Source organism: Lygodium microphyllum, chromosome 2, assembly GCF_053477565.2.
Source record: "Lygodium microphyllum isolate KBCC chromosome 2, Lygodium_microphyllum_v1.1.10, whole genome shotgun sequence".
Taxonomy (NCBI): domain Eukaryota; kingdom Viridiplantae; phylum Streptophyta; class Polypodiopsida; order Schizaeales; family Lygodiaceae; genus Lygodium; species Lygodium microphyllum.
Window position 1 is genome coordinate 109,047,629 of NC_141136.1, and position 72,089 is coordinate 109,119,717.

The 72,089-nt window shown below is 41.0% G+C and overlaps 1 protein-coding gene and 1 pseudogene across 2 annotated transcripts; both read left to right on the top strand.

Moving 5' to 3' along the window:
* Positions 1-19,321: 19,321 nt before the first annotated feature.
* On the top strand, positions 19,322-27,142 carry LOC148040170 (protein disulfide isomerase-like 2-3 pseudogene; annotated as a pseudogene).
* A 2,478-nt stretch (positions 27,143-29,620) lies between these two features.
* On the top strand, positions 29,621-58,983 carry LOC148040171 (protein FMP32, mitochondrial-like). Of its 2 annotated transcripts, XM_087697243.1 has the most exons (8): positions 29,621-30,060; positions 30,322-30,453; positions 30,575-30,634; positions 53,416-53,492; positions 53,574-53,630; positions 53,720-53,786; positions 53,879-53,942; positions 58,620-58,983. In XM_087697243.1, the coding sequence occupies exons 1-8, from the start codon at positions 29,779-29,781 to the stop codon at positions 58,673-58,675; spliced, it is 795 nt and encodes a 264-aa protein (XP_087553369.1). In that variant the 5' UTR covers positions 29,621-29,778; the 3' UTR covers positions 58,676-58,983. The 2 variants fall into 2 exon arrangements, with proteins under 2 accessions (XP_087553369.1, XP_087553376.1); XM_087697250.1 differs by lacking the exon at positions 58,620-58,983 and having other exon boundaries at positions 29,622-30,060; positions 53,879-54,086.
* Positions 58,984-72,089: the final 13,106 nt, after the last annotated feature.

The following is a 72,089-nucleotide window of genomic DNA, read 5'->3' on the forward strand; positions in this document are numbered from 1 at the left end:
CGCAACCAGCTTCATTGACAACTCCAGCACTTCCAAAGTGCCTAAAGTCTAGGCTGGAGGAGTTGAACAGAAGGGAAGAACTAGACTCTCCAAAAAGGGAGGCAGTTGTATCCTCATAACCTAGCAAGGCTATTCAGCAGGCCACGGCTACGTCCCATAAGGACACACCAGAGAAAGAGAATGCTGAGGCCCAACTAAGCACATCAATGATTGACCTAGTCCAGGGTCCTGAGTCGTTGAGAGATGCACCTTCACTGACCAAGAAAAAGAGGAGAAAACAACAAAAACAACATCAGTTATAGGTGGTTGTGGACCCCAAGAACATTGACACCAAGAGTGATGGAGATCTGAAAAATACAGCATTGAGTCCATCCACCAATGACTCCATTGATGCCTCTCCTAATAGCGGTGAAACCTCAGACACATCCGTGTACTCTGAAAAATCAAAGCAATCATTACCATCAATGGTTACTTGCAACACTTAATCCACTGACAACAGAACTCACATTGACCAATCAAGAGTGCATACAACGCTGTCACAACAGGGTGACAAATTTATACCAGTCACATCCAAGGAGAACCATGCTGTAATAACGAAGCCTCAAGAGAAACATGGAAACCCTAAGAGCATAAGAAATCCTAGCGTTGACCAATCTTGCTCGTCTAGGCGTGAGCCCCTAGCTATGCTAAAGCCTAGGCAAACTCCTAGAACCTTGCATGAGATAGCAACCGAGCAAGCCCTCGTTGAACATAGAAGTGTCACAAAATTCTTAACCGAGTTGGATGCTAAGCTCAAAGTGTTCGCACATGTCTACGTCCCGACAGACATGGGCACATTCCCTAAAGAGCAACTTGAAGAATACTTGCCATTTCCCTTATCCTGGGAAGAGAAAGAACATCTTGACGAGCACTATAACAGGCTCATGCATGAACGCATGCGACTCATCTCTGACGAGGAAGCCGATGAACTATGCTTAACTGTAACATTCAATGATGTGCTCTGCCAACCAAATCTCTTAGAGATAGAGCAACTAAAGCGACAATCAAATTGTCGAAGTCAATTTGAACAATGTTGATGTGAAACCGCATTGCAATGGCCGAACTAGGGGCCCAGATCATGACAGTCTCAAAGGAGCGATTGGCCAAATGGTGGTCTCAAAGAGACCCAACCTATGTGGCACCAACTTCCTTTCGAGTGCTAACTGCCATTCGGGGTACAGACTTAGCTGAAACTAGGCAAGAGAACTCACTGTCTGATAAGGTTCTCACTGAGGAGGAGTTACATGTTGCCAGTAGACTCGGACAAGGTTCCATGCTACTCGATGTTGCAAAATATCTATCGGTATTGAGTAAGCTGCCATGAGTACTGGATGCGTGTGCCACACTCTAGTACAATCCGAAGTTCTACAATTGGCTTTTATCCTCGTGAAGTGACATGGATTCGTAAATATGTACATAAATAAACATTGAATTTTGTGACCCTGTAAAGACAATATCAACACACATAAGCAATGATAGTCAAGTCCAGGGAGAAGAGTTGGGTTTGACAGGCTAAGCTCCTCAGGTCCTCCTCTCATCACACATTTAGAAGTTGTGTGACCATTCCCGCCTCCAAGGGAAGGGCATGCAACCCTCATTACCAACATAGGAAGCCTTCACCAACATCTCTTATGGTGTAGACAGGGTACTGTCCCTTTCTATACACCTTTCCCCCTTTCCGGTCTATCCTTCCGAGGATGAGCCCTGCCCCACTCCATGACAACCAGTCCACGCAACTTAGCATGAGCCAAGATCTGCTAATGGTGGCTAGAGGCCAAGTGAACATCATCATGGGGACCATCCCTCTACAACAAACACTGCATGCCTCACCTCTCCCCTTCTCGTCATGTGCACTTGATAACCCACTGTATAATCCCTTCCATGCGAATAGTTTTATCCTGCCTCAAGGCCTAATCCTCGGTTCGCATATTGCAAGTCCCCCTACGGTAGCCGATATGGAGCACCCAATGCAGCTGGCTTGCAAGGACGCTATTCGCCGTTGAAGGGAGCATGTAGCACAAGCGCCCCCACCAAAACGCTACGTGCCTACTCTAAAGAGATACACGCCGAAAAGAGACCCTAAACGACACCGCCCAGGACACAAGCCAAAACCCCCCCAAGCCAAGAGGACGAGGGCTCAAGGGAGCACACAGGGTGTGGCAACACCAACCATGCAGGGTCCCACCAGACGCTCAGGCACCAGATGCTCGAAAGAGGAGAGGGCAGCTCGGGACAAGCAGGAATTTGATGCATTGTTTAAAAGCATCTTGGAAATAGTTGCGGCCAGGGACTATACCACCCAGGTCCCAATCGACATCTTCCCCGACCAGCCTCACAAGAGCCCCTCACCAGCAGAGCCTCAGTCGCTCAACCACCCGGACTCGCCCCGCCTCGTACAAATAGAGTAGCCCCACATTATGTAAAAGGCTTATCAAATGCTACCTGGCCATGACTTTTTGTCTCTAAAAGGGTTACGTACTGACATGTTTCCCGATTGTACAAACTTTTCATATTTGCATTTACTATGTTTCACGTCTTTAGCAAAAGAAAAAGATAATCAAGTGCACATGATAAGTATCTAAGTCAACACCATGGAATCCAGATAAGTGATGTCTCCTTGTGTTGCACTAGTTTATTATAGTTGTGGCATGAGCTGTGCATGTACTCTCATGAAGTGACAAGTGGATACAAGATGACGTAGGTCTTTGTGCGAAAGTGTTCAATACCCAAGACACCACAAGACCACCAACCCCACGAAGAGCCGCGACAAAGCCACGCTACCGAAAGCGAAAATCACCCTTGCAAGTGCCCACGTCGCATGGCCCAAAGCATGAGCTTAACCACTTCCTCTTTTTGGGCTACACTCTATGCCAGGCACTCACGACAGCTATTACCCCAGTTGTACCAATATCGCACATTCTAAAGAGGGTTGCAATATCTCATGTGTATCTCCCCATCTCAACAACTACTTCTCTAACAACGAGGCTAGGACACACTCATCACTGTAATATCCATTTCCTAAGCCTTCCTCAACATATTGCAATGGTTGCACTCAGGTAAGTCTACAAAAAAAAAGGAAAAAAGAAAAGAAAAGGAAAGAGAATAAATAAATAAAGAAAACAAAAGAGGAAAAAAATAAAAGAAAAGAATAAAAAATAAGAAGCACCCACGATCACAACACAGCACCTAGGGGTCCTCAAATTAGGTACGACCAATGACCTTGGTTGATCGGCTCCGTCCCTAGTCCCCTAGCCCTTTCGCATCACCCACAATTGTTCAGGGCACATCAAGGGCAGGACATACCTAGGAAACTTGTCTCACCTATGGTTAGACCTGTCACCCTGACCCAGTCGCACGATTCCCTCTTGTACTCTACCTTAATACCATTGCAATCAATTGTGGTAAGCACTGCACAAATGACCATGAAAAGTACATTGTCCTCATCACGTAGGTCCAATAGCTACCAGCTATTACCGACAGTGCAGTGTCCCTATGTTCAATTATGTTACGTCGTGCAGTCACAACGCAAAGGATGTCTCCTACACCTTCATGTGTACTTCTTCTCAACATGGACAACTTTGCTTCATCCACACATTGTTACGAGAAACCAGCCACCGCGGTCTTCTAACTACGTACTATCTAAGTATGCACGAGCACTCACATAATATCTACACCAAAATATATACACAGCTTGGATCCTTAAGTGCAGGACAATACTCTCAGCTTGCTTAGAGTTTGACCTGTCTCCCAAACTAATTGAACTATGTCTTGTGCACGATAGAGAAGACTAGCACTACTCCTAGGGAGAGACCACCTATGAGAGGTTTTCAATTGCAGGTATTGAAGACTCCAATGAAAGTGTCCTTCTCTCTTCATCGACACCCAACTCTGAACTCTTATCCTTTATCATCCTGCAAGCCCGCCAAGAATCGGCATGTGCAGAATCCCCAACAAACCAACACTTGTGCTGGCCATCAGTGCAATCCCCAACAAAGAATAGCTCTACCACCAACTCCAACAACCCTACCACCAGCCACCTAGGCCACCAACGTGCCCCCAACGACCTTCCTCCACACCACCACCAACACTCCACGGCAACCATCGATGTCACTTTCACCCACGTCTTCAGTGCATGCCAAAGCCTGCTACCTATGATGGTGAGTGCCATGGGACTGGCACTCATCTAGGAGGGGGTAATAGCTGGAAGACGAAGGCGCGCCAAGAAAAATCTAGAAATACAAGAAGCGCAGAAAAGTCCTAAATAAAGAAAAAAGGCGCACAAGGAAAAGCACAAGTCAATACTTTTGTAAAAGAGCGCAAGCGCATCATGATTTAATTTAAGGAGCGTTGGGCTCTCACCCGTGCAATTTATAAATATAGACGGGCCGAGAAGCTCATTCTTGTGTGTGGCCAAAAGTGGCTCTCCTCTTCTTCTTCTTCTTCTTCTTCTTCTTCTTCTTCTTGCTTGAGCTTGTGCTTGAGAGAGGGAGTGTGAGAGTGTGAAGGACTGAGTGTATGAGGGTGAGGGACTGGGGAGAAGAAGCTCTCCATCTTCTCCTCTCTTCTTCTCTCTTCTTCTCTTCCCTTATCTTGCTCATGGCGATGGAGCTTGGAGCATGGAGCTTGAGGATGGAGCTCACTTGAAGCTTGCACTTGGATCGTGGAGCTACTGAAGTGCACAGGAGAGGAGGTAACTCGATCGACATGGAGGTGAGATCACTACACCCGTAGATATGGATGGCGCGTCGGCTATGTGAGAGGTAGCTATTCAAAGAGGAGAGAGAGACAGGGAAAACACCATATCCATGAGCCTTCAGGCTCTCAAGCTCATTCCTTCATGTTCCACACACTCAACTGAAAAGCACACACACACTACAAAGATAAAGTGACCTAGTGTAAATGTAGACTAGACAGACTAACTCTAGTCAGGTCACTAACTAACTACTAACCCGACTTATTTAATGTAGTCACATGTAGACAGCTGTACACACTAGCTGTCATAGATGTCGGTCATAGATAAAGACACACTGATGGTGAGCTTGATTTCTAACACTCCTCCTCAAGCTCAAAAACAAAACTCAAATCATCTGCATCACTCCAAGTAGCTATCTAAAGTGAATAAACTTATCTTTACCAAGTGATTTGGTAAAGATGTCTGCTACCTTGTCTTCAGTCTTCACATGCTCCAAGTCAATCTAATCTGCTAAAACCATTTCCCTGATGAAATGGTAGTGAACCTCAATGTGTTTTGATCCTGCATGATAAACAGGATTGCTTGCTAACATAACACTGCTCAAATTGTCACAGTACAGCTTGACTTTGCTGTCCAAGTGTACTCCCAAGTCATTCAGCAACTTCTGTAACCACTTAGCTTCACAGGCCGCTAAGGCCGCACCACGATACTCTGCTTCCATACTAGATAATGCAACTGTAGGCTGTTTCTTACTCTGCCAACTGATCATGCTACTACCCAATCCAAATGCATAGCCGCTGGTTGACCTCCTGTCATACGTGCAACCAGCCCAGTCAGCATCAGTGTACCCCATCAAGTCAAGGGGTTTCCCATATGCATAAAACAGCCCATGATCTATGGTACTCTTTACATATCTCAGAATTCTTCTGACTGCATCCAAGTGTGGTTTGCGAGGCTTCTGCATAAACTGACTAATCAGCCCCACAGCATAACTCAAGTTAAGTCTAGTGATCGTGAGATAGATCAAACTGCCTACCATCTATCTGTACATAGTAACATTCTCAATCTCTGTCCCAACATCAATCTGCAGCTTGACATTCTGCTCCAAAGGTGTATCCATAGGCTTGCAATCAACCATACCATATTTTTGTAACATGTCATGAGCATACTGCTTCTGTAGCAGCCATATGCCTTGAGGTGTAGAGACATCACATGTCTGACCACTCATGGAAGTACTCTGACCACTCATGGAAGTACTCTCTGCAGATGATACATCACATGTCAGACATGTGATGTATCATCTGCAGACGATTGTAGATGATACATCACATGTCTGACCACTCATGGAAGTACTCTCTGCAGGAGTGTTTTCAGCATGACTCATACTGGGTGAGCCATCAGTAGGCACTGCAACATGATTCCCATACCAGGATGCTAACTCATCAAATACCACATCTCTGCTTATGAGTGTCTCATGCGTAGAAGGTACATAACACTTATAAGCTTTCCGTTCCTGTGCATATCCTATAAACACACTTTTCACTGCCTTAGGATCCAATTTCTTCCTCTTCTCATCCGGTATATGCACAAATGCAATGCTGCCAAATACCTTGAAGTGTGAAATGTCAGGTTTATGACCATACAACCGTTCATACGGAGTGACATCATGAATCCCTGCTGTAGGGGTTCGATTCAGCACATAGACAGCAGTCACCACTGCTTCAGCCCAATAACCATTTGGCAGACATTTTTCATTCAGCATAGCTCTAGCCGACTCCATCAAAACCCTGTTTTTCCTCTCTGCAACACCGTTCTGCTATGGTGTATAACTGCATGTGAGCTATCTTCTGATCCCATGTTTAGCTAGATACCTGTCAAAGTAGTTTGAGACATATTCACCTCCTCCATCTGATCTCAAGCATGATATGTAACAACCCAATTCATTTTCAACATGTTTCTTGAAGTCTTTGAATGCATCAAACACATCATCCTTATGCTTCAAAATATAAAGCCAAGTATACCTACTGAAATCATCAATAAATGAGACATAATACCGTGCACCGCCAAAAGAAGCATTATGTGAAGGACCTCAGACATCAGAATGCACCAACTGTAAAGGCCTAGTGCTGTTTTTTACATGTCTCATGAAAGGAAACCGTGCCTGCTTCCCAAACTGACATGCAGGGCATACATGACCAAAATCATTATACTTGAATTTAGGTAATCCAAGTACTACTTCTTTCTGCTGCATAGATTTCAGCTTTTGTACATTGACATGTCCAATTCGCTTGTGCCAAATCTCTACATCACGAATGGCACTCTCATCATGAGCAAACATGGCTGCCTTGAGTCCCGGAATGGTCGCATCCAATGTAAACATCCTGCCATCCCTTTTTCCCTTGGCAATTAACTTGCAACCATTTCCATACTCCTCAATGAAACACCCATCTTTGTTGAACCTCGCTTGCAAATTCTGTTCTGCCATTTGACCCACAGACAACAGATTTTTTGTTATGGTCGGTACATGTAATACATCATGCAGGCCTTTCTTCTTGCCATCAGGCATCATAAGAGGAACAATCCCTTTATGCTTTATGTCATGTTGGGTGTCATCCCCAGTACATACATGACCATATGTACCTGCAACCATCTCATCAAACCACTCTCCATGCGGTGTCATGTGATTTGACGCTCCAGAGTCAATGTACCATCTGTCATCTCTATCATGTCTCGATGCATTTTTAGATACATGCTGCATGGCAAAGAGTCTATCAACTGGCTCATCATGAGCACCACTGGAAGATGCATAGTACCCATGTTGTCTGCCCTTTACCTTCATATCTCCTTGATTTTTGTAACAATCCTTTGCAATATGCCCATACCGGCCACAATAATGGCAGTCCTTGTCCCTGTTGGACTGATCAGATGACTGCCATGAACCAAATCCACCACCTCTACCTCGGGGTGATCTCCTCTTGCCTCTAAACCCACCAGATCCACGCTGGCCTTGTGTATTTGCACCATGCCAATTACTCTGTTGTTGCTGCTGTCCATAAGAATTACGAGTGTCACCACGACTGCGAAATGAACCACGACCTCTAGATCCTCTGCCACGCTGGCTAGAGTATAACACAGTGTCTCTACTCTGAGATGCACTGGAACCTATATTCAAACCAAGTTTGACTTCCTCATGCAGCAACAAGGCAACTAGCTCTTCCCAGCTAGGGGGCTCTTCTCTGACAGAAATGGAAGTGTCAAAAGCTTTGTACTCTTTGCCTAAGCCATTCAAAGCAACAGTAATCATATCATCTTCTGATACACTTGAGCCAATAGTAGCAAGTTGGTCAGCTATGGTCTTAATCTCTGTGGTATACGCCTGGATGCTCTTGCCATTCCTAGACATGTTGTTGAATTGTTGTTTTAACTGGATCTTCCTTGCATGTGTCATGGTTTCATAATTTTTCATCAGTATGTCCCAAGCATCCTTCGGAGTTTCACATCCAGTTATTTGAATTACCATAGCATCAGATATACATAAAGAAAACCAATGCAGCACCTTGCATGCTCTTTCATTCCATAGCCTGTAGGCTCTTTTCTGTTCATTTGTTGGATTGTGTGCAGGCAACTCAGGAGCAACTTCATCTCCTGTACATAGATCCCAATAACCTCTGCCAACCAGAAAGTTTTTCATTCTGAATTTCCATAATGCAAAGTTCTTATCATCCAACTTCTCTCCAACTATCTGAGTGATATTGTCAGTCCCATGTGCATTAGCCATGATGCAATAGACTGTCTATCAAGTGCTTGACTCCCTGCAGACCAATAAGTATGACTGACTAAGTTCAGTCCATAACAGTTTATGACAGTTTTCTGCACTAAATTGTAGAAAAAAACCAGGGTATTTCAGCCCATTGACACCCCAAAACGACCCACAAACAAGTGCTCTCAATTGTAGATATAACTGTCAATACATAAGCTATGTGTTTGCTTCAGCTTAAGCTTCTGTAGCCCCACTGCCAGGGTACATACATGCAGTCTGAAAACTGTAAACTGTGAGTAACCAGCAGCAATTTCAAATCCAAAACTGAGTGGTAATCATGTCATACATGTTCCAAAATCTCCCAGGTAGCTGCTAGTACATTTGGCAGTCAAGACATGAGCATAGAGGCACAGAACAGTGCATAACCAGCACATACAAGTGTCAACAAATTTAGTTGCAGGTTGTAATCAACCAAAATTCAGCATACCAAGCTCCAAGCAGCTCCAAAATGTCTTCCGACCATGTCATACATTTATTTTGTAGTGTCAAGTTCAATACATGAGCATCTGAGTAGGCATAGACAACCTGTCTTCATTGACCAATGGCATAAACTTCATGAGCTGTTTGTAATTAACCAGGACAATGTAACTGCATTTACTTTAGCTTCAGAATTCAGTTTTCAATGATGCTCATTGCTTGCTTCAGTCCTCCATATATTCAGCATGTATAGGTCAGTTCATATAGATGATGGAACCCCCAAGATGACCTGTATTGCTTCAGTAATGCACAATACTTGTCATTGACTGTGTATGACAGTTTTCAACCTGTCAATGATTTTCAGATCTTAGTATTCTGAGCAAGAAATCTCAGCTCCAATACATTTGATCCAATGTATACATGCTTTGACACATTCTTGTGCTCCAAAGATGCCTTCTGAGTGTAGTACAAGGCTCCTGTATGTCAGTAATGACTGAATGCATGCTGTCCATTCATGTTTACAGCAGTTCAGAACTGATTACAGGTCTGTGTCTGTTACTCCAGCTCATAGCAGAGCTCCCACACAAGCATTTACTTCTTGTACACTTCAGATACCTTCAATAGTGAGCATACATGCTCTATGAGTCTTGTCTAGGTGCCCCACTGAAGATTGACAGGTTGCAGTCCACCCAGATCAACAGGCGCAGATCACGCAGAATTCCAGGCCTTGTTGTCAGCTAGTCCTCCTCATCATGAGGCTCAATGACCACTTGCATATGCTCAAGGATGCCCACCAAGGCTCCCAGAAAGGCCTCAACCATTGTGATAAAGCATGGAGTCCAAGATGAGCAAATGCATACCTTGACAGAGTAATGGCAGCCTGTTCTTGTTTTCAAAAGACCTTGTTCTTCAGCTTCTTCAAGTCTTCTTGACTCCCTCCTGCTCCAGAGAGCTCAACCTGGCAATGCTCTGATACCATCTTCAAAGAGGAGAGAGAGACAGGGAAAACACCATATCCATGAGCCTTCAGGCTCTCAAGCTCATTCCTTCATGTTCCACACACTCAACTGAAAAGCACACACACACTACAAAGATAAAGTGACCTAGTGTAAATGTAGACTAGACAGACTAACTCTAGTCAGGTCACTAACTGACTACTAACCCGACTTATTTAATGTAGTCACATGTAGACAACTGTACACACTAGCTGTCATAGATGTCGGTCATAGATAAAGACACACTGACGGTGAGCTTGATTTCTAACAGTAGCCATTAGTGCTCGGCTTGGAACGCTTGAAACAATAAGTAGCCCATGGGTCTTGGCGGTTGAGCGAAAGATCCCACACCTAAGGTAACCAGACTTGTCCCAACACCTCTATTTAGTGATCACCAACTTGAATGAGCTATGATAGATATAATAAACGAGAACGGAAGCCTACTTACTTGAGCACTCCCCGAATCTCGAAAAGTCATGCATGGTCCATATGAGAATGGCTTGGCGGACCGTCCACCATCATGCTTGCTCATATCTTCCATGGCAACCCCTTTCTCCCACAAAATCTTAAGCTCATCGACTAATGGGCAGAGATAGATGTCCATATTCTTGACTTTGTAGCAGCCAGGAATGAGAAAGCTAAGGATGAGGTGTCCTTTCTTTGTAGAAAGCCACGGCGGGATGTTGTAGTTAACAAGGACTACAAGCCACACATTGTAAGAAGTTGAGTGGAGACCGAATGGGTTCATGCCATCCATAGCAAGACCAAGCTAAAGATTACTTGGCTCTCATGCAAAGCTTGGAAAGGTAGAGCCAATGTGGCTCCATGTGTATGAATCCAGTAATATTCGTTGGACTCCATCTGTGGATCTATTCTGCCACGTTGTCAAGCTCGCCATGCCCGATATACAAAACATGTGACGTATATGGGGGATAAGTGGAAAGCATCTAAGAACTTTCTAAGGGACAGTTTGCCCTTACAAGTCCTGTCGATACCTGTCAACACCACACTTTGAACATGTCTCTATCGTCTCGTACTCTCCTCGAAGCAACATGCAACCATTTATGGTAGTACGGAAGACATCCCATGGTTCAGGCAAGGTGCCAAGCAGAAACAACGGGTGCAAGTTATCTTTGAACTCAATACCCTGTGACAATAGATTCTTCATGATAGCATGAAACTGACTAAAATGAGATGATAGGGATGTCCCCTCCTTCATGCAAAGGTCCATTAACTGCTTCAGCCAATACATCTGTGACGCAGGACTGTGATGCGCATAAAGCTCCTGAATCTTCTCCCATAAATCCCATGCACTCTGATTTTCATCTTCAACAACATTATGATGGAACTTTTTTTGAGAGTGACAAGATAATGGTAGACTTGCATAGCTCATCAACTTCCATCCAAACATCATCATCCATATCCTCAGGTTTAACACCCTTGAAATGCAAGGGTTTGATCTACAACTTCTGCACCAAAAGCTACCATATCTGAGACTTTCAATAACCATAGTTGGTAACATCCAACTTGGCAATGTTAAAGAGAGCTGTGTCTTTCAGATGACCAGCCATACTGTCCCAAATCAAAGCAAAAATGTAAAATTGCAAGTTGCTGTAATTAGTAGAAATTTCACTAAAACCACTGCTAAAACTGGCTGAAAGAGTGGATATCACCAAGAGAAGCACCTGTCCACCAAATATGACCAAGATAACATCAAATAGTAAGCATTACCCTCATAGAAGTGCTCAAAATCTGCAGATTTCAGCTTCTTGTAATAAATGACAGCAGAATGTAAAACTGTCCCAAGATGAAGCAATCACTGATACATATGTCATTGCAACTGCCAAGGTAGCAAGTTGTTAACCCTTAGATGAACAAGGTGGAAAATCTGGAAAAGCTAAAGTAGAAGACAAAGGCCAAGGCAAAGTGAAATGCAAGACGAAGGCGCGCCAAGAAAAATCTAAAAACACAAGAAGAGTAGAAAAGTCCTAAATAAGGGAACAAGGTGCACAAGGAAAAGCGCAAGTCAATACTTTTGTAAAAGAGCGCAAGCACATCATGGTTTAATTCAAGGAGCACCGACTCTCACCCGTGCAATTTGTAAATGTAGACGGGCGGTGGAAAGAAAGCTAGGAAGATAGAAGGACAATGGGAAAAAGGGTCTAGGCCACGGCCGGCCATGTAAAAAAGGGGATAAGGGGATGACCGCCCAAAAGGGATTTAGGGTTTTGTATATAAAGTTGAAAAGTGAATGAGAAGCTCATTCTTGTGTGTGGCCAAAAGTGGCTCTTCTCTTCTTCTTCTTCTTGTTCTTGCTTGCTTGAGCTTGTGCTTGAGAGAGGGAGTGTGAGAGTGTGAGGGAGTGAGTGTGTGAGGGTGAGGGACCGGGGAGGAGAAGCTCTCCATCTTCTCCTCTCTTCTTCTCTTCTCTTCTCCTCTCTTGTCTTGCTCGCGGTGATGGAGCTTGGAGCATGGAGCTTGAGGATGGAGCTTGCTTGAAGCTTGCACTTGAATCGTGGAGCTACCAGAGTACATGGGAGAGGAGGTAACTCGATCGGCATGGAGATAAGCTCACTACACCCGTAGATATGGATGGCGCGTCGGCTATGTGAGAGGTAGCCATTAGTGCTCGGCATGGAACGCTTGAACAATAAGCGGTCTGTGGGTCTTGGTGGTTGAGCGAAAGCTCCCACATAAGATATATCCAATAGTGAGTGTCAAGGGGCAAGAAGGTACCAAGAACTGTCAAACAAATCACCTGTCAGGCAAGAGACATCTCATAGGTCTAGAAATCATGCATGTAATGGGTCTCGGGGTAAGAGAAGAGACCAAGCACAAGCACAACTAATAGAGCAAGAAACTCAATACATAACCATCCAAGATGCCTACAAAACTGACAAACCTGTGACATAGATAGGTGCTTGCCCCAATAGGTATATCAAATCAGTCCACTACAGACTAATTGTAGACATAAAGCTCTCAAGAGAGCAAATGCATATAATTGTCCCACAAGCTCAAGCTCAAGTGTAAATAAGACTCTGTGTACATCCGAATATACCAAGAGGCTCCCACTGGAAGTGAAGTCAGATGCAAAAAGAGCAAGCAACACTTGAATACATTGAATACAAGGATCAGACATCCCAAATCCCAGTAGGGTACATCCGAAGCATAAATCCCAAGCTATCTCAGACTTGTAAAGCATAAGCCTGAAAGCATTCAAAGAGCATGTAAGTGACAATCAAATGTGATGCCCAGTAGATCCAAAATGCTCAAATACATCTGAAGATAAAGCCCCAAGTAACTGTCAAGCATGGGCAAACCAAGTGGCAACCATATCTGACCAAAGCATAAATGCAAGAAGCCTAAATGTCAAGCAGTGACAATAGGCATAAACAAAGCATGCCAACGAAAGCCAAATTCCAGTGATGGACGACATGCTATTTTGATAGTCATACTCAAAGAAATCCTACTCATTGAAGTGACTAGTAGAACATTGGCTTCTTGACTAGGAAATATCATATTCTTTGACTAGTAAGGTATTAGCTTTATTACAAGGCTTAAGATAGAAGGGTTTAGGAAGACCTCAATTCTCCACACTTGAAGAACCTTCTTTTAAAATTTCTTAAAAGGGAAGGCTTTCCACAAGCTTGGAATAAACCATTGAGATGAGCTCTAGCCAATTTAAATTAAAGACTAAGTTTGAGAAAGACTTAAGACCCTATCGAGAGATGAATTTGAACTTAGGGACAAACAAAGTTCCAAGGAAGGATCTAGTCTAAGTTAGACATGTTGTAACAACCCCAAAAGATTGACTTTCTTCAAAAAAGGCATGTTAAGGCCTATTTCAAGTTATGGCAACTTGATTGGTTGTGTGCTAGAGAGCAAGGTACTTAGATAGATCCTATGTTTGGATTGTATTGCAAACAACTGATTTCTTGATGCATTACAAAAGGTTGTTTGACTATTTGTGTAAAGATTGTTTGATTGTTTGTGTATTCTAAGCCAAGTTAGGCCAATTCAAGCTGATTTTGAGGAGCGTGCTTGGCTTCCCCCAAGGCTAAATATTGAGCTCTTTTATCGAGGAGTTGATTGTTCGCTTTGAATGTTAGGACTAGCACTAGACATGAGAGGTCTTTATTTGTAGGGACCTATTGTTAGAGCTAGGAGGTACCAAGGAACTAGGGGGCTCTGGCTATAATTCATCAGGTGTGCTAGGACTAGCCTAACCCCCTATGAGCCCAAAATAGATATCTTGGGAGGCCTTGATGCTAGCTAAGGATGCATTGATGGTTTGTCATTTGATAGAGTCCGCTCTTTTATGGAATGAGGATTAATGGAATAAAACAAGGATTGTATATATATTTATTTGGAATAAAGATTCATGATTTCTCAAATATTATTTTCCACTTATATTTATATTTGTGCTAATATTAGATGAATGAACATATTCTAATAGGTTAATCAAGGAAGCTTTTGTAAATGTCAAATATAATTATGATAAGATTAATTAGAAAATTAAAATGACTCCTTCAAGGGAAGTTTGAGTAAAGAAGGTGGGTGAATCCCTGATGGATTCATCTTATGGAAAGGTGGGTGGTCTTGGTTAGCCGAGAGGTTTCCTACAACAAAAATTGGACAATAAATCTTAGGAAGATCTGACCATTTGACTATCCTAGAGTGTCATCTTAGAACTCATCTTAGTGTCATTTTAGGGGACCGAAGTGAGACTTTACCTTACACGTAGAGGGTTTGATGCACTTACCTCACTTCTATTTCTCACTCTCTTTGAACCAAGTGTGACACTAGTCCACTCCAATTCTAGATATCTTCCATAAGCAACTAGCCAAATATTAATACCAAAACTTATGTTAGGAGACCTTAGAAGTCTTTTAAGTCCTTGTTTTAGGTAGATTGTTGTGGGGGATGAGATGTAGCTTACTTGCAAGGGTAGAGATCCTAGGCCACAAAGTTTGGATATTTATTGCAAGTTCTGGATGAATTCATTTGGATACATCCCTTGATGGAGTACCAAAATTGTACTATCAAAGGTTTGTTAGATAGGCATATTACAAATGGTATCACAACTAAAGAAATTATAGTTATGAATCTAGAAAGTTTGTTTGCAAAAACTTGTAAGAGGTTATGGTTAAGTTGACAACTTCCTTGTGAAGTGTTTTTGCCACTAATGGAATGATGGATTTTTCCAAAGTGATAAATCTTGGTATCACTTCTTAGTATTTTGAGATATATTCAATTCAAACATGCATTCTTTGGACTTTAGTTGGAGGGATCGATTCATGTTTACCTTGGATCAAATTTATAACCCATCCCCATTGTATCATAAAAGGCATTGGACATATGATGGCATATAGCATTCCATCAATCCCGATCATCCCATTTATTTCCAAACTTCAAAATTGGTGGGTGTAAAATCTCAAAGTTATTGAACTATTTGTTTTTAAAGAATCTAGGTTAAACCCTACTCTCTACATTGGTGGACAATAGGTTTGGTAGAACCGCTACATATGTTCTACTAACTAAGGTCGAGAACCTTTCTGATTACTTCCCTTCAAAAAAAGCTATATTTCAAAAAAGCAAACAAGGGTGTAGTATCATGAGCAAGAACATTGCCCTTCCTTTTTTTTTCTTTTAAGAGATACAATTTGACTTAAAAGGTAGCTAGAAGACAAGGAAAGAAAGCTTACATAGAAACCAATAGAAGCCTAATATAACATATAGAGAGAACTTCACCTTATGAATCCATGTGAATTCTTCTCACAAGTGAAGCATTTGATTTGTTATTTCATGATCTTACATAAGAATTTAGTTATGGTTCAGGCATCGTTCTTGTAAGTGGCTCTAGCTTCCACCCATTTTATCATGTAGTCAGCTGCAGTGATAATGTATCATGCCTAAGAATACTACTAGGATAGCAAGGGTAATTGGCCCCATGAAGTTGATACCCCATTTCGAAGGGACGATGGGTAATTGCTGGTATAAGTTTCATCTTATTTATTGGATTAGCACCTTAGTGCAGAAGACATATGAGGAAGTTTTGGGCCATACAAACCCCTTCCACTACTAGATTAAGAAAACAAAGCTAATCATCAATGGCTATAAGTCCAAGTTAGCCATTGTCTTTGATAAACATGTTTCTTGACTAATGTTTGCATGTAGATGTATGGCAAGTGTGAATGTGCATAATCATTTACAATGCATCTAAATTGCTTTGCACACATATATGCTTCAATTCAAAAACCAAATCTTTATATATCTATGCATGCAAAGTGTGATGCAAGATGGACTCATATTCATGTTTTGCAAGCAAAGAAAAGAAACCACATGGGCTAATAAATAGTTAAACAACCATAGCCATCCTTATGATGCATATGAAGTGTGTTACTTGATTGATTTTTATGCTCATAAGCTTCACAACGAAGCCAACCATGTGAAGTGCAATTAGAGAGGCCAACACACAACACTTGCTAGGTTGCTAGTTTTGAGTTAAATACAAAAAGGAATTTTTGTGAAAATTGATGATGAGTTACTAAACCAAGAAAAAAGTACACAACTCCATCAAATAGGTTATTTGAAAACAACATTGTGTTGTATTATGGCTACCTAGGTCTAGGGACTAGTCTACTACTATTATACATGCATGTCTTGTCATCTCAACAATGATGGTTTGGAAGGAAGGGGAGGGAGAGATGTCCCCCCCCCCCCCCCCCCAATCTACCAAGCATGCTCTCTCTACATTGGCTATTTGAATTGTCTGGCTCCATTAATGATGATGTTGCTTTACATATATACCAATCAAGAATGAATGGCCCTTTCTTATATCCTTCCACTTCCCTACTCCCCATCATCCCTTACCTTGTCTCACTCGTATGCTAGAGGAGGAGAAGAGACTGAAAGCAAGAAGAAACACCATGGGAGGCTACTCTAGCAAGCCCAAAACCATGGATTATGAGCACCTTGCTCCTCCTCCTCCTCCTCCTCCTATTCCCCAACCTCGAGTGGAGGTTTCTAGTGCTCTTAAGCATGAAGGTCTACTTGTGAACGCAAGCATAAAGAAGAAGAACTCCATTTGTCTACAAACCCTACTTGTTGAGGCTAACAAGGTTTAATGACTTGTTGTTTCATTGATTGAGTGATACTTCTTTTGGTCCCATCGTGGATCCAAGTTAGCATTCAAGACACAAATAAACAAGAGGATAATCTCTCATTTATGACACTTACTTTTCATGTTTAGGGGATTTTCTTAATATATGTTGTTATTTCTTATGACAATAAAATTGCAAAGCATTGTAGAGAAATCTCCTAATTCAAGTATTTTATGCGATCTTTTTTTTTGTTCTGATATTCATACTCTCTTTTGACTACATTCCATAGCTTTGGTAGTCACAACTCTCTCAATCCAAGTGCATTCTCTTACTTATAGCTATCCTAGTGAAATATAGTATGGATAGATTTGAAGATTTCTTGATTTTCTAGTAAAGGTCACGATGAAAGAGTTTATTTTGGGCTGAGATAAATGTCTTCTAAAAACTCAAGCACAGAGCTTTTGGATTTATGCAAGTTATTTAGCCTTGAATGAAATCTATGCATATACAAATTTTGTTCGTGGCAAAGGTGTTTATGTCTTGATTTTCAATCATGTGTACATCAATTGAATTGATGCATACATGAATATTGCTAGGCTATCATCTCATGCTCAACTATTGTCTCAATGAAATTATCTTGAGGTATTATCTCAAACTTGTCTGAATTGGAATCATGTATGCTATATAAGATCTAAATCGATGACTCTCTTATAGCTGGGTTTTCAATATTTCTTGTGTCTCAATTGCAAAATACATTATTTTTCTAATGTCTCTTCTTTATGACTCTTTCCTACAGAATCCTAGTGATTTAGGCCTTACACTTACTCCCCCTGAGTTGTTGAAAGAACCTACTTCAAATTCTAAGGATAATGTCGAGTTAAAGAAAGAGGTAGCTACAAGTTATGATGGTGCAATAGACATGCACCAAGAAGGTCATGGAAATGTTGGAGTTGCCTCCAATGGCATGCAAACATGCTTTGCTAATCTCACTACTGCATAAGTAGCATGCGAGAAGATACAAAGACAAAAGCAAGAGAGTTCTAAGGGTTTGTCAAATTAGCAAGATATGGAGCAAAACAGAGAACATGGTATTGCCTAAACAAGTTATTATGTTAGATGTGCATGAAAAGGCTAAGATGGATCATGAAAAGATCCATCAAGATGCAATTCTCAGTATAGGGACTTTGTCAGATGTGCAAGATGAGCTATCTCTAGGAGTCAAAATGAACTGATTTTGCTTTTGAATGTGAATCTTGAGACTTTATTAGAGTAGAATTGGACAAGAGTGGAGAAATTTGGATGTCAAAGGCTCAATAAAACTTTCATGAGTTACATAAAGGAATGGTTGTAGTTTTCAAGGATCATAAAGACTTGACAAATAAACCAACAATGATCAGTGATGCAACGTTCCAAGAAAAGATAGAAAAGGGATTTATGAGTCTCGAGGCTATAAGAATTTATCAACAAGATTTGGACAAGGGAGAAGTTTTGGTGGCTTCATAAAAGTTCCTAAAGGTGCTTTAAGGTGCCATTAATCCTTTTAATTTTGAAGAGCCCCAAAATAATCTAAACAAAAGTCCTGATTTTGCATCAAGCCTCTAAGAATAAGTGGGTTTTAATTATAAGAATCTCCAAAAGGCAGTAGTTAAGTATAGTATTGGATCCTCATGTGTCATTTGCAATACTCACGAATGAGACAGTTTCTATTTCAAAGTGAGTAGAGTTACTATGAGAAGATTATGGAGTAGAAGAACCATAAGAGATCCCTAGGTGTCATCTACACTACTCACAAATGAATCGGTTTCCATTGCTGATGGAGTATTGTTGCTCTGAAAAAATCATGGGGTTTCTTCAAACCAAGAAGATATGGAGAAACAAGAGGCTTCTGACTACAGAGTCTTTAGCAAAATCTAAAATGCTAACTATAGAGTAGGTTATAACTTCCCCACCTTGGGAATCAAGTGATAGGATGGAAATAATTGAAGTGGAAACAACTATGCTAGTTGTTGGGCCTCGAAGCATTGGGGAAAGCTTAGAATAAGGGTTTACCTCTATACATGAAGGAGAGGAGGCAACAAGTGGAGATATTGAATTGGTTAGGTTTAAAGCAGTATAGGTAGACGAGCCTTCGAATGACATTAGAGTTTCAATTGCCTTGCTTACAAGTGAGCTTCATGCAATGGCAAAGTTACAGTAGCAAACTCTTTCTACTTTGTGAGAGAAGTAACACGTCATGAAAAAAACCTATGGTTGAATGGAAAGTGTTCTGTCACCTAGTCAAAACCTTGAAGAACTGAAGCTTGAAATGCTTCCTTACATAGTTGACTCTCTAAGTGAGAGAATTGTAAGTGCAGAGGTTAAAGATTTTGCTACTAGTCTGCCCATAGAGTTGGAAGCTAATGTTTCTTCTCTTGCAACTGAATCTGCAACAACAAAAACCACCATGAATGAGCCAAGTAAGAGTCTATTTCCACCAAGTGAGACCTTGGTGTAAGTATGGATGAGTCAATATGGTTGCTAATTGACTTGGCCAAGAATAGCAAGTTGTCCAAATGAATGCATGGACTCATGGGCATGTTATCAATTAGCTCCTAAATGGCAAAGCTCAACAAAGATGCAAGTGTTAAATCCTAAATAGAAGCACTTGTCGAGAGAACTGCCACATTTGATGTGCTAGAATCAACACAACCTACAATCATAAGTGCACAAGAAGCTTGAATCCATTGAAAGATGGATCCATTATGCTAGATGGACTGAGTTATGTTGGCCACAAAACTACATCCAAACCCTTTGTTGATATTGAAGGTATTAACAACACTTGGAAGATCATAGCAAAACCTCAGTCTACAACATGCATGTTGCATCTCAACTACTAGCATTGTCAATAACAAACAAGGCACACTCTAATTCCCTCACACCAAAGAAATTATTCTACGATATTTTTGTCTATATAGAAGAAGGCTTTTCTATTGATCCATGAGGTTTGTTGCATGCCACTAATAAGACTTTCATAGAAATTCAACAAGCTTAATTACCATGGCACTCTCACTATGATGATGATTGCAAGACATTCTTGAATTACAATGTCATTCAAACCTTGGAGGCAACAAATGCCATTCATATATGACCCGATCCTTCCCCATGTGAGGACCAATTAGCACGCACACAATGTGGTCAATAGAAAAGTTCATGCAAGTCCCTAGCTTGGTAAACTCTCAAGAATCACTTTACGGCCTTGTTAGCAAATAGCTCAACATAGAAACGATCAAAAAGTAAAGAAACTCAAGTCCCATAAGAATCAATATTTGTCAAAATGATACTTGAAATTACAAAAACCAAAAGTTTAGATCGTTTTAACATCAAGAAGTGAGCCCCTAATGCTCAAAATGTTTATCACAAATCATAAAAAATCATCTCAATATTTACGAGTAGACATCAATTATGTTTTTAAATGGATAAGGTGTTGGTGAAATCACCCAAAAAGGCATATGCCCTAGAAACTTCCAGATCAAGCACAAAATTAGCTTGCAAATGATTCATTTAGAGAGAGACTTGTAAGTTGATCAATTACTACCTTGCACCATCCAAAACACGTCCAACGCCTCATCAACCTTTGCCTTCAATGCCTTTGGTGACTCAGTAGATGTAATACTTCTATTTGATTAGCCCCACATTGGTTGCATTCACAGCATTGATCTCAAGGGAATCGAGCCCTTGCAAGGTTGCATTGTTATAGTTCTTAACAATTGGGAATATTACATGGAATACTTGCCACTCTTGGGAAATACATGCTAAAAACAAGCCTTTGAAAACAACTCAAAAGTAAATTGCAAACACACACTAATCACATCTAAGTTACTTCACATTTGTACCTGTTGTAATGGGGGTTGTTGTTGTTGAGTCTTGAAAGCACCACGAGCTCCCCTCGTATTTTCCACACATTGACCTTTAGGACATAGCCTCTACACAATTGGCACAAAATAGTTTAGCACACCATGCAATGGAGGCCTCATTCCGAGTAGTACGAAAGACTACTATAGTAACCAACCCAATTTTCCATAAGAACCAAAAATTCCATTTGCTTGTAACAAAAAACAACTAATTTCTTTTAAAGAGCACCACACCTCTGTCGCATAAGGAACTTATCTCTATCAAAATCCTTGCTTTTTACAACTTACATTGAATCCCAAATATTGAAGTTTAGACATACAACTACCCAAAATGCCAACAAAGAACCACCTTTTGGATTGCAAGGAATAGTGGATATAACCTCTACCAACATGTGACAACAACCCTCCCACAAACATAATCAACCACAGAACCAGGGACAAAGCACACAAAATCTATGTGTATGGCTCTGCCATTAATCTCAAAATTGAAAAGAAACCATAAATCTCTTTTTTAATAATAAACCAATTCATAGCTTCAACCATTATGCAAGAACAAAAGGGAAAAGAGAAATTTTTGCACAAAAGACAGAGGAGAGAGGAGAGAGAACAAATTTTTGGCACCACCAAAAAGGAGAAATGCAATTGGAGAAGAGAGAGAAGGGAAAGAGGCACATAACCACTCGTGCACTCCACCCCACCTCTTCCCCAAAAAGCACACCTCTTTGTATTTTTATTATTTCTTTAATTTTTTTTAATTACATTTGATATTATAAGGCCTTTGGCCTTTAATTTTGAGTATTCTTACCCTTTACAAATGCATGCACGTAACACTTGAAAGCATACCATTGACTTTAATAGATATGGCACCCCTCCCCTTTATGTGGGATATTATTTTAGTGATCTTGTAACAATGTAGTATTATTCTCTTGACAAAAAATAAAAATATGGTGCATGCTTGGATTCTTTTGTGCCTTGTTTTTATGCTTCTTTGAGTGTCATCATATTCCTCCCACACTGAAATGTGAAGCGTCCTCGAGAAACCTTGTCAAAGAAGAACCATTGTCTAACACAAAACATTTCCAAAATTGTTAGTAATACAACTTTAATCATGAGGCCTAGCCATGGTAGGGTATGGGACTCCAAATCCATGACCACCAAAGTAAGGGAACTCCTGCCTATGTCACACTACTACATTGAAAAACTTGTATAGTCTCCAAAAGATAGGGTTCTATCTTCAATAAGGGATCACGAGAATAACTTCTCCATCTCAACGAGAGAAGAAAGACTGTAACAATTAGCTCAAAAACACTTGAAAACCAAAGTGAGGATAATGATGGAAAATGGCATTGGAAATAAACCCTTTTAATGATATGCTTCTAATGTCTAATGCTAGAATTGTTTTTGTGATATGTCGCGTGAGTCGAGGTAAGGAAAATGTGGAAGTGACATGTGTAGAGGAGAAAAGAATGAAAGAGAAAGATGAGATATGAGAGATCTAAAATGGTTGGGATGAGTTATAAAGGTATTGCTAGGTTAGTATAGGAACACGTTTCAATAAATAAAAATTACTTGGGTAAGAGTATTTAATAAAGGAAAACTACTTAGGTCAATGTAGAGAATGCAAGATTAGGGATAAGAAAAGAAGAAGATGTGAAGAGTTATGGCCATGAGGCTATGTAGGGGCAAGGATGCTAATGGGAGTCTGAGGGTGCTAATGGTGAAGGGTGGAGAAGAGGAGAGATAAGAAAGGGTGACCAATCAGGCAAGAGGCGTCATGAGGAGGGCCTCACAACTGCTTTGGCTACTTCATCTTTTCATTCTCTTATTCTTCTTCCACTTCGGTCTTTTGTGTCTGCATTGCAGTGCTTCCTGAAATGTGATCCTCCTTCTATTGAACTACGATAGTTCCATTTTGTTGCTCCCTTCGTTGTTCTTCTGCTAGTTGGCATCTCCTTCTTGTTATAGAAATCCTCCTCCTCTTCCTCTTCTTGGTACAACTGGGAGGCTCTTTCATGGTTGCAAATTCAGACCTTCCCTTGCTTTCTTTCACTTATTTGTCTTATTCTTCTTCCCGGGGCTTATGTGTGATTTCAAACGTTGGTGAAGTTGCTGACAGCCTTGGTGCCCTCAAAAACACTGCGTGCTTGACAAGCTCCCTGGGTAGAATGAAGGCGGATGGTTGTCTAGATCTCCCGCGACATGATGGTGACATTTTCTTGTAACATGCGAGATGGGAGGCCTCATGGGAGAGCATCTTGAAGATGTTGTTGATGAAGGAGTCCGTGATGGCCATAGCCTTGGAGGAGATACCGGTGTTGTCTGGGTGCACCTGCTTCAGCACTTTACAAATGTAGATCTTGTAGCTCTCCTCCGACCTCTAAACCTTCTTCTGCTTCTTTCATCCCTTCATTGTACCATGTCCCCCATCATATCCCTGCACTGTCTAGGGGGATGCCATCCATTCTCTCTGTCTATCGCACGGGTCTTAGTCTGTGTGCCTATCGTAAGTGCACACGACGCTATTTAACGAGCATACTGCTATGGCCAGAATGGAGACAAGGACATGGCTTCGCATTCTAGTGGGCAGATGAATGATAGAATGAAATCTAAATCGAGAATCGAGTGTTGAGTATGGAACCTCATGTTAGGGTTAGGCCATCCTTTTATAGACGCATTGGCTACTGCATAGTCGTCAAAGCTCTCATCAGTCTCAATAGAAGAGATCTTCTGAGTCCTCTCTCTCTCTCACGACAAGGGGGAGATAGCAAGAACCGATGCTCTTGTGCTCTCTTTGCCTTCTGAGACAAGTTCTTCTTCTTCTTCTCTTTCCTCCTCTCTCCTCCAACAGATGCCAAATCACGGTTTAGAATTTCTAAATCATTTGTCTAAAAATGCAACTATCGACAGCATAAGGTTTCATATGGTTCAAGCTATTGCTGCTGCTCTTATTCTTCTCCTACTTCTCTTTGTCTTCTACTAAACCATCAGGCCTTGAAAAGAAAACCTAGAGCTTGAAGTAGGGTGAGTGTTGGATTGCCTTGACATTGATACATACAGCCTTGCGATGCGTGTTCGACAGCGATAGAGCACCATTGTTTTTATTGAGGGGGATGGAGAAGTTCTATGGCAGCTTGCTTGGTCCTTCTTCTTCTTCTTCTTCTTCTTCTCTATTCTTGATACATAAAGGCTAAAGGTTCTTGACAAGGAGGAGAAGTCAATTTTTTCTTTTGGTACTACTAGCAAGGTTAGGGAAATCAGAGACCAAGGTGTGGTTGTGCCATTGTAGGGAAGATGGCATGGCTAAAGCAGCAAATAACATGGCTAAGGTAGGCATATACTTGCTAAGATGTCTGATAGGAGGCATCTTCTTCTCCACCTCCTCTCGTATCTTGAAGAACATTTCCTTGATTATCATTAAATAGCTGATACTCCTATTCTTGTTCTTCTTCCTGCTAGCTAGGCTTTTATTGTATTAGATTTCTTTGTTTTTCTCTTCTCCATATTCTCTATCATCTTCAAGAAGACTATTTCTTGCATTCTTGCTGAGATATTGTGTTTATTTCCAAGCAAAAAAGCCTTCATAACCTTCCATGATGCAAACCTCTACTTCCCAAGATTTCCATATTTGCATTCCGTAAGATTCTCCACAAGTCTCGAGATCAACCTTTTCCCCGGCTATGCACCAAAATGACAGCAACCCTCCCACAAACATAATCAACCACAAAACCAGGGACAAAGCACACGAAATCTACATGTATGGCTCTGCCATTAATCTCAAAACTGAAAAGAAACCATAAATCTCTTTTTAAATAATAAACCAATTCATCATCTTCATCCATAGCTTCAACCATTATGCAAGAACAAAAGGGAAAAGAGAAATTTATGCACAAAAGACAGAGGAGAGAGGAGAGAGAACAAATTTTTAGCACCACCAAAAAGGAGAATATGAGATTGGAGAAGAGAGAGAAGGGAAAGAGGCACATAACCACTCGTGCACTCCACCCCACCTCTTCCCCAAAAAGCACACCCCTTTGTATTTTTATTATTTCTTTGAAATTTTTTTATACATTTGATATTATAAGGCCTTTGGCCTTTAATTTTGAGTATTCCTACCCTTTACAAATGCATGCACGTAACACTTGAAAGCATACCATTTACTTTAATAGATGTGGTCCCCCTCCCCTTTATGTGGGATATTATTTTAGTGATTTTGTAACAATGTAGTATTATTCTCTTGACAAAAAATAAAAATATGATGCATGCTTGGATTCTTTTGTGCCTTGTTTTTATGCTTCTTTGGGTGTCATCAACATGTTAATGTGACAAGGAAACATCAAGCACCTCACTTTATATTCCAACCATAGTCTATAAACATCATTCCAAAATAAAGAAAAAGTAGTTAGCCCATAAGATGAGATTTGATTGTATGCACTATCTTGACCTACTACTTGAATCTTGGTAACACTCGTGTATTATGGATTTCAAATCCTACTATGTATTGCCATCATAATGGCTTGTCCAACATACATTTAGAAATGCAAAATTTTAAGGATTGAAAACCTTATGAAGCCAGAAATGTTGCTTACCAAGGTGATAATTATTTAGACCTGAGAAGGCATCAAACCATGTGCTAGTAACTGCCCACAAGATAGCTATTGTTGGTTCAAGCCACGAGCATCAAGATGGTGGATGGGTGGTGGATTGGTTGGCATGGAACCAAGGTTAGAAGCAATGTTCTGAAATTGCATAAAATTGGGCCTAAAGTACGAAAATAAATAAAACTTAGCTCTGAGGTCACGATCTACACCATATGAGCCAAATGACCTTGTTCAATGAAGCTACAATGTAGAAAAAAGCAATGGTTTGCAAGACGATCTAGAAATAAAGACAAGGAAGAGACAACTTGACCTAAAGTCTTGCTCTTCTCTCCTCCTTCCTTTGGGCCATAGCAACATAAAGCCATATCAACAAGTCCTGATATGTGCTTGTTTGTTGTAGAACCCATAAAGAATTCATACAACATTTTGTCCATCTCAAGAATTGTGTTTTCAGGCCGTTTCTTAAAGCATGCATCGTCATGGTTTCTTCAAATCTCCTTGCATCAACCCACTTACCAACACATACATACAAATTTAGCATTAGCAAATATGAAGTAGCATCTTCTTCTATCATATCTATAAGCTAACAATGCTAATACACACCAATCATTAGCACATAAATATGGCTTTCAAGGTTTTCCAATCATTAAAGCTTTCGGTGTTGGGAAGTTGCCTGTAGATTATCAAGGATTGTGGGATGCCAACTCAAATGTAGACTTTGGACTAAAGCAAGTAAAGCATCTCTTGAAGGAGAGGTTGAATGAGAAGCATGGGAGCAAAACTAGCAGAAGCAAATGTGCAAATGAATTTATCCTAAAGGCAATAATCTTTGGTTGGTGGAATTCTTTGCCCCTTAGTGTTGACAATGCAAAAAGCTTGTTGCATGAAGTGGAAAAAGGCTTCAAATGAATCGAAAGGAAAAGTAAAGCTTGATCATGTAGATTGTGATGAAGAGAAGGCATTGATGAGTAGGTATGGCATGCAAGGCTTCCCAATGATTCTACTTTTTGGATTTGATAAGGAGCATCCAACTACATACGAAGGGGCAAGGACTACTTCCTCTATTGAAATTGCCCTTGAATAGCTAGAAGGACGTGCTATTTGCACCTAAGGTGGTGGAGTTGACATGGCAGGATGCCATGGAGAAACATTATGCATATGTGGCAATTGTGTGTTGTCTCCTTCCTACTTGATGTTCTTGATTCTAAGGTAGAGGGTCAGAATAAGTACTTGAACATCTTGTAGAAAGTTATAGAGAAATTCAAAGGAAATGCTTATGGTTATGTTTGGGCTGTAGCAATAGTTGAGTAGCTTATACTAGCACAAGCAATTGGATTAGGAGGATATTGGGTATTGTCCTATGGTAGCTTTACATGTCAACAAGAATGTGTATGCACCCGTAAGAAGTGCATTTCAAGTGGATTCCATTGTAGAATTTGTAAAAGATGCTAATAGAGGGGGGAAAGGAAATCTTCCCATATATAATCATTACTAGCTCTAGAAAAAATGGAACCATGGGATGGTAAAGATGGAGAACTTATAGAGGAGGATGAGTTTTCTCTTGAAGATCTTATGTCTAATAGTTAGCCATGTAGCTGACCCTCATTATAGGTAAGCTTTGAAATGAGATACAAAAATTTTTCATTGAGATTTCATGTGTCAACCTATTACTGTGATAAACTCCTAGGGCTTCAAGATTGGGCTTAACTACCATGCTTCTAATTCTTAGAATAGTGTCAATGTAATAGACTTTCTAGCATCACTATACCAATGTAACAAATTTCATGAATTTTTATATTCTTGATTTTAAGAATTAAAAAAAGAGAGTGAAAGGGGGATAGGATACATGTCAATCTTTGGGGCATGCAAAGCTATCTCTGAGATTGTTGATTGCACATATGAAGGAGGCTTGACATACAACCAATTTGTTGAATATCAAGGTCGATAGTATCATAATTGTGGTAGGGCAATAGGGGCATGATGGCCAAGGAATTTAGTATCATGAAGGATGATTTGATAAAGAGGAGTGAATGCACTTGGATGTGTGATTGATAAAACTAAGTGGCAAACACTAGAAATGCCTTCATTATCATTAAGGATGGGTTGATGAAGAGAAGCAAATGTAGATGGAGGTGCGATTGACAAAACTATGCAAACTTGCAGGCGAGGTGATGGAGAATAGGAATGTATTGTGTGTGTGTGAGAGAGAGAGAGAGAGAGAGAGAGAGAGAGAGAGAGAGAGAGAGAGAGAGAGAGAGAGAGAGAGAGAGAGAGAGAGAGAGAGAGAGAGAGAGAGAGAGAGAGAGAGAGAGAGAGAGAGAGAGAGAGAGAGAGAGAGAGAGAGAGAGAGAGAGAGAACCCTTAAAAATTTATAAAATAAACCCTTTTCTTTTGAGAAGCAAAATATCCACACACTAAGCCTTAAAATGGCCACTTAATTAAATTTCACATTCAGTAAATTTTAAAGGACATGCACCACCTTGTCACCACACTATCATATAAGCATATGCCCTAAAGGGCAAAAAGAGAAAGAATCTTTAGGTTGACCAAACTTGTATAGATGCAATTACTATTAGCACTATTTTCATGCTTCTCTTTAGGCAAGCTCATGTGACTTTTGCAATACGCTTGTAATAAGCTATTATTTGTGCATTAGCATGAGGTCTCATCATTATATCTCTTTTGGAGCTTGCTTCTTTGTACCTCTGGAGTGCCTTTTGTACTACACCTATGCTCCCTCACACCAGTCCTTTCCAAAAGAACCATCCATTGATTTTTGGGTTACCATTGAAGAAACAAAAAACAATAGTCACAAGACAAGGGTTTGATGCATTAAGAGCAGTTTCTGGATCATATGCTTTGCTGGTGTCAAAGTTAGCTAAAAATGTGTCAATTTCAACCACATGAGCACAAGTGGCATCAGGTTATGTTGTACCTCTGTTGTATTGTGACATAAGATGGATGTGGACCAAAACTAAGATGACTAGTTTGGTCGATGGCCGAGAATAGTGTTCATAGAGAATTGTATTTCAATGGTCGATGGCCGAGAACAGTGTTCATAGAAAGTTGTATTTCAATGTATTTTTTCCAAGCAAGATAAAAAAAAAAGGTTGAAATTGAAGCTCATCTTGATGAAAATTGGCTATTTTTTTGGCATACTGGTTATGAAATTGGTTGTTTCCCATTGGGGTTAAGCATCTTCCTTTTTTCAATTGGATGGAAAAAAACTTTTTTGGGAGCACTTGTCCAAGAATGTGAATTTCAGGTAAGTGGTGGTCGAAGGGCCTAGTGTGAGATGTAACTATTCAATTATACAAAAATGTAAGAGACGACGAGACAAAGTAAGTTGGAGATTGGTGGGCATAAAGATAAGTGGGTAATCGATAGGTAAATGAATAGGTATGATTAGGTGATGGGAAATTTGGAATAGCAATCATGTAAATGCAGCACCGTGATGAGAATAAAAAAGAAACATTTTTTAACTTTTATTTTTTTAAAGGAGAAAGCATTAAGTTGTATTAAAATATACGAAAATTTATAGTAGAGGGGGATGATTTTTCGTACTAGTCAAAGAGAACATAGTAGGGGGCAAACTGATTTTTGCCTTAACCTCAAGACCAATTACAAAAAATCTTTTGGGTGTTTATAAACATCATAGAAGCCATGGGATTTGTTATATTGTAGACAAAATTTGTTACTATGAGGGGATTAGAGAGCATTTGCATTCTTCTCGAAGTTTAAATCTCCTCAAAGAGACAGATTCCTCTTCCTCACAATCCTTGCTCATCTTGGCTGACTGTTCCTAAGCTCTCTCTTCTGGAGGTAAACTTGCAAAGATGGAGTTCTCCATGTTGGCCAAAATTTGGGCCACCTCTTTGACTGTAAGCTCTTGGATGGTGCCCTTCCTCAGTCTTGCTTAGCTTGTGCGGGAAAAAATTACATTCAATTGTTTTAAAAATTTTTTGTTGCCCAAACTCTTCAATGTCGCATATAGGGCAGGGTGAAAATAAAATTTTGGTTTCGTCTTTGTCCAAATTCTTGGCTATGGCATTACGCGGCAGGCCAAAAAATGACAAATACATTTGGAGTTTGATTATAAGGCCTTTCCAAATTTGTCAGAATGTCTTCGGGAATGCTTCATATTCAAAACAGAAGACTGTAACGTGACAACTATGGTTCTTCGGTAAAGAGGGAAAACCAGAAGAGGAAGAAACCTCGGATTTATGGGCAGGGCGTTGGTCTCTTGTTCTTCTGCGAGAGCGGCACGCCAGTTGTTCCACCTGCATCGCATATCCCGGTGCCTGCCTCCGCTCGTTGACGCCAGTAACAAGCTGTTGAGATCCGAAATTCCACCTCCCTCTCTTCTTCCCTTTCGATTTCACCAAAGAAGCTCTGCTGCGTGGAGCTTGCTCACATCAAGGAGTTTTTCATATACATGTCAGGAATCGCGCTATTCTTCTACAGAAGAAGTCAAACAAGTTCTCATCGTGGATACTCTTGCTCTGGTATGAGCTTTGTTCTTCTAATTTTGTTTCTCTATTGAGTTTCTAGAAAGCTTCTCACTATCTTGTCACAACACGGCATAGGCGCTTTTCTGGCTGTGGTGTATCTGCAATACAGTAGGTTTTGGTAGGGTTTAGGTATACAAATGCTGATCACGTCGGCATAGTTTACGGGGTTTTTTGCATGTCTCGTTTTCATATCTCTTGTTATCTTTGATTGTCTCTATGCTGCGGAAGTTCGATGTGGTTCTCTCTTATCTTTAGATCCAAAAGTTGGAGACTCAAGGGTTTGATGCCAATCAAGCACAAGCGATAACTACAGCCGTGACTGATGTGCTCAATGACTGTTTGGAAAGCATTGCAGAGGCATTCGTTTCAAAGTCTGATATAGAAGAGGTAAGGCTGCACGTTTCAAGACATTAAGAAGCAGCGTTTGTCACTTGATTCAAAAGTACTAACTTCAAATTCAAATTTCAGCAATCTGTTATTTATTTTGAGATGAAAATGACTTGGACAGAGTAATGGAACTCACGATGTCGCTTTGTCAAAACTTCAAGAAGATGTACATAGCTCACAGGTATCTTGTCTGAAACGGAAGTGTAACGTTGGTGTATTCTTTTCGATTTGAGAATTCTAATGACTATAATGCTTTGCTTGATGACTTTCTTTGTTTTTATGTATATGTGCAACCTCTTGCATACTCTTTTACTCAATTCATTAAATGGTTGAGTGAATGCTAAGTTAGAATGTATACTAGGAGATTGAGACTATTGGGACACCTTTCTTTCTTATTTTTGTGTATACACACAACATCTTGTATAGTTATTTACTCATTCATTATATGGTTAAGTTAATACTAAGCTAGACTTTATATTAAAAATTGAGACAATTAAACTGTAAGATCCAGGGCCGTGGAACAATGCTCTAGATAGAATGTACTAACTCAAGAAAAAACCCCTAGGACAATTATTTTAAATACACAGAATTTGGACGACCACCAACTGGATGACCAGCCTGAAACTGTGTAACAGGTATACCAACACAGACATTTGCTGTGGAATGAACCCCATGGATGTACTTGTCGAAGCTTGCCCCACTGATATGCTGCTCACAATAGATGGCATATTTGCTTGTGTCTTTGCTGTAGAAGAAGGCTGCTGCAGCTCAAGAGCAGGAAATGTGGGAAGCCCAGGATATGAACATCCTCTTCAGCTGTTCTGGTTGTCTATTCCTCTGATTGTCTTCTTTTCGTCATCCTTATGAAACTTTGGTTCTTTCTTGTCACAATTCGATCTCATACCACACAGAAATCTCTACTTCACAAAGACTCCCTTTACTTCATAAAAGAGCCATAATTTCATCATCTTTGAGTTAGCTTGACATGCAAACTCCTTGAGCTTCCAATAATCATGGTGTTTCCAGCTTTTTTCTTCTTTTCTTGTACCAACTCTTACTTTATTGTGATATCTATATGTCATATTTCAGATTTCGCAAGGCATTACTGACAATCTCATATCTTGGGCAGCATTATGAACTTCTTGATTCTCTTCCTTAGCTATGTATTTTAAACTCCATGCTTCAAACTGATTTAAATCTCTTTGAATTTTACTATACATTCTCTTAAGTTTGGGATTCTTGATTTGCCAGACTCCAAGAATTTGCTTTACTAAAAGTAGAGCATCACCTCTAATCCTCAATCTTCAAATTTCCATCCTTTGACAAAATATGATGGTTGCTTGCAAAGTTGCGTATTTAGCTTCATTGTTACTGGTTGCCTTAAGTTTATCAGTTTCTTTCCTTATCAACTTTCCATGTGGATCATAAACTACGATTCCTCTTGATGATGTTTGATGTGCTTTTCGGTATAATCCATTGAAGAACATAAAAAATGAGTTTTGAAAATTTGGTTTAACTTCTTCTTTGTCTCGAAATTTTCCTTTTAACAAGAATGAACTTCCTATATAAATCCAAAGATTTGCTATTGTAGCTCGAGTTGAATCCTCAACTTGAAACTTATACTAAAATTTATTAAGCCCAACAAGCCATTTTATAACTCTTCTCGAAAGATGAGTTATTTACTAACTGTGGCGGCTGTGTATAGCTTGTCAAAATTGTTTAGGGTTTTGGTAAAAAATGCCTCCTAAACTTTTTACAAGCAAATATCACACTACTCATGATCAATTCAAATTCAGTATATATTATTTTAACTTGCAACTTTACTTGACTTGCAAAATAGATAGGTCTCATGTATCGAGAGTTCTTTTCTTGTTGCATAAGGATTGCTCCAATAGCATCTTTTCCTACTGATGAATTCACAAAAAAATGCCTTCCCAATCGGGTGCTTGGATCAATGATGCATGGCCTACAATTTCTTTAACTTATTGAAATACTTCCTCAGTTTCTATTGTCCACTCTAAAGGATCTTTCTTAGATACCATTTGCAAAACGGATAGAGCAATTGAGATGCCAAAGGTATGATCTTGGCAGATATCTTACCTTATGAATGAAAGTCATAAGCTCCTTTGTATTTGTAGGTGATACTAAGGTAACTAGAGCTTTAACCTTTTCAGGATCAGGTGTAATTTCATTTTCGGAAACCACATGACTAAGAAGTTTCACTTTTGATTGAGGCATCTTGTATTTTTTTGGATTTAATTGACAACCATAATTGTTCATTCTTTCGAATACTTTATCCAGCTTTTCACAATGTTCAAGTCTTGTAGTATGTATATAGACATCATTAACAAAATCTCTTACAAGCTTTCCTAAGAAAGGAGCTTGTTGAGAAACCCTTTAGCCTTCACCCCTGCAGTTTGCATTTTTGCGTTTTTGTGTTTTGCGTTTAGGGTTTGCAGCCCCAAAAAGGGGCACCACCCTAGACTAACTGTGACTATTTATGGGCCACTCTCTCATTCATTCCTTACGGTTGATTCATTCAGTCCGTCACCTCTTCTCTCCAGCCTCTCCACTACCCTCCACTTCAAGAGGACATTGCGGTCTGTGGTTTATGGCTGTCTTCATTATCTTCCTTATGCTACGACACCCTTGTTTCCTTGTATCACATTCACTCCATGATTTAAATCTTCATCATTCCATTCATTAGAGTTTCTTCTCTCTTCTCTTCTCTTCTCCATGTTTGCCGAGTTCACTTTGTGTTCTTTCCCACAAACCCTACTGTTTCGCTGGTACGTTATCTTTTGATATGGTATCAGAGTCGGATCTTCTTAAACAACGGCAAAGATCGCAGGGGTTCGACATCCACTTCTCTCCTTCCATTGCATCAATATCTCATTTTGCAGGTTTTAGGCGTTTGCAGCTTGTTGTCCATATCTCTTTCGCGGAGGACATCGCAGTCTCAACTGTCCCTTGCTGTCATCTATAGTATGGCGCCTGTTTCCAGCCTCCCACCTGCAGTTTGCAGTTGTTTACAACAGAGCGACTGTTGTTGATCACTCTCCATTCAGAAAGTAATCTCGTTGTTGCAGATTTTAGGTATTTCAGCTTGCTGCCCACACCCCGAACGTGGAGGACATTGCGGTCCAAGCTGGCCATTGCTGTCTATAATAGTTTGGTGCTTGTTTCCAGCCTACCACACACAATTCGGAGCTGGTTTCAGCATACTGATTGCTACTGTTGGTTTTTCTTGCGTTTTTAGTCTTTCTCTCTCTTGTAGCCTGTGTTTTTAGTCTTTCTCTCTCCTCACTTGCGTTTTTAGTCTTTCTCTTTCTCGCATTGTCGTCTACATTAGATCCAGCCTTCCTTGGTTGCGTTTTTCCACAAAGATCCTCCTCATCAGAGAAGATAAAGACCGGTGGCGGGTTCAGCGTCAACATTTGATTTCTTTATTATTTTTGATGCGCATTGGGAGATATTCTTTTTCTCCCTCCCACCCTCCCTTATCCAATTTGCCATGCCAGTACTATGGCGTCTCCCTTGAGTGCCAGTCTATCGGGTGTTTCTACTGCGGCAAGAATGGTCATTCTACGGATGATTGTCGACATTAACCTTTGCTCCCCAACCCCCCGGAGTATATGCATCTTTCACCAGGCACTCCTTGTGCCACCTCTTCTTTTTGGGCCGGCTATCAAAGTATTATGCTTGAGGCAATAAGCCGCATCCGACATGCACTAAGTCCTTCCAAGCATACGGAAGCTCTAAGACCTTACAAGGTGATAAGCCCTCTTGGAGACCATCCCTTTGCGTGGAGGTTTCCTCCATCCACTTCCGGTTATAGTGGCTTCCACAGCCCACATCTCCTCCACATTTCACTCTCTTAAGAGCTTGTGACTGTTCCCTATCCTTGGCTCTGTCAGAGTGCAGCGGTGCGGAAGCGCAGGACTGAGAGAGAGAGAACGCAGAGAGAGAAGGGAGAGAAAGAGACAGTGGACAATGAAGATCTGCTGTATAAAGAATGCTGAATACAAAGATATACACGGGCGCAGTGCGCTGGACTGCGTGTCTCCACCTCGACGATGCGACCTGCTGTCCACCTCGAAGTCTGCTGCAGTCTGCACTGTCTGCTGTCTGAAATCTGTGAACAGAGACAGAAATCTGCACGGCACCGGTCTGTAATCTGCGATAGAGAAGAGTGGCCAGATTGCTGGAAACGTCGACTATAAATAGTCGAAAACTGCCACGAACTGGGGCGCTAGAAAATAGGGCGCAGCCTGAATAAGTCGGCTGCATTAAATGCAGCCGACTGGGCTGCTGACAGTCGGACTGCCACGTGGCAGTCCGATTGCACAGTCCGACTGTGCAGGCTATGAACACTGATCTCTAACACCCCCTCTCAGAGCCTGGACAGGGCAGAAGCCTGAGGGATCTGGAATGTTGCCGAAGTAGAGCTTGAGGAAGCGCCTTCGTAAACAAATCCGCAAGATTGTCCTCCGTCTTGCAATACTCCACAGTGATGGTCTCATCCAAAAGCTTTTCTCGGATGAAGTGGTACTGAATCTCAATGTGCTTCGTCCGGGCATGAAAAACAGGGTTTCTCGCCAAGGCAATGCAACTCTCATTGTCACATCGCAGCAATGTAGGACAAGTCTGGGAGCACCCAAGCTCATCCAACAATCTCCGAAGCCACACAACCTCGCATGTGGTGGAAGACGCGGCCCGATACTCCGCCTCAGTAGACGAAAGGGCTACCGTGGGCTGCTTCTTGCTACTCCATGAAATAACACCTGCACCCAAAGTAAAGCAGTAACCTGTAGTAGACCGCCTGTGGTCCACGTCACCGGCCCAATCCGAGTCGCTCCAACCTGCAAGTACAAGATCTGACCCATCTGTCCCTGCGGGGTAATGAATCCCCAAATCAGACGTCCCCCTCAAATACCGAAGTATCCTCTGAGCAGCCTGCCAATGCACCGTCTTAGGTTCACTCATGAACCTTGCCAAGAGCCCAACAGCAAAACATAGATCAACCCTGGTGTTGAGAAGCCAAATCAAGGACCCTATCAACTGTCGATAGCGGGACGCATCCGCCAAAGGAGAAGCTGAATGGGAAGTGGCCTTCCAGTTCGGATCCATAGGAGTAGAGAGGACCCGACAATCTTCCATCTCAAAAGACACCAAGAGCTCCTGGACATATCTCTGTTGGGAGAGAAAGATCCCCCTCTGAGACTGATAAATCTCATGGCCTAAAAAGAAATGAAGTAGCCCTAAATCCGTCATCTCGAACGTCCGATGTAAAGCTGACTTTGTCTCCTGAACCTGCTGTGCATCATCACCTGTGACAATCAAATCATCAACATATAATACAAACAGCACACAACCATCCTCGGAAGTGTGAACATACAGCTGCGGATCGGCCTGGGACCGCCGATATCCCAACTGAGACTGGAGGAACGAATCAATCTTCTCGTTCCAAGCTCGCGGGGCCTGCTTGAGGCCATACAGGGCCTTCTTCAACCTGTAGACTTTCCCATCTGAAGAACCAAAACCAGGAGGCTGCTCAACGTAGATCTCCTCCTTCAAATCACCATTCAGGAAGGCCGACTTCACATCCAACTGATAAACAGGCCATCTCCTATGGCCAGCCAAAGCAAGAACAGCTCTAATGGTTGCCATACGAGCTGTGGGGGCAAAGGTGTCATGACAGTCAATCCCTGGGCGCTGGGCAAAACCCTTAGCAACAAGGCGAGCCTTGTGCTTATCCAAAGTACCATCACTGAGATATTTGGTCTTGAAGACCCACTTGACTCCAATCACCTTCTTCTTCGAGGGGCGTGGCACAAGTGACCAAGTGCCATTCCTCTCAATAGCCTCCAACTCAGCTTCCATAGCTTTCTTCCATGGGGCGGACTGTAAAGCCTCCTTCACGGAGGTGGGCTCTCGATCCTGCATAAGACGAGACATCAAACAATAGTTGGAGCAAATAAGCTCCGAAGAATGCGCTTGGTGCCTCCGTGACCGCTGCGGACCATCCTGCGGTCCCCACTCCTCAGGAACCCCCTCGATCCCTGAATCACGGAGTGTGTCACGGGCCCAGCGAGGAGGAGGCCGAACCTCCCCTCGTCGTTCTCCATCAGCAGAAGACTCTGGAATATCCACCGATGGTAACTCCTCAGAGGTGTCCGATGGAACAGTAGACTCTGTGTCAGAAACAGAATCATAATCAAAAGGCACGGGCTCCAGTGGAACTATAGAAGGAGCCCAACTCTCCCCTGGATCTCCAAGAACGGGATGCTCCTCACCCGTTGAAGAAGCCGGAACCTCCACAAACCGCACATCACGGCTAGTGTACACATCCCGCTTGACGGGATCATACAGTCGGTAGCCTTGGGACTGGGAGCTGTAGCCAACAAATACCTGTTTTCGAGAAGCCGCTTCAAATTTATCACGGTGAGCCTTGGGAATGTGAACATAAGCATCACACCCAAAGACCCGAAAGTAAGAAACATCTGGCTTCGTCCCAAAATAAGCCTCAAATGGAGTCATCCCTTTCACGGCCGAAGTAGGGGATCGATTAAGAATGTGGACTGCAGTAGCCACAGCCTCGGCCCACAGAACCTGAGGGGTCTGTCGGTGCTCCATCATGGTGCGCGCCATCTCGATCACACTGCGGTTCTTCCGTTCGAGAATACCATTTTCTTGAGGAGTATTGGTATTGGCAAACTCCTGGTGAATTCCTCTATCTGCACAAAACCGAGCAAATTCATTAGACACAAATTCACCGCCCTTGTCGGATCGCAAGGTCTTCAACTTCCGGCCTGATCGGTTCTCCTCAAAGAGAAGCCAATCCTTGAAGTGCGAGAAAGCTTCTGACTTTAGTGCCAAAAAATAGGCCCATGTCATCCTGCTGTAGTCATCCACGATCAGCATGAAGTACGAACTCCCACGCAGGGACTCATTCCTCATAGGGCCACATAGACCCGTAGATACTAGCTCCATCGGTGAAGTAGAGCGCCGCGAAGCTGTGTGGGGAATGGCATCTCTATGCTGCTTCCCCCGTATGCAAGAGACACATGGCTGCTGGCTCACCACTATATCCGACAACCCTCGAACAAGCTGTCCACGTGACGCGCTCCGAAGATAGTCATAGTTCAGGTGACCAAACCGAGCATGCCATAACTCAGACTGTGACTGTGAGGTAAGAAAAAGAGTAGAGAGGGCAGTGGAAGACTTCAGTTTGTAAATGCCGTTCTCCTCATATCCAGATGATAGAACCTTCCTCGAGTCACGATCAAGGACTCGCACTGTAGAACTATCAAACTCCACCAAAAGACCAAGGGAGCAAATCTTATGGACTGAAAGGAGATGGTACCCTAAGCCTGGTACATGCAAAACCTCTGAGGTATGGGTGCCACCTCGTCCATCCGGAATAAGCTGCATCTTACCCCGACCCGCAACAGAAACTGAAGAGCTGTCTCCAATGAGAACCTGCCCACGCGAAGGTCGAAGTTGGGCAACACCATCTGATGAAGGAGTCATGTGTCGTGAGGCACCACTATCAACAATCCACTCTCGAGCCTGGGGAACCGTCATCGCAGCATCATAAGCATTCGGTGAAGCGTCCTCAATGACAACTAGATAGAAATGCAGTTGATGAGGGTGCAGCCACCGCTCCAGAATCCTTGGTATCCTTCTTCTTGGTGTCCTTCGTGTCTTTGTCAGGGCAATCCTTCTTCCAATGGCCAGTCTTTCCACAAATATGACATGTGGAGTCTTTGTCCTTGTCCTTCTCCTTGTCCTTCTTGGACTTGTTATCCCCCTTCTTCTTCTTTTGGTCCTTCCCCTTCTTCTGAGAGGCTTGACCTGTCAACGCCTCCGACTTGGAAGCATTCTGTCCCTTTAACTGTTCCTCTTGGTCCAAGACCATAGGAACCAACTCTTCCCAACGAAGAGTAGACTCTCGCCCCGAAGCAATAAGGGCAGAGTAAAATGTACCGAATCGTGGCGGCAACTGGGACAATAGTGTGATCGCCATGTCTTCGGAGGAAATCGGCTTCCCCGCATTCTGTACCTCCAAAGAAACCCTCTTCATCAGGGTCATCCGATTGTACATTTGATCAAGCTCCAGCCATATCTCACGAGCCACCGTCAAGTGCTCGATGTGAGCGATCACGGCTGTAGTGCATGATAGAAAGAGAAAGGATCGAATCCTGGCATTCAGTTTGTCCCAATGAGACTGGGCCCTGGCCAACTCCGTACGAGCATCGGAAGAGAGTTTGGACTCATCTCTTACCCAAGGCCGGTCAATATCCTCCTGTACCAACTCCGCCAAATCATAGGACTCAAGGATGGCCAACATCATAACGCGCCAAATGTGGTAGTTGTCGCCGTCGAGCTTCAGATCTGTAGGAAGAGCCGGTAGGACAGGCACCTTCCGGTCCATAATCGCCTGGAACTCCAAGTCCATCTCTGTAGACATCTTCACTTGCAATGCCTTCTCAAACGCAAAAGCAGCCCCCTCTGACTGGGTAAACTCAGCCTGCTAATGCTCTTCCGCGTCCCGAAGCTTCTTCATCCGCCGGAGGCGATGAAAAAGCAAAACCTGCACTTTTAGGTTGAAAACTCAAACTTCCTCCGCGTCAAACAGCAGTAAACAGCAGCAAATCCACCACCTGTACTCCTTTCCTGTGCGCCCACACTCGTTTCAGCCTTGTTCCAAGGCGCAGCCCTCCTGTCTGCCCTTAAACGCAAAAAACGCAAATTTGTGTCGCGATGGAAACTCCTCTTCAGGTTGATTCTGCGCTCAGTCAGCCCTCAAACACTGCTCTGATACCATGTCAGAGTGCAGCGGTGCGGAAGCGTAGGACTGAGAGAGAGAGAACGCAGAGAGAGAAGGGAGAGAAAGAGACAGTGGACAATGAAGATCTGCTGTATAAAGAATGCTGAATACAAAGATATACACGGGCGCAGTGCGCTGGACTGCGTGTCTCCACCTCGACGATGCGACCTGCTGTCCACCTCGAAGTCTGCTGCAGTCTGCACTGTCTGCTGTCTGAAATCTGTGAACAGAGACAGAAATCTGCACGGCACCGGTCTGTAATCTGCGACAGAGAAGAGTGGCCAGACTGCTGGAAACGTCGACTATAAATAGTCGAAAACTGCCACGAACTGGGGCGCCAGAAAATAGGGCGCAGCCTGAATAAGTCGGCTGCATTAAATGCAGCCGACTGGGCTGCTGACAGTCGGACTGCCACGTGGCAGTCCGACTGTGCAGGCTATGAACACTGATCTCTAACAGGCTCATCCTGAGCCTTCTTCTTTCCCACCCTCTTCCACTTAGGTTCGAGAGGCCACTTCCGGGTGCTTTTCGGCTTCTTTTTCGGAGTCTCAGATGCTCTCTTTGGCACGTCTGGTGGCACTTCTTTCGTCATCAGATGCTTTGCAAGTCGTGAGCCATGAGTGGTTGGATTTCCTTTCTCTCTTAGATTGGGATTTTCTTACTTTGCTCTTAGAGGGGGCTTCCAGTTCTTCTTCGGCTTTAAGAGGGGGCTTCTACTTCTATTCCTTCCGATTCAAAGAGGGACCCTATGTGCCATGAAGTTCTTCACACACCACCACCTTTCACTTTTGAGAAGTGGCTCTCCTTTGAGCAGTCATTTCCTCTACTTATACCCAGGATCTAGAGGATCTACCTAGATCGGGGCCCTTGGGTCTTCAGAAAAGACTTGGTGGCTGGGCCTTCGTATTCCTTCCAGCGTGGAGTCACGGAGCTAGTGGCTTCTCTCCCAAGGTTGAGTTTTGGGTTCTATAGCTCATCTAGTCTCCCGACTATCTTCAAAGGTTTTCTTTCATGTGGTATTCTTAGATTACAGGGTGGATTTTCTTTGTCCCTTGGTCAACATGGAGTTGCCTCTCAAGATCGAGTAGGGACATATCCTTATGGTTCTCTGCACTACACAAAGTCTAACATTCCTCCTATGCATTGCATGATTTCATCATCTTTGTACTAGGGCGCTTGGGCAAGCAAACAATTTTTCCACGAGAGACACTGTCCAAGTGACACTTGCTACATGAGCATTCTTTAGCATGTAGCATTCCATCTCCACGTCACTCTTCTCTTGTTTCCCTTTTTGGGCTTGAGAGGGGATGTTGAAAAACCCTTCATCCTTTACCCGCAGTTTGCGTTTTTGCGTTTTGCGTTTAGGGTTTGTAGCCCCAAAAAGGGGCAACCACCCTAGACTGACTGTGACTATTTATAGGCCACTTTCTTATTCATTCCTTACGTCTGATTCATTTAGTTTGTTACCTCTTCTCTCTAGCCTTTCCAGTATCCTCATACCCCTTTAGGACATTGCGGTCCGTGGTTTGTTGCTGTCTTCATCATCTTCCTTGTGCTACGACACCCTCGTTCCCTTGTATCACATTCACTCTATGATTCAAATCTTCATCATTCCATTTCTTAGAGTTTCTTCTTTCTTCTCTTTTTTTCTCCATGTTTGTCGAGTTCACTCTGTGTTCCTCCTCGCAAACCCTAATGTCTTACTGGTACATCATTTTTTGACAGCTAGCACTTTGTTTATCCTCCCTTGATATCAAGCCAGTCCATTATTGAGTCCAAATGGTAGAACTCTATAACAAAAACATCCCCAAGGTGTTACAAAAGTTGTTTTTCTTCGATGTTCAAGAGCAATGAGTAATGCAAAGGAATCTGAATAGCCATCACAAACACTATATCTTTCATATCTTGCAACCAAATCCAAAGTGCCATCAATGAAAGGAAGTGGATAATGATCTCTCTTTGTAACTGCATTTAGAGGTTTATAGTTTACAAAAATTCGCCAACCTTCAGTTTTCTTTGGTGCTATGACTATTATGCTTACTCATTTAGAATGTTCAACAAGATAAATAAAGCTTGCATGCAACAACTTTTCAATCTCTTCTTTCAAAATATACATTTGTTCTAAAGTCAAGGGCTTTAGTTTTTGACGAACTAGCTTTGCATCTTCCTTAAGTTTAATTTTTAGCCCTTTTCCTTGCATACCTCTAATTTTTGTGTAAGATGTTACAAAAAGATTTGGATATTTATTGATAATTTTTTGGTATTGTTTTTTCTCACCTTCAGTTAGGAGAGAAGAGTGAGGTGGAGATGCAATGCTATATGTTGAAGAATGCTCATGCAACAGGTGCCACTTGGACAGTGTTCCTCGTGGGAAAATTGTTCTCTTGCCTAAGTACCCTAGTACAAAAATGATGAAAACATGCTATGCATAGGAGGAATGTTGGACTTTGTGTGGTGCGGAGAACCATAAGGATATGCCCATACTCGATCTCGGGAGAGGTGGCTTCATGCTGACCAAGGGACGAAGAAGATCCATCTTGTAATCTAAGAATACCACCTGAAAGGAGACCTTTAAGATAGTTCGGAGATTGGATGAACTGTAGAACCCGAAACTCGACCTCGGGAGAGAAGCCACTTGCTTTGTGACTCCATGTTGGAAGGAATACGAAGGCCTAGCCACTAAGTCGTTGTTGAAGACCCAAGGGCCCCGATCTAGGTAGATCCTGGGTATGAGTAGAGGAAATGACTGCTCAAAGGAGAGCCACTCCTCGAAAGTGAAAGCTGGTGGTATGTGAAGAACTTCATGGCACATAGGAATCTCTTTGAATTGGAAGGAGTAGAAGTAGGAGTCCCTTGTGAAGGCGAAGAAGAACTGGAAGCCCCCTTTTAGGGCCAAGTAAGAAAATCCCCCTCTGAATCCTAGTTCGAGAGAGAAAGGGAATCCAACCACTCATGGCTCACAGACTGCGAAGCATCTGATGACGAAGGAAGTGCCACTGGTTGTGCCAAAGAAGGTATTGGGTGCTTGAAAGAAAAAGCTGAAAAGCACCCAGAAGTTGGTCTCTTGAACCTCAGTGGAAGAGGGTGGGAAAGAAGGAGGCTCAGGATGAGCCAAGGGTAGGGAACAATCGCGAGCTCTTAGGAGAATGGACTGTGGAGGAGATGTGGGCCGTGGAAGCCACTGTACCCGAAAGTGGGTGGGAGAAACCTCCATGCAGTGGGGTGGTCTCCAGGAGGGCTTATCTCCTCGTAAGGTCCTAGAGCCTCCATGTGCTCGAAAGGACTTAGTGCGCGTCGGTTGCGGCTTATTGCCTTGAGCATAATACTCTGATAGCCGATGTAGAACAATCTCTGTGGCCCAGAAAGGAGAGGTGGCACAAGGAGTGCTTGGTGGAAGACGCATATACTCCGGAGGGGTAGGGAGTAAAGGTCGACGCTGATAGTCTTCAGTGGGATGACTGTTCATGTTGCAGTAGTAGCACCCAGTAGAAGGGCAATTTGTCATTCGAGACACCATGGTACCGGTGTGGTAAATTGGATAAGGGAGGGTAGGGAGAAAAATGATATCTCCCAATGCGCAGTGGAAATGATAGAGAAATCAAATGTTGATGCCGAACCTGCCACCCATCGGTCTTTGTTTTCTCTGATGAGGAGGAGAGAGAAAGACTAAAAACGCATGAAAAAACATTAGCAGCAGTCAGCATGTTGAAATCAGCTCCGAACAGTGTGTGGTAGGCTGGAAACAGGGGCTAGATTGTTGTAGACAGCAATGGTCAGCTTGGACCGTGATGTCCTCCGCGTCCAGGGTGTGGCCAGCAAGCTAAAAACGCTTGAAACTTGCAAAAACGAGATGTTGATGCAAGGGAAGAAGAAGAGAAGTGGATGCCGAACCTGCCACTAGTCTTTGCCATCACTGGAGTGGAGGATCTTTGCTGCTGTTTGAGCAGATCCAGCTTTGATACCATGTCAAAAGATGACGCACCAGTGAGACAGTAGGGTTTATGGGGAGGAACACAGAATGAACTCGGCAAACATGGAGAAAAGAAGAGAAGAGAGAAGAAACTTTGATGAATGGAATCATGAAGTTCTGAATCATGGAGTGACTGTGATACAAGGGAATAAGGGGTGCTGTAGCACAAGGAAGATGATGAAGACAGCCATGAACCATGAACTGCAATGTCCTCCTGAAGGGGTGTGAGGATAGTGGAGAGGTTGGAACGGCGATGTCCTGCATGTTCGGGGTGTGGCCAGCAAGCTGAAAACGCCTGAAACTTGCAAAAATGAGATGTTGATGCAACGGAAGAAGAAGAGAAGTGGACGCCGAACCCGCCACCGGTCTTTGCCATCACTCGAGTGGAGGATCTTTGCTGCTGTTTGAGCAGATCCAGCTTTGATACCATGTCAAAAGATGACGCACCGGTGAGACAGTAGGGTTTACGGGGAGGAACACAGAATGAACTCGACATACATGGAGAAAAGAAGAGAAGAGAGAAGAAACTCCGATGAATGGACTGATGAAGTTTTAAATCATGGAGTGAATGTGATACAAGGGAATAAGGGGTGCCGTAGCATAAGGAAGATGATGAAGACAGCCATGAACCATGAACTACAATGTCCTCCTGAAGGGGTGTGAGGGTAGTGGAGAGGTTGGAGAGAAGAGGCGATGGATTGAATGAATCAGTCGTGAGAAATAAATGAGAGAGTGGCCTATAAATAGGCATAGTCAGTCTAGGATGGCGCCTCTTTTTGGGGCTGCAAACCCTAAACGCAGAAACACAAAAATGCAAATTGCGGGTGAAGGGTTTCTCAACAATTAGATGAGGGTAGAGATTGGAATTGGTATTTGTGGTGTTGTTTTGGCATTCCTTGTATGCTTGTGATGTGGATGCCATGAGCCTTGGAATCATGTTTCTTGGTTGTGTTTGTATTTCGTATGTTGTGATACACCTCTGTACGTATGAGTGGAGTTTGTGGTGTAGTTCAGAGGCATGCTTTCAAGCACCTCATGTCTTGCAGCTTGTGGAAAGTATTAGGGGCCAAGTGTAAACTCATCTCTTGTGAATTACACAAGTCTTTGCAGTAACAAAATTCTGAATAAAACTGTAGAGGGAGTAGTTGGTACCATTTGTAGCATCCAACTTATCCTATGTGCAAGGAAACCTAGAACATGTTGGGATAAAGGCTCCGTTTAACCCCCTGTGTATAGTACACGCACATTGTACATGTGAATGCACCCTTTACGTGCCCCAAGTATAAATACATTTTATTCTTTGTGTATCAACACATTGTTGGTCACACTCTCACGCTCACTCCTGCTCGGTCTCCATCTCTCAACTGTGTCCCTCTTAGTCCAACAACTGGTATCAGAGCTTAAGACTCTGTGCGCTTCTGAGATCAAGGGGCAGTCGAGTGACTGCAGGATAGTGCTAATGTCCAGTGAGTAGGCCCACTGACGGTCTCACGACAGGTAGGCGAGCTTCAGACAGGCGAGTGTCAGACTAGTGAACCATCAGACAAGTTGCGACTGAGTGACAGACAGACGATCTTCAGATTGGCGAGCAACTTGACCTTCAAATTGGCGAGTGACTTGCTGTAGCTGGTGACCAACGTGGCGAAGTGGAGGTGTCGTTGTACAGTGCGACGCGACGGCGGCTGGAGTTTGCTGCGAACCTGCTACCAACTGCGACGACCAGCACGAATCTGAGGGTCATCGTGACAAGCATCACCAGTCCCGTGATGAGATGTTTGTTGGCGGGTCAACGGACTTGTCAACTGTTTCGTAAAATCAAAACAAAATCCTTATTTTCTTTTCAAAAATTGTGGGAAATTTCTTCTTCTTAGAGGCAGTTCACACACCGGAGGCATGAGTCTTAATTCTGTGCAAAATCGAGCCTAAAATTTGGAGATTTTCCCAGATTTGACATCATTCATGCATGTCAGTGCCTTTTGAGTGAGAAATTGCAGACATTGCTAGTGGTGACCTCAATTAAAATGGGGATTTTACCAATTTTGTCAAGATTTTACTCTTTTGAGTAAATTTTCTTGACATTAGATCCCAGAAATTTGGGTCTTTTCATGTATTGGCAAAGTTTTACTCAGCTGGGTCAGATTGACTGACATTTATGCAATTTTGGACTTGAAAATTTGGGGATTTGTGCAGAATTTGGTAAATTTCTGCATTTTTACCCGTGTGGTGGTTGGTTCATGTACAAACAACAGAAATTTACTTTTGGTTGAGAAAGAACAGCAGTGTATTTTGTTGGTTCAGCTTGTGCTTTTGTAGATTAGTGCATTTAGTCTTGTGTTCGTGATAAAATGGTTGCAATTTCTTCCAGTTCAGACATCAAGAGTTTGATGGAGATTAAATGGTTTGATGGTCATGGATTTGACCTTTGAAAAGACCGTATGCAGGGCATTTCATTCCTAAAGGATTGTGAGGATGCTTTGTAGGAAGATAAATCCGCACTAATGTCTGATGCAGATTGGGCCAGAGTGAATAAAAAGGCTGTGGATTACATAAAGATGGGTGTCATTGATGACATTCTGACAGACATTAAGGGTTTAGACATAGGTTATGCAATATGGGAGAAGCTGAAAACTACTTATGAGATCACCACACCTGTTAATCAGGTGCATTTAATGCGCAAGTTAGTGAATATGCAACTGGATGAGTCAAAGCTTGCAGCTGAGCACTTGAGTGCATTTACAGGGATTCTAAATCAGTCCAAAGATAAGTTGATGATAAGTTGAGGGCGATCTTTTTGATCATGACACTGTTCGACTCTTGGGAGACCTTGGTGGTCTCACTCAACAATAGCCCCAATCTCTCATATGATGGGGTAAGGGGTTTTATCTTGAATGAAGAAATTAGACGTATGTCTAGTGGAGAAGGCAGCAACTCAGCTTACAATGTAAGAGGCAAGACTGAAAAGAAAAATGCAAATGCAGGACATAGAAACAGGAGCAAGAGCAAAGGAAAGGATAATAGTGACATTACTTGCTATCACTATGGTCGGAAGGGCCACAAGAAACCTGATTGCAGGTATTACAAGAAGGAACAAGAGAGAAAGAAGAATGCAAGAGATAAAAAGAAGGAAGAAAAGACAGATGCATCAGAGACAGCCAAAGGTAAAGAAAAGGCCAATGTGGCCTCTAGTGTGGTCATAGAAGAGCTTTCAGATACAGAGGCTGATGTATTATGTGTAGTTGATTATGATGCCCTTGTATGTCACATGCAAGATATGCAGATTACCAGGGTTGATGTGATTGATGCACTCTTGTCAGTTGATGATGGTGTCACTCAGACTTGGATTGTAGACTCTAGTGTCTCTTTCCATGTAACTCCTTGCTTGGAGTATTTTGATATGTTCAATGCAGGCAGTTATGGAAAGGTGTATCTTGGAAATAACCATGCTTGCAGCATTGATGGGATTGACACTGTACACTTGTATTTAGACAATGGTCAAGAGCTTGTGTTGAAAGATGTCAGATATGTGCTTGGCATTAAAAAGAGTTTACTACTGTTGGTCAGCTTGACTTGCATGGCTACACCACACTGTTTGGTGGTGGTTTGTGGAAAGTAAAAAAGGGTTTTATGCTGATTGCAAAAGGAACCAAGAAGGGCACTTTCTATTGTTTGCATTGTAAAGCCTTGAATGGCAAGTTTCTTGCAGTTGCTGAAATTTGCAGCCACCTAGAGTTATGGCATAAGAGATTAGGCCATATGAGCCAAAAAGGACTTGATGTCCTTACCTCTCTGAAAAGGGTTGATGGAAAAGGCTCTAAACTTGACTTTTGTAATGAGTGTTAGTTTGGAAAGCAAATAAAAAATTCCTTTTACTCTGGTGTCTCTCGTAAGTCCAATGTTTTGGACTTAGTGCATTCTGATGTATGTAGTATGCCCGTGAAATCGTTGGGTGGTGCTGCATATTTTGTCTCCTTTATTGATGATTGTTGTAAGAAGATTTGGGTGTACTTGCTGAAAAAGAAAAGTGAACTGTTTGCTGTTTTTAAAACTTTTCATGCATTTGTGACCACTCAGATAGGTAGAAAGCTGAAATGCTTGAGAACTAATAATGGAGGTGAGTTCACATCGACTGAATTCAAGCCCTTTTGTGACTTGCATGGTATTAAGAGGGAGCTTATAACCCCTTATAGCCCTTCTTCAAATGGGGTGGCTGAAAGATATAACAGGACTTTATGTGAAAGAGTGTGGTGCATTCTGTCCATTGCTAATCTCCCTCATGTATTTTGGGGAGAGGCACTCAAAATCACTGTTCACATTTGCAACTGCTCTCCAAATAGGTCCTTGAATAATGGCATCCTTGAGGAGGTTTGGTCTGGCAAATTGGCCTCATATGACCATTTATGCATATTTGGCTATGATGCTTTTGTTCATGTTAGGGATGAGTTGAGGAATAAACTTGACCCAAAATCCACCAAAGGCATTTTTGTGGGCTATGGTGATGAGGGTGAATTTGGCTACAGAGTGTGGTTACCTCAGCCCAAGAAAATGATTCGCAGCCGTAATGTTGTGTTTAATGAGGCAAAATTGCTGAAAGACACTCTAGCCTCTAATGAAGATTTGAAAAAGGTGAAGTTTCAGAGTTTGCAGCCACCTATTACTTCAGAAAATGTGCCTCATGGTGCTGTACCACACGTTAAAACTGATAATCAGCCGGTTATTTTTGAGTTAGATGATGATGGACAGCAAACAGCAAGATAAGCTTGCTGATTATGAAAATGCAGGTGCTGGTAATGAAAATGAAGGTGTTGTACAGCATGAACAGCATGCTGAAAATGGCTTACAGCAGCCGATAAATGCTGAAAATAATATACCTCTAGATGCAGACCCAATTCCTGAAAATGTTGATCATTGGGTACATAGGTCTACACGCGTAAGAAGGCAACCGCATAGGTTTGACCCCTCCTTGCATTATGTGATGCTTACAGATGAGGGTGAGCCTCTTACATACAAAGAGGCCAAGTCATGTGAATTCAGCAGTAAGTGGGAGCTAGCTATGCAGGAAGAGATTAAATCTCTATATGCAAATGATACTTGGGATCGTGTGTCACTGCTCAAGGGAAGGAAGCCACTTCCAAACAAATGGGTGTACAAAGTAAAGACAGTTGATGGGAAATCCAAGTACAAGGCAAGATTGGTTGCCAAAGGGTATGCACAGAAGGAAGGGATTGACTTCCAAGAGGTCTTCTCACCTGTTGTGAAGATGCTCTACGTGTGCTTTTTGCTCTCACTGCTGTACTGGACTTAGAGCTATATCAAATGGATGTAAAAACAACTTTCTTGCATGGTGACATTGATGAGGAAATCTATATGAAATAGCCCGAGGGCTTTGTAGTTCTTGGAAAAGAGCAAATGGTGTGTAAACTAAAACGCAGCTTGTATGGGCTGAAGCAAGCACCACGGCAGTGATACAAAAAGTTTGACACCTTTATGCTATCTCATGAGTTTACATGAAGCCATGCAGATCATTGCTTGTACATGAAAAAGGATACAGATGGCAACCCCATCGTACTTGTTTTGTATGTGGATGATATGTTACTAGCTGGGAAAATGAAGACTAGCTTGGATGCTCTCAAAAATCAGTTGAAATCAGCCTTCTCCATGAAAGATTTGGGGAATGTAGAGCATATTTTGGGCATGAGGATTCGTAGAGATAGAATGCAGAAATTGCTGTTTTTATCTCAAGAAAAGTACATTGGAAAGATATTGGACAGATTTAACATGGTTGAAGCTAAGCCTTTTGGGATACCATTACCTCCTTATCTCAAGCTTAGCAAAGCCAATAGCCCGAAAGATGACATGGAAGCAAATGCTATGAAGGGAGTTCCTTATGCATTAGCTTGTGGCTCTCTTATGTATGCTATGGTTGCTACTCGTCCAGACATTGCTCATGCAGTGGGAGTTGTTAGTAGGTTTATGTCAAATCCTGACAAAGCACATTGAGAGGTTGTCAAGTGTATTCTTTGATACCTTAAGGGTACACAAAGAAAAAGTATTTGCTATGGGCAGGGTGCACTTAGTTTGCAAGGTTATTGCGATGCAGACATAGCAGGTGACTTGGACACTCGTAGGTCCACCGGCGGGAATGTCTTTACAGTTGGTGGGGCTGTTTCTTGGTGTTGTAGGTTGTAGAACATTGTTGCACTGAGTACCACTGAAGCTGAATACATATCAGCTAGCTTCTGAGGAAGCTATATGGTTGAGCAGACTTGCAGATGATTTCGGCATGTCTATGGGTACTGCATTTTTGGGATGTGATAACCAGAGTGCTGTGTATCTGGCTAAAAATGCCATGTATCATTCATGCACAAAGCATATAGATGTGCGATATCACTTCATTAGACAGATTTTGGAAGATGGTCAAATCACATTGACCAAGATTAAAACACAAGATAACCCTGTAGATGTTCTCACTAAAAGTCTAAGCAAAGCTCAGCACGAGCATTGCATTCGACTAGTGGGAGTTGGTTAGCTAGAGGTTCACATTGGACCTTTAAGTGGGAGGTTGTTGGGATAAAGGCCTGGTTTAACCCCTCGTGTATAGTTCACACACATTGTACCTGTGAATGCACCCTTTATGTGCCCTAAGTATAAATACATCTGCTCACTCTTGCTCGATCTCCATCTCTCTCAGTTGTGCCCCTCTTAGTCCAACAAAACATTGCGTCATTTGCATTCGTAATTTTGGCCATGATTGAAATGTACCAAGCTCTCCAAAGATTTAGTTTGTTGGGAAGTTATTGTATACAAACAAATCTCTTCTTGGGAAGTGTACTGCATACGAACAAATCTCTTCTTGGGATAAGGCAGCTTGGCAAATCTTTGCCCCCAACACTAGCCCATCCTTGGCTCAATAAGGCACATAACCAATGAATTTGTGGTCATATCCAGACTTGCAAATGTCAATGGCATGTGGGCTTACAAATGTGATGAAAGGAGAAGAAAATCAGCCTCCAAATGTTAGTGGGATCTAGGAGAGTGGCTCTGGCTGGCCACAATAGCTGCCAAGAAGCCACAATGCCTCTTGGCCCATATAGCCAGGATTGTAGAGATGCTTTAATGTAGGATGATACTCATGTAGCGGACATACCTTTTGGTGATACTTGTGGGATGGCTGGCTGTCGATGAGAGTGTCCTATTTCATTTGACTCCTTGCACATGGGGGCCTAGTAGTTGCAAGGTAGTTGGCTCAAATGCAACAGGATGGATTTTGCAAGTGTTCTCCACAGCAGCACTTGGAGACTACAAAGCATTGTTTTTGGTTGTGAGGCATTCCAGCTTGTGTAGATAGGAGTTCAGTCTATGACCTTCTTCGTTGAGTTGCACTTGGTGGCAGTTCTTTTCTTGGGGGGTCTTCTATCGGTAGTTGGTTAGACATGGCCGCCACCTACTAAATGAGTTAGAGATCCATGATATGATCTTCATCATTAAGTCATGCTCTTGCGATGTGGTCTGCCTAGATGCCTTGCCCAACCACCAAGCATTGGAGCCGAGGGTGTCAGGATTAGAGGTTTGGGAGATCATTGGGAATCTCGTGGGTGGCACATTTGTAAGGCACGCTGCCATATGATTTTCAGTGCTGAGAGCCAAACATCCATTATCCACTCACTCCACGGCCATTGGGATCAAATTGTAGGTGAGTCTTGGGCTCTCAGGAGCTTGGTCAACGGTTCATGCTCACCTAATGTGGTCACAACCTGTTTTTTACAATTTGGTAGGTGCCCCTATGTGGCGATTAATTTCCCTTCCATGGCTTCTGCCCCCACAACTGCCTTGAGAGGATTTTATATATGTTTGTTTTGTGATTTTCAGACAGCTCCAGCTAGATTGTTCAGCATGTGCACTTCATTGTAAAATTCTTGTGAGTAATATAATTAGCCACACTTTTTATCACTGAAACAAGGGTCTGCAATGAATGAGCTGTCCTTTCACAAAGCCAGTGGAATGGGTCCAAAATAGCAAATGAACTGCTCTAAATGCACAAAATCAGTCCCCAGAAGGGTGAAACAGCAACAAACAACAAAACAGACTGAAATCATCCTCGAATGTTTTCCCTTCAGAAACAGGCAACCAGATGCACTCAAAATGAGAGGGCTTGTCTTGGAACGTATGCAGGCTCTAAAAGAACAGGTAATCAACTTAAAAAATGGATAATATGCTGGAAAGCATCTTTCAGCTGAGGGCATCTTCCCGATTCAGTTTTATCATGAAAGGAGAATGTCTGAGGTGAAAAAAGGGTTGCTTGCCAAGGTTCTTAATGAAAGTGATGGTCCTCTCAAGGAAAATGCTTCTTGAGGATAGGGTACTTGTGGGAAAGCGAGGGGCAGCTTGCTTTGATACCCAAATGTGAAAAAATGAAAGCAAGAAGGAAGTTGGAGGAGGAGGAAGTGATTTGAATTCCTGGTGTGCAAGATGCAAAATCAATACAAGAGGGATTTGTCAATGTGACAAAACTCACACACTAATTCTAAAAGACCTAACTAGGCTAGAGTGCACCAATCAGTCTCTAACTTAACCACTGATTGTGGGTAGGGGGAATTTTTAAAATAAGGGTAAAAAGTGTGGCAACCTATACTTTATTGGTGCACATTATCTCTCTGCAATTCATGGCTCCATTGGGTAACTGCTCTTGCATGGGACATTTCATTTTAATTGGACTTGGCATGCCCCATGTAAGAGGGAGTGCCACGAATAATACCTGTGGATCCTCCATAGCACTTCCATTGTTTGATGGTGGAGTCTTGTGCTATTCTTATGATGGGTCGTTGTTGATTATAGCCCCTCCAAATTCTGATTGGTGGTAGTTGCTATCATGTATCTCTTCAAGTGTATATTGGAGAGAGGAGCTACATGACTATTTGACATAGGAGGAGGTGGTTCTGCTCTTCTTCATCATTAGGTCTGGTAGTATGGCTTCGAAATTCACTCGCTTCTAAGACCTCAGCTGAGTGCAATGGACTCCCTTGATTGCGCTTTTTCTATGTATCCACCTGCTTTTGCTGTTTACAGATTTGTGCTTCAAGTCAAGTATTAAAAAGTATCTGTATGACCAGCACCTAAGCTTTCCATGATCAAATGACATGAGAGGGGACAGCTACTTCAGATGCTGATATTTGTGAGGATAGAGAACCGTTTTTGTTATGTGGAGCATCTTAAAGCTCATCTTAACATTATCCATGCCAGGGTGGGAGTTGCATACGGGGTATTTAAAGATATGACTCTTTTTCATTCTTTTAGACAAGGGTGTCCTCTGAGCTGTTGTATTATTTGTTTGATTGATTCAGTACTCTTATTTAAAACTTGTCTGTATAGTACTGATACTAGACCTGACCAAAATCAGGTGGTGGTATTTGCAACTCTCTTTTATGAATAAAAGCTAGTGAATGAGATTAATTAAATGAGTTATTTCCTGTGCTGGATGGTTGGTACTTGTGTATCTATTACTGTTATGTATCTTTTTTTCAGGAGTATGCTTTTTAGACCTTTTCTCTTTGCAGATTGGGTTAGCTTCATTTAGTAGCTTGAGGTAGTATCTCATTCTTGAATAGGGGTGTACTGGTTGTTGCTTCATGAAACTCTTTAGTTTCATGCATCTGGAGACGTGTATTGTCACATCGTAAGTGCTTTTGATCACAGGCTTTAAGCTGACTCTTTATCTGTTGAGATTCCCATAGGGCTGCACTATCCATTGATGTTCCCTCACGGGGATCCTCCATGGGACTGGGTATAGATACAGTAACAATCTCCCAAAGATCAAAGGTGTTGAGGATGCATTCCACCTTGCATGACCAAAGCAAATAATCCGAGTCATCAAAGCCTTGGAACCAGGGATTAGATATCTTCATATAACTTGCAAACACACAAAAGGCTGCTATGTTTTGTTGTAGGAGAGCTTGAACAGAGGGAAAATTTGCAACACCTACAAAAGAAGAGTTGTGGATGTCCCACCTTTGTTGAATGTCACCTATAGAATGCAAAAAATTTGCGTTCACAGCACCAACTGTTATGTACTTGGTGTGTAGATGAAGTGAATAACTTAAAAGCCTCTGGAGGCACATGCTTTAAAAAAACTGAAAGTGCTTGTAAACCTGCATGTTGAATGTAGGCATCTCGGATATCTTCAATTGAACGTGAAACTGAAAAGTTACGGACGGAGATAGAGAAACTGCAAAATGAAATGAGGTCTGCAGGGGGAGTGAACTCGAAGTTCTGTATGGTAATTTGACTTTTCATGGGCTCTATATTGTGAGATTCCATTTGCAGGTTACAGATGGATAAAGTTTCAGCAGGACAGCGGTTGGATTTGAATTTGGAAAGGGGGTAAGCAATCATTCTAGGAAAACCTTGGCTTTTGATATGAGCCAGCTTGGGATAAGATTAAAGTTGCTGTTGATTATATGTTGTTTTAGTCATGTAAGCAAGGAACTAGAGAAAGAGAGTCAAGAAACTTCGAAGCTGACGAGCAAGCTTGATACGGTGAGGAATTTTTTTTACATGCTATGATCTGTTGGTCGAGAAGTGCATTCCTTAGGTTAAAATATGTTGATTGTGTTTCTTTCATTGACCAGGAGATTGCAGTTTTGAAAAAGCGGCTAGCAGATTACAAGTACGAGGTCATAAAAAACTGCATAGGTTTGTTTCAAAGATTTCATACAAGGCAATTCTGGATCCATTAACATCATAGTGTGTTGTGGTTAACCAATGCAAATGAAAAATATTTGTGTTTGCACTTATTTTGAATATTAGATTTAATTGAGCACAACTCTTTTATATGTATTTATGGAGCTTATTATTGCGTGGGCTAACAAAGATTTATGCAATATGATTAGAGACATGTGCATGTGCGCGCACACGCTCTTCACCTAATGTGATTGTTTAATGTAATGTTATGTAGTTCTACATACATACATACATACATACATACATACATACATACATATGCGTGTTTTGGGGGTGGGGGCACACTTTTGAGTGCAAATGATGCTTTCTTGCTCGTGAAAAATGTTTCTTACCATCAATAGATATAGATCCTATAGATATGCACAACGAGATAACCTGTGACCTTGGTGAGGCCAGCTTCAGTGATTGACATGAGTTCATAGGACCATCCCTATTGTGATGCTTGTGCAAAAAGAAATTCATAGAATTTGATGGTAGCCTTGTGCATGAAGGCCCACTAGGTAATTGACACTAGCAAGCTAAAGGACTAAGTTCAGTCAAGTGGCTCAAACTTGCTTGTGTAGGCTCCTTTGCAAAGCAATAATCCCTCTTTTATCCTATTGCATGTACAAAATTTCTCAAGATAAAATTATTTGTAACATTACTTGGCATTTTGTTTGAAAATCATGTTCTTAAGTACTTTTTATGCTTTGTTAAATGTGATTGATCACTCTTCAAATGTGCAGTGTCCATAAATGGATTGTTCCTTCTATTTTGCAAGATCTAGGCATAAGTCTCCTTGGAGAGGACCATGATTGGTGTAAGTACATCAATGTCCATAGAGATAGGTAGACAGATGTTTATAGGTATAGGAGGCTCTGCAAGCAAACATACATCTACAAGTATACTTGCTACATTACCTTCTGCTTCATTTGAACATGTTGGTGCTAGTTATTCGCAATTCCCTTCCATTCCTCCCTCTTCACATCATAACATAGATGGTCTTTCTTTTGCTTTTAATAGCTTAGGATTAGATTTTACACTTTTATCATCCACCTTAAGACAGATTCCTTCAATGCCCATTACAATAGGATCAGGATCTTTTGTTGCTGTTTCTAGTACATTTTCATTTTTTGTTCCACATGTTAGCTACCATGGATGCATGCCACTTTGTCCCCTCGTACTTCATCATCGGGAATATCATCCAAATTACATGGTACCTTACACACATGCAAGTGAGCACACTTGTTTATTCGGGGATGGTTGTGTTGGCAACCCCCTTACTCCCCTTGGACATTCACCTATAGTCACTTAGATGTAGGGATTTTCATGCTATGCTTACAGTGTACCTTTACACATTCCATGGGCTACTCCAATGCAATGATTTTCATCCTTTGCTTATCATGTGCCTATCTAACCTCCTTAAGCTCCTCAAACGGTTATCATGCTTAGGCATAGTTAGTCCACCAACAAATATGCATACATTATGCACACATCTTCTATGCATGCTGTACGCTTCAAAATAAATCGTTTAGTGTACTCATGTTCCCCACTCTATCCACCCTACTCACCAGTAGCGCACGTCCAATGGCATTCGATTATTACCGTTCGATACTAGTATGATACTAATTGGACTAATAAATCTTGGACCTACGTTCGATGCTAAGGTCGATGAAAATAAACCGTACATATAATTTTAATGCCTATATTTTATGTTGGAACTCTAAATAATGTACTTTAAACATTTAGAAACTTTATACCAGGAGTTTACATATTAAGAGGTTAAGAATAGAGAGGATGATTGATGGAGAGCTTGAAAGTGGAGGTAGGGTGGAGATATGGCAAAGAAGAGCTTGAGGGAGTTGGGTTAGAGTTTGAGAATAGAGAGCTTGAAATTTGATTTTGAAATTATTGAAATTTGAATTTGAAATTAGAGAAGAAAAGAGGATGAGAGAATACATTGCTAGAAGGGGGGCAAAGGGAGAGAGAGAGAGAGAGAGAGAGAGAGAGAGAGAGGGGATGTATAAGTGTGCTGTGGAGAGAAAGCCTAAACAACATCCACAATTTACCCCAAAAGTAATCCCAAATGGTTACAAACAAGCACTTTGTAATGGTTGAATAGTTTCCATTGAACGGATCGAACGCGATCATACATGCTAGACCAAGAATGCTTTTATTGAAAGACTCATTTCTAATGTGTCAAATTTCTCAAATTGATCAAATCTAAATTCTAATGCAACCAATGCTCGAGTCTCAAGGTCTTTTATACCTAGTACTGGTCCAAGGATATGTGGGCCCTCGGTTGGTCCACGTCCACCTTGATAATGCCCATCAATGGAGGACTTAGAATGCTAGAATAAATGTTATGCGTTGATGTAGGGGTTACCTTCTTGTTTCACTCATAGTTAGATTACTTTTCCCTAGCATATGATTGTGGGAGTCATCTAATTGACCCCAATATGGCGAGAGATTGAACTTGACAAATCAATCTGGATCATGAGCTGTAGGAGTTTTCCATTAAGAAAGGGGATGATATGAAAGTCAAGATGGCATGGTATATGTGGTAAGTTGTTGAGTTTGCCACCATTGACTCATCGAAGTCACATGATGATGTCACATTATTCTTGAATAATTTTTACCTCCTAAATACTTTTACTTCATGTAGTAAGTCTTTTCGTTGCCTTGTCTACTTACCTTCTATGAGTTTAAATGCTAGATCTTGTCTTATACTAGGCTGCATGACTAACTCCATAAAACTAGGTTGCATGACCAAGTCCACAAAAAAGATGTCTCCCACGTTCTCCACTTTAAAGGGGGCTCCAATATTCTTTAAGGGGAAAGTTGAAGGTGGCAAGAATCCTCAAGAGAGAAAGGCAACACCTAACAAGGGTGACACTTCTTTTTCGATGGAAACGAAGAATCTAGGTCTATCTAATAGCAACTTTCCTAAGAAGAATAGGTTTTGCACTTATTGTTAGTACTTTGTTTACGGAGATGAGGAGTTTTGTATCAAGGCCCAAGGTCTTCCACCTAAATCCCTCGAGATAGACCATGATTGTACTCACTAGTAGTACTTCCCCTTCATAGTTAGATGGGAGACTCCTCTAGCCACTATATGTACTACTTGGACAATACGAATGATGATTTGAGAACTTTTGAAATTTTCGTTTTTGGGATTTGCCACCGAACGAGTTGGCCAATAATTGCATTTTTAATCAACCCTTCTTAGTGGTTCCAAAGAGCATTCAGTGAGGGAAGTGTTTGTAAAACATATCATAAGTAGGTCTCCACTGATCATTGTGGTCATTAGGGGGTGGAGGTAGGGTGGGGTAAGATGTGGATCAAAACGCCCTCTCAACTACAAAGGAGGGTAGTATGGTTGCCCCTTGGTGTGCTCCAGATTTGTTTGTAGATGAATTTGGGTTACCTAATGATTGAGATCTACTTTGTTTAAGGTTATCCAAGATAGCTTTCTTAGTTTGAAAATTGAGGAATGGAGTACATTGACCCTAGAATGCCCACCACGAGAAAGAGGGATTGCTTGCATTGTGATTCTTGTCCAATTATGAGGGAGGGTTTGCACCCTAGTGTGCCCACCATGAGAAAGAGGGATTGCTTGCATTGTGATTCTTGTCCAATGATGAGGGAAGGTTTGCCGAATAGGTGTAGTAGGGGTTGCTAGACTAATGACTCAAGTGTTGTTTTAAGGATGAGAAGTAAGCATAACATAAGCACGGGATGGAAACCCTTGTTTTGAGTAAGGAAAGTAGTAGGCATAACATAAGCATGGGATGAAAATTCTTTGGTTTGAGTCGCTTGAAAGTGGGGTGAGTACTTCACTGTGCATCAATGATACTCACTTGATGGTAGATTGAAGGTGTATAGTGCACAAACAACAATCGTGGCAACGAAGCACCATAAGGAAAAGTGGTACACCTGAGAATTGGCATAAGCTAAAGGTAATATAGTATCTACGTTAGGGCCTAAACCTATCTAAGGTAATGTAGTTAGACTTACATTATGAAATCCAATCAAATCTTCCTTAGATAATGAATCTTAATGTGAACCTAGAGTAGGACATATAGTGAAACCTAGATGTGTGTGAGTGGTGGGATTTGAGAATATGAAGCACATGAACTATCCTTGGTATCATAATTGCCATTAGTTCTAGAAACATTAGGGTAGGAACCAAGTTTCATACAAGTTTCTCACAATAATGATTCTTACAAAGTATTTTCAAATCATTTGTTACTCAAATAGAAAATTTATTGTCTATAGAACTTGTACATATCAAACATTCAAAGAAAACAATCTATTAATCCATACCTACATGGCCAATGATTGAATTCTACAAGTTGAATATTCACACGTAATCTCTACGTGGATCTTTCTTCAAGAATGTAGGTGCCATAAAGTATTTATGACAATATAGTGCATGCTGTAAAATGTTGAAAATTGTGAGTAATCATGGCTTTAATCTATACATGTATACATGCATGCGTGTATATTACATCCCCCCCCCCCCCCCCCCCCCCCCTTTCCCACAAAAAAGAAGTCATTAGGTGTGCCACTAGTGTAAGAGAGAGAGAGAGAGAGAGAGAGAGAGAGAGAGAGAGAGAGAGAGAGAGCGCTAATGTTCTATGGTTACAGGCACCATTGTTTCTGTATATGCCCTTGGTTTGGCTTTGCTACGAATTTTCAAATGAAAAGTGATGGCATCCATATGTATTCTTCACTTTGGCACTCGACAAACATTTTGAGACTTAAATTCAATGAATTGTTTTCATGATTATAGTTGTATATGTTAATATTGTTTTATTGTTACCAATGGTACATAGGCTTTCAAAGAATGACTAGTTCCAACATGTAGCACATGAACCATTAAAGCATGCACTAGGATTCATTTTTCATCGAAAAGGATTCATTCACCTTTAAGTTGTAGTGGTAGTAACACAAGTTGCCTTTTCCATGTGACGGTTATTTCTGTTGGATATATCGATGTCAATAACCACAAAGTATTTGTAGCATTGACAATTGAATTTTACAAAGTTTGACTTGTTTTTGGGGGTATTTTGGACTTCTAGCAATTCTAATAGTTTTATTGCAATCCAAACAAAGCTTTAAGCTCTTTGGTTGAATGTCCTTTGAGTTTGAATGTTTGGTTTTAAGAACACTAATAGCTAGGATGCATAGCTTAGCTTAGTGTAGGCATGTGCATAGGGTGCACACACATATGCCTACATGCAAAGGTGCACACGTTCTTGCACATGCATGTGTGCATAGAGCCAATCACGGAGAGCACCATAACCAATAGAAGTTGAGTCAATCATGGGGAGCACCATAACCAATAGAAGTTGAGTCAGTCATGGGGGACACCATAATAAGTTAAAAAAGAGCAAGAGGATTGAGTAGCAATATGTGTTCCAAGACGTTATATCGAAGTAACAAAATAAGGGGCTTTGAATTTGTGCATTGATTAATTCATTGTTGAACTAATGTTGTGGTCTCTTGATTAGAGAGGCTCAAAAGAGACTCATATTATTATGCTCTCTTCAATAGTTATGGCCTTCTTTTAGCATCCATTAGTTGATATGAAAAATGTCATGTATTTAGAGTATCAAATCTCAAGCAATTTTAGAATGTGATTTTGCATTGTTATTTTCAATGTTGACATAGCAAATGATAGCATATCTTTGAATTTGTGCACACAAGGATAAAAAATTGAAGTGTGCTTTTTATTGTCCATTTAATCTTTTGAAAAAATTAACCTAAAGTTTTGGTGAGACTTGACCTTGAAAATTTTGAGAACTTTGATTTGTGTTCCAAAAATAGTTGTTGGTAATCCTTGTTGCAATTATGGTGTATGACAATAACCAAAAGATCGGGATAACAATCTCTTAATGAACTAAAATATGGTCATTTGTAAAAAGATTAAATAAGAATGTCCAAATATTATGAGAAGGAACACAAACTCACGTTTTGATATAATGCACATAACCTTATCCTCTTTCAAAGTCTTTCCTTGGATACAATGTGAAAAGGTTCTTGAAATTATGTTGTTGATAGCATAGTGTGAGACAACGATATGAAAATGCTCGTGTGTCCTCTAAAGGCAATGCATCTCCTACATAGACGTGTGGTTGGTTAACTACATCTTTTTTTTTGGCTTTGATTAGGTGAGTGGTTTATAATTTGTCATGGATGTTCGCTTAAGGTGAGGCAAACCCAAAAAAGTGCCACAAGGGGGTGACTTAGAGGAGTCATGATGCCATTTTTCCTTATATGCACATAGGATACCTCATAAGTTGAACAAATAGTGGGTGCTTTCTTATTCTTGTATTTTCTTCAGCATGTCTTTTGAGGAAGAGGTGCATAATTATATAGTATATCTTGGATCACATTATGACAAAAAATTGGAGTTGGGGGTAATAAGAGGTCTTGTTTTGGAGTTATAAAGATTGCAAAGAAAAATTTAATGACATTTTTGGGGGGAGCATATATATTATTGGAGCTAATTTGATGCTCAAAGTTTTGTAGTTGTCATGATCTAAGGAGCATCTAGGCTATTATTAGCATGGTTGAGTATCCACATGTATGCAAGACAATTAACTTGGAGGATCTCATGGCTTGACTAGTTGCTATCAACACAAGAAGTGCCTAGTTTTCTTGCAAAGAGGCTAATTACAAACCTATTTTGTTGAAAATATGTGTGAGGCGTTTTTAAAAAAAATACATGCATCAATGATATATTGGAACATGTAACATGGCCTGGTATCAGGCTAAAAAAGGTCAAGATTTATTAGATAGACTTCTCAATACTCTGTTTGATTTACATTCTCGTATGATTAGCTTCCTTTGAGAGAATTGAATAATTTGTATAAAATATAGTCTCTTGTGCTCATTCAAAAGTCATATAGAGGGCTTATTTTGAGTTTTTCGATTTTGTCAATTGTTGTCTTAAAGATTTTCATAGGTTGAGGCTTTGATGCATACATTTGAGGAGCAAGTGTACGAGAGAGAGAGAGAGAGAGAGAGAGAGAGAGAGAGAGAGAGAGAGAGAGAGAGAGAGAGAGAGAGAGGTTATCGTGGGTTTTTTTTGGGGGAGGGGGGTCTCATTAACAAGGATAGTGATGAAGAGTTGAGGTCCTCAAATTGTTTGGATACTTGCGATTGGAATCTCATATACAATTACTCCCTATGGGAAGGTGCTAGTCTTCTTGTGAATAAGGAATGCATTATTGGATTGGAAGATGGGTGTAATGCTAGGTATATTCCACCTTCCTAGGCAATGTTCATTCATATTAAAATGAGCTTTTATGGTTGGAGGTTAACTTGCAACATTAATTTTAAAGCTTTTGAGGTTGCATGCTAACTTTAAACTATGCAATCTCCCTTTAGCTTTTAAATAGATATTGGAAAAATTTGAAAATTCAAACTTTCTAGATATGTACCAAAGCATGATAAAGATTTAAAAGGACAAAAGATTTTGGGGCTAACTAGTGAGATTTCTCAGATCATGTTTAATACAAAGCAACATTCTATTACATTGCTCCATAAGTCTCCTTAGTTAGGTATTTAGACATCGGATAAGATTTAGGAATTTTAGTATCCTCGTAACATCTCATGGCACATCACTTACAACTTATCAAAAGACTATAACCCAACTCATCACTATATCTCTTATGGAGGGGTTATAACATTTGTATACTTTTCTTTATTGTGCATAACCACTAGAGTACATTTTCTTGCTTAGAATCAAGTTTGCTTCTCATTTAGAATATGATTATTTGCACACTACTCAAATTGTTGAGATGTGTGATATCTAGTCTTTTCTTGTGATATTTCTCCTATAATATACTCTCATACCATTATTGTGTATATCTCATCAAATGAAAATCTTGCAGTGCCAAATTCTTTTTCCTAATGGTGATTTGGTTAAGTGCTCTTAGTTTAATAATGCCCTAGTATAACCATCAATACTCTATGTTTACATCCAACTACTCCATTCTATTGTGAACTATAGATATAAGTAAGATGCCTTTTAATATCTTACCTTGCCAAATGCATCAGATAATTTGTTCACCACCTTTTTTGGTCCTTCAACCTATTCATCACCTCTTTCTTATGGGTGAGAAGTAAATGCAAATAATTATACTATAGTCATCTATAAGAGTATGCAATACTTTGATCTACCCTTAGGAGTGTTTCTATGGGGTGCCCTCTAGTGCTGCTTGATTCTCCAAACTACAAGTAGTGAGAACTACATGCCCTAAATGTATAGTTGAACTTAGGTAATAAGAAATAATGACTTGTGAATATTTTTCAACATTTTCTTCTTTTTTGTGATCAATCCTTTTATCCTTTCTAATATGTTGCAATCACATCATTCATGGGATCCCTAAGTTTAGGGATTCTTGTAGTCTAACATTTTAAAGCAACCATATTGTTGAACATTTTGCTAGAATTCCTTCTTTTATCGTAAAAGAACTCGTGAGGTACATCATGCAACTCTTTTTAGATGAATTAAATCAAAACAATGTGGCATACTGATGCAAATTTTAAAAGAACCTAATAGAAAAACCATCAACAATTAATATGAACACTCCCACTTTCCCTTCTATAACAATTCAATTGAAAATAGAAATATTTCTCTTTACAAAAAAATGCTTCTTAAGTCTTCATATTATCCTAGAGTTCCCCAACAAACACATTTCATTGTATTGCTTTATGCTCCCCCTCTCTCTCTCTCTCTCTCTCTCTCTCTCTCTCTCTCTCTCTCTCTCTCTCTCTCTCTCCACCCACCAATGGACATAGATTTTCACAAAATTATAGTTTAGGTTGTTCTTGAAGTTTAGAATAATTGAGAGTGGGGGTGCATGATTATCACTTTCTCCCTCTGGTTTGATGTCCCCAATCATAGATGTTGAACACACCACCCTTCATGAACTCTAGGTTTTCACTAATTATAGTTGAGGTATTTATAGAAGCTTAGAAGCATTGAGAGTGATGTAAATGTATGAAGCAAAATTGGGCTAATATTTGGTAACAATGGATTGCTAGCTATGTGACTTCAATAATGGGACCTACCCTACATTGATGGGTCAAAAGAAGTGTGACTAGCCTCTTATTCTACGTTTATATAATTGAAAAATAGCTCAAAAATTTCTTGTCTCCCTCTTGCGTCTCTGCGTTATGGTGGCAATCTAACATTACCTTCATTGTATTTCAATTTGAACTCCTTTGTAACACAACTTTCAACACCACCTATTTGATGCTTCCATAGTAGTTTTAGCCATAGGTTTATAAGTAAACTCATCCTCGTGATGTATGAATTAAACCTCATGATATATGAATAAACTATGTGCATTTTGGAGCAAAGAGTATTCTTTGTTAATAATATTGAATCAAGGAGATATATTTATAAGTGCTTAAACTCTTTAGAGTCTAGCCTAGCATGATTTATATGCATAGTGAACTTGTGCTTGCAAGATCGGTGTAGGTGTTGTAGGTTTGTAAGAAGAGGATGACATGATGACTATTATTGGATCTCTATTCGAGCTCTTGTACTTGAGTATTGCATTTTTCTCTTAGGTCCTCTTTGTTCTACTTTGTGTGTGAGAGACTGAGTTGAACTTGTATCTCTTCCTCTTTCACCATCTCTTCGGTTGCTAGCTTGGAAATTACAGTTTTTGTTGACACCAAAACCTTGCTATGAATCAATCTCTCAACTTATGTATCATCAACTTATGCATGCCATGCTTTGCTATCTATACCTTTCCCTTTTTACATGCCCTTGTTTTTCTCTTAGATTGGTGTTTGAAAGAATTAAAAGGAACAAAGATAGGTGATGTTTAGGACTCTAAGTCAACAAAGGTAGTGATTATCATGTCAAAGTGATTACACAAGTAGATCGGTTCCCCTCCATGGCTTCCATTTCCTAGGGGTGTGAAAAATGAGATTGTCCCCCTTCATGCCTTGTAATTATGTGGGTGCAACAAATCAGATCAAGGCATAAGTCACCATCAGTGTTTGCATCACGATTATCTAAATTTTTCACGGCTTGTCTGAACCTTAGAATAAGCTCTCGTTGTAGTACATAATCATCTGAATTGGTTGTCATTGAAATAGGTCTCATGCATTTAAAGGGGAGGGAGGGAGAGAGAGAGAGAGAGAGAGAGAGAGAGAGAGAGAGAGAGAGAGAGAGAGAGAGAGAGAGAGAGAGAGAGAGAGAGAGAGAGAGAGAGAGAGAGAGAGAGAGAGAGAGAGAGAGAGAGAGAGAGAGAGAGAGAGAGAGAGAGAGAGAGAGAGAGAGAGAGAGAGAGAGAGAGAGAGAGAGAGAGAGAGAGAGAGAGAGAGAGAGAGAGAGAGAGAGAGAGATTGATTGAGACCAAGAGAAGAGAAATCAAGGAGGAGAAATATTTGTACATTCTACAATGCCTAGAAATTAGGAACAATTCTAGCATTAATAGAGGTGCTTGCCAAAGCATTCGCCAAGTGATATCAAAAGAGCGAGGACATCTCAATGCTAACATGCTGATAAGGCCTCAATACACCCCATGTGAGAGTGGGGCTTGTGCCATTTACTCGATTGGTTACAAGTCGCAAAGAATGTGTGTAAAGCATGTGTGTCTGTGTGGGAGAGAGAGAGAGAGAGAGCCCGAAAAGCAGCTAGGATTACACACACACACACACACACACACCCACACGCATGCACGCACACGCGCGCACGCGCACGCGCACGCGCACGCACGCGCACGCGCACGCACACACGCACACGCACACGCACACGCACACACACACACACACACACACACACACACACACACACACACACACACACACACACACACACACACACACACACACACACACACACACACACATGTATTAAAAAAACTCCACGATTGAGAACAACAAACGACTTGTTGCCCTCTCAAAATGGCCGATTGCCTTTGAAATAGCCTATTGGCCTTTCAAATAGTCTTATTAAAAGGAAAGAGCCATGCCCGAGCCCCATTGGCCTTTTCAAATGTCAAACATTAACTAGCACCCATTGACACAATCGGTGTTGTGCTATTGCTAGTCGACCTTGTGAAACATCTTTACTTACCTTCAAGTTGAAAGAAAGAACCAAATAAAGTTTAGAGTAGTTGTTTGTGGAAATAAAGCTTTGATTGTGGAGGGTATGTATAAGAAGGGAATGTCCCTCTAGACCATGTGCTCATGTTTATGTTTGAAGCACACATTGACATGTGAGTATGGGGAATAGGATATTCTTAGAAAGATGGAGAAGCTGAACATGTCACATTGATCAAGGAGCTTTGAGACTTTGGCCACTTTCCTTAGGGTTAGAAGGATTGCTTACACATTTGAAACAACCATCATAAGGCAAGAAAAACACAAGTGACCTTAATGGAGGTATTGGAGAGTATGAGGGACTTAACCTCCTAGGGTAAATGTCCAATTATAAAGCTGAATTAGAAGAAGGAAAAAAGAAGAGTTAACTTTTTAAGGTTGATATATTTAAGGACTTAAATTAGCATGCTTTCAGCATGGCATGCTTTTTGGTGAGAAAAATCTTAGGATGTTTTTGTACTTTGCTTTGTTTATGATTGAGGTTGATAGAAAAAGGAGAGAGATCTCGTTTGCTTTTAGGAGGAAGACGCCTTGCAATGGTGTTTTTGGGGGGTAGAGGCATGTTAGTATGAGCTTTTCGATGCAGTGTTGCTACGGTGTGGGAAGGCAAGGGTGCTGTGGCAATAGGGAGGAAGATAATTGAGGCTGCTAATCGTGCTAAGTTCGTGCCCAGGACCATCAGAGAAGACTTCACAATAGTTGTTGGAAGGAATGTTATCCATGGAAGCGATGCCATTGAAAGTGCATACAAAACGATTGCTGTCTGGTCTCTTGAGGGCATTATTGACTGGCAAAGCATCTTGCACACTTGGATCTATAAGTAGAGAGCCTTTTCAATCTTGAATCCACTAGTGAAAAGCTCTTTTTTTGGGCATTGGAGCCTAAGTTATGTTGAAGTAGTAGTATGTTGTAGATATCCTCTAGATTAACTTCTTGTCCGTTCAACAAGTTTGCCAGTTTGGGAGAGTAGTTTTTTTCATTGCAACCACAGTCAAGGTCCTAGACTCTCAAATTGGTTGAGTGACTGCTTGGGGTAAGGCACAGCCTAGTGGCCTTTACCAATTTACCAGCACTCAATTGTTTGTTGAAATGCATTTTTCTTACAGCAATAAATTTGTATTTTAGGGTGGCAAGAAGAAAGCACGACAGATACTTCTGAATGATTTAGGAAGAGACCAACAAACATAAATCTCATGGAAGAGACTAATTGCAGGTGGCCAGTGCTTCACACAATCATAATTATAGGCATCAATGTAATATTGTCCTTTGTTCTGAGACAGATGGCCGTAGTCTTTGGACTAGTATGATTTTCATGATCTTCAAGCAATGAACTATGTAGTAGGTATTTAGGATTTAACACTGCATTTGGAGCACTTAACTTTGCAGTCTCTAGGAGCATCATTCTCGTGATAGTTGGCAAGCTAGCCATCATCATCTATGGACTAGAAATTCTTTAATAGCCATCATCATCATTAGACTTTGTCATAAGGAGTTAGTGTCAGAGAATCACAACATCAAAAGCAAAGAAATCCATATGGTCATTTGCTTGTGTGACCATGACCCTATGCTAAACTGCAGATGATAAACGCATACATTATAAAGCATCTTGTATAAATGGTAACTAGTGTGTTGGACACATGTACATCTATCCATTTTGGTACTATGATGTACCAAAGTTGGCATTATAGTGTAGAGATTTTGGTAGTGTCACACAACTTATATTTATATATTCTAATTACAATGCTTAGCATCTGTATTTGTCTTACGCTGTGGTTTCAATAATATTTTAGGAATACTATTTTGCACTAATTTAGATAGTACTATTTGTACCAATTTTGGTATTGTATAAAGTGGCATTGTAAATGGTAACTAGAATGTTGGACAGTTATACTTCTGTTCAATTTGGTACTATGATATACGAAATTTGGTTGTGGTAATACAGAATACATCCAATTTGGTATTATGTTATACTAAATCCAATTTCAAATTTGTCTCTGGTTTAGGAACATTGTTTTGTACCCAATTTTTGTACTACAATTTAGGATCACTCTCTTGTACAAATTTGGTTTAGGATCATTGTTTGTAGCAAATTTGATATTGTAGTAAATAATATTAAAAAAGTATAGTCTTACTCAATGTGTGTGAGTAAGCAATGAGAAAAAACACCAAACCAAGCTGTACATGGACTGCTCAGTTTCCCATATGAGCTTCTCTCAGAGAGGTGGGATCCGATGAAGGCACCGGAGTCGATCATCATCATGCAGATGGTGAGGGGGACTGAATGGGGCGGCCATGGAAGCTTGCTTGCTGGGTTCCGAGAGAGAGAGAGAGAGAGAGAGAGAGAGAGAGAGAGGGAGGACGGCAGTCATCATCATCATCTTCTTCGTCTGACGCATCTGTTGCCGCGCCTCCCCAACACATGCTCTCCTCCCCTGCAGCTCTCGTAGCAGCTATGGTGCTTAGTAGTTACTAGTGCTATAATTGCTATTATGCAGAGGTCGAGTGAATTTTGATGTTTAAATAAACGCAAGAGGTTTTTGTCAAATTCCCACCACGGTTCCCACATTTTGTGAATTATGTTAACGTCATGAGCATCTTGTGGAGGGAGGGACCACATATCTAGCTAGGTGGAGTCTGTCAGCCCCTTCTTCCACATGGGAAAAATGTCTAATATTTATTGTGAAAGAAAACCTTGAGTTCCCTCTCAGAGGATTGAGGCATATAACCCTCCATGACCACCTAGCTCATTGGGTGGGCAATCCCTCACCCCCAAGGGTTCCCCATTATACTAGAAGCATAAAAATAAAGTAACACATTTGCTTCTAACAAAGAAAATGTAGTTATTTCAATGGTTTTTTGTATCATTTGGAAATCCAAGATCATTGACCATGTAGGATATCAATCATAGCCATGTGCGATAGGTGGTAGTCTTGGGAAATCCTACAATAGAGGATGGTATAGACAGATTTATTTTAAGCACCACAAGGCCCAAAGTACCATATTTTTAAGGATTTTCAAGCTTTTGTGTCTAGAAAGGCGGCACTGAAATCCTTTCTAATTTTTTCTAGCCATTTCATTGTCAAGGAACATGCGAAAATACATTAAAAGGCTTTCTAATTCTTTATAGTGCCAGCTCTTGTTGAGGAACTTGCTACAAAGAATTAGACAACCTGCATTCATTGAAGAAAGCATTACCAATGCTTCATAGCTAGTTCTTGTCAAGGAATGGGCTACAAGGATTTAGACAAGATTTCATGGCAACCATATCTAGACTCAAAACATAAAATGACTTGAAAATGATAAAGCACATAATAGTTTTTTGTGTGCAATCTCTGAGTGGTGACAAGGAGGATGAAAGGGGATGATCACATTCTTATTCTAGACTTTATAGTTTCTTAATAAATAGAAACATGGATGCTCTAGAGCACTGGTGATTTTAGTTGGATGTTAGGAATGGAAAATCTCATCTCAGGTCCATATCATTTACATCCTCATTTCATATCATTGAGGTTGATGAAAAACATAGATGTAGGTGTAAACAATACACATGCTTATATCATGTTATTCAAGTTGAGCAAAAAAATAGATGCAAGTGTAAGCCATTTCTTGCTCATGTCAGACACATGCTCATATCATGCAATTTGGGTTGATAAAAAGGATAGATGTAGTTGTATTTTTTTTTGTGCTCAAGATATCAACAGGTGAGACAATTTCCCCTTTTTATCTTAAAAATAGTGCATTTATGCATAAATTTCATGCATAATCACATCATACTTTCCTTCCTTGATTTAGTTCTCCCTTCTTGCCCCTTTTGTACTATTTGCCCCTATATGTAGGACCTTCAACTTCTTTTAGCCAAATTTTTTTGGGAATGTAATAAGCCACCAAGCTAGGCAAAAAGGGAGAAGGTTAAAGCTTGGTAGTTGAGGGCTATATGTGTTTAGTGAGGAAGCTTTAGAGGATGGAGAATAGTGCTACTTTGTGTAAAAGGTAGTGCCACTTGGCAAACTTTCTTTTTTTGTTACTATTTATTCTCTCTTTCTCTCTCTCTCTCTCTCTCTCTCATGGTTGTGCTTGCTTCCTAAAATTCCATAGATGTTTTTCTTATATCCACAGTACAACTTACGTTTCCAGCTACTAATTAGTTAATCTATACATTTTTTAATACCAAATAAAGTCATTTACATAAGTACATTTCACACTTTGGTATTAAGGTGGCAATTAACAAAGATCTACTCAGTTGAAAAATCTATTCATAAAGTGTAAGCATCTACATCAGACCCCTTGCTAACAAATATCTCTCTTGTTTTGAAGGCCTAATATTGTGCTTGGTATGCCATTAAGTAAAGAGTTACTCATTGTTTTTCACCAAAAAACTTTGACTAACCTTTCTTAGGACACTTAATTTTTATTGTATATAGAATTGCGTAAGGAAAAGCACATGAATCTTTAAAGATGAAAACAATGTTCCTTAGCTAAATATCTTAATATGATTTTTTTAAAGGATGAAAAGCATTCAATATTTTTTCAAGATTTAGATCCAATTTATAATGCAAACAAGAATGTGAATGTGTGCATAGTTCTTTAACACCATATTATGTGCCTACAAGCATATACTATGGGAGCACTAGAATGTGCTCGAAAGACTAGACTAGATGCAAGATGTGTTACAAGAATTAGACAATCCCATATAGGGGCACAAGGTACAATGATAATTTAATAAGATACAGAAAATCCCATAACCTGGAACTGTAGGTATAGACAACAGGACTCCATAGGTTATGAAGGATCCCACAACCCGGGATCGTAGGTATGGATACAAGATATCAAAATTACAAGATCTTCCTTGATGGGGATGAACAAGATACAACACAGTACTAGAAAAGATCTCATTCTCTGAGATTACAAGGTGATGAGACAATAGGAGTATAATGGAAGACAAGACAAGACTAGATACCATGACTAGACAATAACTAGAACTAGAACTCGAAGTTACTTACTTGGAGGTCTTGACCCCTTGAGCTCCCAAGATTGCCATTGGACTGAGGAGCTCTATAGTGAGCCCCTCCTTTTACAGGTGTTCATTCCATGATGACACCATTGATGATGCAAAGTGATAACATAGCATATCTTCTAAAAGATTCTATGATGACATGGCAAGGGTGGGTTCACATGGTTGGCTCAAGGATGTCATGTTAAGGGTGCATTCACATGAGGTGTGGATTCATATGGCATGAGCAAGAATTAATTCATATACTTGATCACGACATGTCTGTGACATCACCCCCTTCTCTAGTGACAAGTTCCACGAGGAGTGGCTTGGTGGTTTGGTCCAAGTTTCATTGGATTCTTCTTATAAAATTCTTTAACTTTGAGCAGTACTCTTTAGAGATATTGTGCATGTTCCCAAGTGCAATCATTGATGTCACATCCTTTCCAATGAACATGGTATTCCAATCGACCTTGGGAGATCCTCGAGTCTAAGACATACTTGATCTCAAATTCTTCATGATCTTCAATCTAGACAGGTGGTGGGGGATTAGATCTCTCTCCCCACTTAGTGGTGAGTTATGGTATGGCTCGAGCAAGGAAACATGGAAGACTAGGTGGATCTTCATGGTGCTCAAGATTTGGAGTCGGTAAGCAACTGGGTTGATCTTGGCCATGATAGTGAAGGGCCCAAATCTCCGGTGGTCTAGCTTGGTGGAGGCCTTTGTTGTCTAAAGATTATACTTGAGTAACCATACTTTATCACTGACTTTGTATGTTGGATGTTGGAGACGATGCTGGTCCACATAGTACTTGTACTGCTTTTGAGTCTTTTGGATTTATTGCTTGAGTTCTTGGTGTATATATGCTAGTAGGTGTTGAGCTTTATCTCGGGCAGCAAGGTTCTTACTTGATTGGGGAGATGTACATCCATCCTTGGATGCTGGCCATAGTTTGTAAAGAAAGGAGTTTGCTTGGTAGATGCACAGATACTATTATTATAAGCAAACTTTGTAAAGGGAAAGAGCTTAACCAATCATTCTGATGGTAGTTGATGGTGCAACAAAGATATTGTTTCAAGACTTGATGGTGCAATGGAGATGTTCCAAGACAATTTACCTGTTCTGTTTGACCATTAGTCTGTGTGATGGATGATCGGATGTGGATAACTTAACTTGGAATCCAAGGAGGTTACAAAGGCTCTTCCAAAAACTAGATATGAATTGGGGACCCCAATCTCGTTGATGATGTCATCTTGGAGTCCATATAATCTGAAAATGTATTTGAGGAAGAGTCTAGCGATAGCTGCGCCAATGATGGTCTTAGTGGTAGGGATGAAATGTGCCATTTTTGTGAATCTATTTACCACAACAAGAATAAAGTCATATTTGACTAATTTGGGAAGATTTATTATGAAATCCATGGATAGAGAAGACTAGGGTCGCACTGGAATTGGCAAGGGTTGCAAAAGGCCATGTGGTTTGTGACGAGGTACCTTGGCCATGTTGCATATATCACATGACTTTATATATTCCTTAACTTCTTTCCACATCTGGGGCCACCAAAAATCTCTTGAAATAAGCTCTAAGGTCTTATTAACTCCAAAGTGTCCTACTGCTCAGGTGTCATGGAATTGTTGGAGTACATGGAGTCTCAGCTTTCTTGAAGGGATGTAAAGTAGATCCTTATAGTATAACAATCCATTAGTTTCCTGAAACTCACAAACTTCATTTCCTTTTCCCTCTTGATTTTTTCTCTTGATATTGTTGGCCAAATCATCATGTGGCTGAGCTTCATGGATTAACTGGATCAAGGTAGGGTCATCTTGGTGACAGCCGGAGATGGCTAATAGCCGAAGGTGCTCTGGCTTGAGTAGTAATGCTCATTGTTGATCAAAAGCTTCTTCTCCCTTCTTAAGTTCTAGGTAGAATCTTCTTAATAAAGTATCTGATTGGCATTGTTGGTGTCCTCAGAGATAGATGATGACAAAGTCAA

Excerpts from the sequence above, each read along its gene's own strand:
- LOC148040171 (XM_087697243.1), top strand. The coding sequence starts at position 29,779 with ATGGGCAGGGCGTTGGTCTCTTGTTCTTCTGCGAGAGCGGCACGCCAG. Across the intron at positions 30,061-30,321 it reads TCGTGGATACTCTTGCTCTG|ATCCAAAAGTTGGAGACTCA; the intron begins GTATGAGCTTTG and ends TCTTATCTTTAG. Across the intron at positions 53,493-53,573 it reads AAACTGCAAAATGAAATGAG|GTTACAGATGGATAAAGTTT; the intron begins GTCTGCAGGGGG and ends TTCCATTTGCAG.